The sequence below is a fragment of the Pleurodeles waltl genome, chromosome 1_1, assembly GCF_031143425.1.
Source record: "Pleurodeles waltl isolate 20211129_DDA chromosome 1_1, aPleWal1.hap1.20221129, whole genome shotgun sequence".
Classification (NCBI taxonomy): Eukaryota; Metazoa; Chordata; class Amphibia; order Caudata; family Salamandridae; genus Pleurodeles; species Pleurodeles waltl.
In genome coordinates this window covers 269,649,344-269,721,432 of record NC_090436.1, presented here as the reverse complement: position 1 = coordinate 269,721,432, position 72,089 = coordinate 269,649,344, and positions in this window count along the sequence as shown.

The window sequence follows — 72,089 nt, the reverse complement described above, 5'->3', positions numbered from 1 at the left end:
AGGCCTTGCAATGGCAGGCCTGAGACAAGGTTAAGGGGCTACTGAAGTGGGTGGCACAACCAGTGCTGCAGGCCCACTAGTAGCATTTAATCTACAGGCCCTAGGCACATATAGTGCACTCTGCTAGGGACTTATAAGTAAATTAAATAGCCAATCATGGATAAACCAATCAATAGTACAATTTACACAGAGAGCATAGGCACTTTAGCACTGGTTAGCAGTGGTAAAGTGCCCAGAGGTCAAAACCTAACAACAACAGGTAAAAAAAATAGGAGGAAGGAGGCAAAAAGTTTGGGGATGACCCTGTCAAAAAGCCAGTTCCAACAAAAATGTTTTGGGGTGACCCTGCAGAGAGGGCTAAGTCCAACAGTCTGCCTCACGAAGGTGCAGGATCTTGGGGTGAATCCCTGTCTACAATTGTTTGTAAATAGGTATTTATATCAAAACCTATAGTTGATTGCAAGGGCACGTCCATGAGCCACCCATAAAGTAACACACAATGGCGCATAGCACAACTTTGCTTTACTTTGGGAAAATATCAAACGCAAATCTTGATGTGTGTTTGATAGAAATTTCCAACAAAATACTTTGGCCCATATTTATACTTTTTTAGCGCCGCATTTGCGTCGTGTTTTATGACGCAAAATCGGCGCAAACTTACAAAATACAATTGTATTTAGTAAGTTTGCGCCAATTTTGCGTCAAAAAACGACGCAAATGCGGCGCTAAAAAAGTATAAATATGGGCCTTTGTGTCAGGTTTGGATTACAAAAGTAGTACAAACCTGATGCAAAGCCTTAGCAAATCTGGGCCTTACTTTCTCCTTGAGCGGTGATGTAAGGGTGTTATCAGCTGAGTTCTGAAGTGTGTCCTTTTAATAAACATATAAAAATGTTTGCATTAGCTAGAGTCTGATTACGTATTTTAAAAATGTATATTCTGAAAGAACTTGTTTTCATCTTAAACACTACATTATTTTGTGGCAGCCTATCATACTGTGTGTAATGCAACTCCAAAATAATGGCTTACATGTTCCTAGAAATACACATCACCTTTCGCCACTGCACCAGTCAGAATTTAGGGCCAGATGTAGCAAAGGGTTTTTCCCATTCTGTGTCAATGGGAAAATGTGTCCGTACATATGGCCCTTAGTTCTTTAACTCTCTGATCACACACACAACCCTCTGCAGTGATTGCATTAGGCAACTTAGGTTTTACTACCAATTAGCTCAACTTTATTTATTTGTTCATTAAAATTGTGTGCACGTTGTTATACATGTTATCCAAAGGTTAAAAAAAACTCATCAAAATACAAAATATTTTCTTTTTTAAAAATGTATTGACCCTGCCACAAGCCATAAGCACTGACACTGCCCCATGGCAGTCGAAATTACAGTTTCCACACCTTCTATATATGCACTTCAATGGCTACATGTAAATTAGGACAGCCTGGAACTATGCAAATAAACACTTTTGTGTTTCCAGGCCATCTCCCTTTACAAGTAATTGCAGAGGCATTTGCGCCCTGCTGGGACTGCAGCCACAGACACCCCCCCATCCCTGGGAGGAGGACTGCCGCACAGTTTGAAGACCATTGCCCCACTTTAGTCCTTTTCATATTTGGGACAGTTTACACTTAAGTGTTAATTACTTATTTTCTCCAAACTATATTCAGGAAAAATTTACATTATTTTTCCCCACATTGGGGATTCTAAAGGTGCCCAAAGGTTTTGGGTTCTCCGGGAAGAAACCAAACAAATGGCCAAAATGTGACCATTTTTTCTTAAAATGATAAAGTGCTATGTAAGAAAGCCTGTATTTGTTTCCCTGAAAACTGCATCAACAAATGGTTTGCTTGCTTAGGATCACCCTCTTCAGAAATTGGCAAACATGCAAACATTTTTTTTTTTATCACAGCTTTTGCAAGGTTCAAAGTGTTAAATTTATAATTTTTTAGCTTCTACCTACTTGCAGGCCAAGATTTACAAAGGTTTTGTGTCACGTTTGTGTTATAAACCAACCCAAATTGGTATTTACAGTGGTTTGTAAGGAAACGTAACACCACTTGACACCGCTGCCTGGATGACAGCCAACCACCTTAAACTCAACTCCAACAAAACCGAGATAATCATTTTTGGCCCACACAAAAACACTTGGGACCCCTCATGGTGGCCCACCACGTTAGGCCCCGCACCCACCCCCGCAAACCTCACACGCAACCTCGGCATCATCCTGGACCCCTCCCTCTCAATGGCCCAACAAATCAACGCCCTCACCTCCTCATGTTTTAACACACTCCGCACACTGAAAAAAACATTCAAATGGCTCTCCACAGAGACCAGAAAGACAGTCACCCACGCACTCATCAGCAGCAGGCTAAACTAAGGCAACGCCCTCTAAGCCGGGACCACACTCAAACTCAAGCGCAAACTGCAGCGAATCCAGAACTCAGCAGCACGCCTCATCCTCGACCTGCCCCGCCATGAACACATCTCACCACACCTCAAATCCCTCCACTGGCTCCCCATAGACAAAAGGATCACCTTTAAGATCCTCATCCATGCACACAAATCCCTCCACAACACCGGCCCAACCTACCTTAACGAAAGAGTGACCTTCCACACTCCCGCACGCCACCTCCGCTCCGCCGACCTCTCTCTCGCCACAGTTCCTTGCATCAAACACACCACCACTGGAGGCAGATCTTTCTCCTATCTGGCCCCCAAAGCCTGGAACTCCCTCCCCACCCACCTCCGCAAGACCCAGGACCTCCTACTCTTCAGAAAGAGCCTTAAAACCTAGCTTTTCGAACACTGATCTCCCCTCCTGCCCCCACCACTCCCCCCAGCGCCTTGAGACCCTCACGGGTGAGTAGCGCGCTCTATAAGTCTCTTTGATTGATTGATTGATTGAAACCAGTGTAAGAAATTATAGCTGAATAACACTGCTGGAAAACATGCATTAAAAGGGGCAAAGTTTTCATTTCTCCTTCCTTTTCCGACTTTGCATGTGGGCTGAACTGTATAGAACACACACAAAGTAGGAAATGTTTTAAAACGTGTCTAGTCATAGTATTTTTTGTACATGATGAGTACCCTTCCAGTAAAAAATCTATAAAGGATTCAGCAAACACCTATGCACTATGGAGCAGCAAAATTATGCACCATTGCTAGGAGAGGGGAGGAAAGTGCTATATCTATGTAGATGGCTCTCTCCTGCCCTCTCGCTATCACGCAGTGCAGTGGGTGCTGTGCTGCATTGCATGATACCTTTGTAAATCTGGGCCACAGCTTGTGGGGGAAACAGATGTGAAGCTTATCAGTAAACTTAAAAAGGTATACATTTCTGAAACTTAGACAAATTTCTGAATTCTGAATTCTGCAGAGCGGCATTTGTGTTGATTGTTCATGATTTACCAGAGAAAATAATCTTTGAAATAAAACAAATTGAAAGGGGGACGGAGTTGGCCGCCGACATCGATGGCCACCTGATTCCAGAGCTCCTTGAGACCGCAGCCTGTTGGAGAGAGAACAATCCCTTTTCTGGGCAGGCCGACCTTTCTCCTCATCCCCTCACACAGGGCCTGATATTGTTGACAGCCTGAGAGGTGGTCCCATGGGACATGAAGATGAAAGATCCCGCATGGCGCAGGCTTGTGCCAGCGCTTTCAGATGGAGAGATGACCCAGACTGCACCTTGCTCAATAGACAGCCTGTTTTCTTTGCCCCAGCAGTGTGCTTCTCCTGCCCCTCCCCCGGAAAGCCAATGTTGCTGCAGTTCCCTTGGGGTGCCTGCATCCAGTTGGAGGATCTTTATATCCCACTGCAGCCCTGGCTATCATTCAGCCCTGGATCCAGCCATGCCGCGCTGCTGCAGTGCCCGCTCTTGAGCCTCCTTCAGCCTACTGAGGTGGGGGTCTATGCAGGAGTCCTGCGGCTCACTTAGCCCCTCCACCACACTCGGCATGGTGCCCTGGCAGCACCTGTGCCCTGAGAAAGGATTCTTGTGACCTGCGGCGGCCTCTGTGCTTGGTTGAATCAGGCTTGGCCACATTATCTCAGGTCCCACTCTCAGGCCTCTTCTAGCCTACTGAGATTGGGGCCGGTATAGGAATTTTGGGGCTCCCCTGCCTTCCTTCTACCATAACTGGCACAGTGCCCAGGCAGCACCGGCAACAAGTGGAGGGATTCTTGTGGCCTACTGTAGCCCTCAGTAATCGGCCGCATCGTGCCAAGCTGCACTATTCTGGGGAACAGTCCCAGGCCTCTTCCAGCCAGCTGGGAGCCCAAGCAGAACTGTTGGTACTTCCCTGGCCCGCCTTATCATCACTGGCAAGGTGCTGTGGCTGCACTCATTCCACATGAAGGGATTCTAGTGGCCTGCTATGGTCCCAGGGATCAGCCACTTCGAGGCAGACTGCGCTGTTCCTGAGCCTTCCTCCCATTGCTACCTTGGACTATTGGGGCTCCCTCACACCCACACTTTGGGGGTCATTCTGACCCTGGCGGTCTTGGACTACCAGGGTGCAGAATGACGGAAGCACCGCCAACAGGCTGGCGGTGCTTCAAAGCCCATTCTGACCGCGGCGGTAAAGCCGCGATTGGAAAACCGGGGTCCGGCGGTTTCCCACCGTTTTTGCCCCGGCTGGGCGAATCCGCCAGGGCAGCACTGCAAGCAGCGCTGCCCTGGGGATTCTGACCCCCTTACCGTCAGCCTGTTTCTGGCGGTTTTCACTGCCAGGAAGAGGCTGGCGGTAAGGGGTGTCCTGGGGCCGCTGGCATGGGCAGTGCAGGGGTCCCCTAACAGGGCCCCGGCCAGCTTTTCACTGTCTGCCTAGCAGATAGTGAAAAGCGCGACGGGTGCAACTGCACCCGTCGCACGGCCGCAACACCGCCGGCTCCATTCGGAGCCGGCTTCTGTGTTGCGGCCTCATTCCCGCTGGGCCGGCGGGCGCTAACTTGGTTAGCGCCCGCCGTCCCAGCGGGAATGGCCTTTGTTTCCTACTTGGAGTGGGTCCGCTTTGGGTGGGTCACTCCTTCTTCCTCTTTGAAACCATGGGAATCTCAGGCTGCATTGTAGAGACTGCAAGGGTGGCAAGAGCCCACTCTTCTACCCTGGAGGGCCTCATTTGGATTGTGCAGGGGCCAGCAGAGATTTAGATGGACCTACATTGCTTTCTATGACTGCTCTAGCACCCCTCTTGAACTGCGGGTCCTCCTCCGGCCTGTTCTAGCTCCTTCTGTCAGCTGCAGTCACCTTGACGCCCTAGTCTGTATGACTGACTGGGTCCAGTGTCCTTCCTTTCCTGCTGCCCATGGGGGCAGGGTGCTAAACACCTTCCTCTGCCTGGCCAGACTTTTGGTATGCTCCAGCACATATTGCTAGATACTGGACATAGACCTCTCCCATGCCCACTACAATTATGAAATCACTGGGGACTTCTCCAAGGAGATGAATGACAAGTGCCATGCTTTCCAGGCCTTCCACCCTGCCCTGTGCAAACAGGACATCAAAAACGGACTGCTGGAACAAGCACATATGTGGATGACCATGTATCACAGGATTGTTTATTGGGCTACTTGGCTGTCTTGTGCTTTTCCTTTGGTGAATTACAATGTTCTTCTTTACTCTTCTTATTTCTATTGCCTTATTGTGCAGGGAGGGTGTTGTACTATACATTGTGGGGTGGGGGCACCCTCTTTTCTTTCCCCCTCCACTGGCCACCCAGGGTGGTACCCTGGGGCATTTATGCTTCCTAGCCCCCTGGCAATGGAGGTTACCTACTCACACAGTACAATTTCCACCCTCCCTCCCTTGAGGATTTGCGTGCACAGATGTGATCCCCTCCCCTCTCCCAGTGTCACTCTCATCCTGACTGGTGTGGCCGCATGGGTCCTTCTATTCCCTGGTTTTCTCACAATTGCACCTCCCCCCCAAATTGCATACCTTTCTCCCCTCCTTTTTCCTATTTCTTCAGCCTGACACAGTCTTGAGGACCCCTTTTGGCTTCGCCAACTAAGGAGTTTTCCTCCTTCCCTCATTAGAGTGGTACCCAACCTTCATATTCTTCCTCCATTCCACTGTTTTCTTCCTTCACTCATTTCAGTCCCCCTTCCTCTCAGCCACTCTCCATCTGCCACCTCAGTCCCGCCCAATATGCCCTCACCTGATCGCCCTTGCCTGCATGACACTTATCCCGATTCCCTCGCCCTCTCTTCTTTTTCCCACACCCTCCTGACTGTGGTCTGTTATTCATGGTGTTGGCACCCTTGAAGGTCTTTTCCTGGAATGTCCACAACCTCACGCACTTTGTCAAGAGGAAGAAGGTCCTAGCATATTTGAACTCAAACAGGGCTAATATAGCCTTGTTACATGAGATGCACCTTATGAGTTCCAAGGCTGATAAACTCAAGCAGGACTAGGTGGGGAGGGTCTTCTATAGCAGCCATGCCTCATATCTGCTCCCAGGATGCATAATGGTCATACTGCTTCTCAGGTCACTTCCCAGCTCTGTTCTCAAGACATGGAGAGATCCAGAGGGAAGGCATATCTTTTTATGCCTCAAGGTAAAGAACCGGGTCCTGTGTATGGAGTCCATCTTCACCCTGATCTGGACAAAGATGACTTTCCTCCTCTCCCTTAACTGTATACTCACAGAGATGGGCTTCATGCCCCTGTTACTGGGTGGGGGACTGGAATGTAGCTCTGGATCCTGTTATTGATCATACCGGCCTGATTGACAGGGCTGCGAACCCAGGAAGGGCCCTCCTGGATGGTCTCTCAGAGGACCAAGGTCTGCTGGATGTTTGGAGTCTCTACCACCTGACCAAAAAGTCCTACACATGCATGTCACCTGTGAACGGCACTCAGTTCCAGCTGGGCTATTTCCTTTTCTCGCACTCCCTCACTCCAGTGGTGCCTGCATTTCAGAGTGCTTGCATTCAGACCACCCTCTGACTAGCTTTACGCTCGACCTTAGCTTGACCCGTCCAATCCAGAATCCTTGGAGGTTTAACATTTTCTTTTAGCAGATCCTCAACTGGAAACAACTCCTTTGGTCTTATTTCATGATGTATCTTGATGACAATAAGGGTTCAGTGTCATCTGCTATTAGTAAAGTTAGACTTTAGGTCTAAGTTAGACTTTACATCTAAACTTAGACTTCATGCCTAAACTTAGGGGCTTATTTACAATCCTCTTGCATCACCATAGCGTTTTTTTTTTACGCTGCAGAGGCGCATGCAGTCCCCTACACTGCACCACATTTACAAACTGGCACCATTGCACCAGTTTGTAAAGCCTTGCCCCTCATTATGCCCGTGCCAGGTTTAATGTATGCAAGGTAGGCATTCATCCATTAAAAGCCACACAGAAATACTGCCACAGTGAAATCTCACTACACCATTCTGCACCTTCACAGCATCAGTTTTTTAATGGCTGCTCAGAGCAGGTGTTGAAGTGAAGCTGGGCTTTTTAACATTGGCCCCCCTCACATTGCTGGAGTAGACTCATTTTCTTTTTTTTTTACACTAGTCCAGCAATGCTGCGGTTTAGCGCCACAGATGCATTAGAATATCTGATGCATCTGTGCTGTATCATAAATACAGAGCTACCATAGCGTCATTAGGGGGTCGAGAGTTGATGCAAGAAAACTGGTGCATCGATTCCAGTGCACCAGTTTCTTGTAATTGAGGGCCTTAGACTTTTGGTCTAAGTTTACGCTCTTGAATTGGGCCCATAGTGTTTGTCAGTTGTCAAATTACACACAATACTCAGAACCATCGAACAAGCTGTCACTTATAAAATAAACATCCATGTAGTATTTTGGGTTGCTTCCTTTTGTGGGCACTAGGCCTACCCACACAAGTGAGGTACCATTTTTATCGAGAGACTGGGGGTAATGCTGGGTGGCTGGAAGTTTGTGTCACTTCACAGATTCTAGAACTCCATTGTAGAAATGTTATGAAAATATGTATTTTAGACATATTTTGAGGTTTGAAGTAGGCCAAGGTGCAGAACTCTGCTCTTTCGGCGGTGTTTTCAGAATTCCGTCTCTTTGAGCTGCACAAAGTACTGCAGAATTCCCGAATTCCACCTTCTGGTGCAGAGCGGAGTTAATTTGCACATGTGAGATTTGTCTTTAGCACTCTCTCACGGGCATCACAATACTCTTGGGCCACTAGTGAGAGCGAGCAAGACTTCGTGTCTCATTGAGCTGCTTGCTGCCGCACACGCAAGATTCATGTTCAGTCGTGTTGCTTCCAGCCATAGGCGTGAGACTTTGCGTTCTCTTGTGCTGCTTCCAGCCATGACAGTGACCAAAATAGTGCCATATACAAGTGAAAAACGCACCCGAAGTAGGTTTTCTACTCAAGATGCTTTTAAATGTAGCCCAAAAGAGATTTGTGACTGGATTTTCTTCTCCAATGGACCCTTCAAGTTGTTTTTTAGTGTGATAAACCTTTTTTCCAAACAGGAAGGAAGTGGCCCAGAGACTCTAACTTCCTCTTCCTGTCAAGCAGGCTCCTCTCAGTGCTTTGCCGATCTCCTGGTCACTTTTCATTTGGATTTCGAGGTGCAAGGATCACTTTCTTTCTCTCCTGGATATTGCTTTGGATTTAAGCTAAGGACTTAGGTGGTCATTACAACCCTGGCGGTCGGTGTTAATGCGGCGGTAAGACCGCCAACAGACCAGCGGTAAAAAAAAATGGAATTACGACTATGGAGGAAACCGCCAACATAGACAGCCACTTTAACACTCTGACCGCCACGGCGGTACAAACAAACACAGCTGCGGTCACAGCCAACAGACAGGCGGAGGACAATGTACCGCCCACAGAATTACAACCCACCAATCCACCACCTTTTCCGGGGCGGATTCACCACGAACAAAAACACGTCGGAAACAGGACTTAGAAGGGAAAACGCTCACCTCTGCACACCCCACAAGGAACCAGGACGCCATGGAACCAGAGCTCCAGATTTTTCCAGCCTTTATCTTCCTGCTCCTCTACCAGGAGCACGAACGCCAGGGGCGAAGACCACGGTGAGTACTGCACCTACGACACATGGGGGAGGGAAAAAACCGTGACACACACACGTAACACCCCCACCCTCACCCACTACAACACACACACAATACATCATGATAAATTACAGTTACACCCCCCAACCCCCCTGGAAGAATGCAAAGACAGAAGGAAATGAGGTGAACGATTGTATTAAAAAATTATATATACACTATTAACAAATATATACACCAATAATATAAGTCCAAGGTATTCCACCATTAAAGTCCGTGGACCACTGGGCCCAAAATGCATGGGCGAGGCCCATACAAGATACCCAAACAAGACTGAGAGAACACTGCAGGGTCATCAGATAGAAATAAAACAGGCACCTCAGGGGGAAGGGAAAGGGTGGTCACCTCAGCCAGTTGAGTGCACAACCAAATCCACGAGGGGGCCCCATGCCCACTGTTCAATCCTCGGGAGTGCAAAGCCACAGTCTCTCAAGTCTCTACAGTGAGTGGGTTGCCCACTGTTCAATCCTGGGGAGTGCAAAGCCACAGTCTCTCAAGTCTCTACAGTGGGTGGGTTGCCCACTGTGCAATCCTGGGGAGTGCAAAGCCACAGTCTCTCAAGTCTCTACAGTGGGTGGGTTGCCCACTGTTCAATTCTGGGGAGTGCAAAGCCACAGTCTCTCAAGTCTCTACAGTGGGTGGTTTGCCCATTGCTATATCCTGGGGAGTGCAAAGCAACAGTCTCTCAAGTGGATGTCAATCTCCACTGGTTCTGGAGGGGGCCTTGTGCCCAGAGTGCTTCATCCTGCCAAGGACAGAGGTAGTGGATATCAATCTCCACTGGTTCTGGAGGGGGCTTTGTGTCCAGAGTGCTTCATCCTGCCAAGGAGAGAGGTAGTGGATGCGATACTCCACTGGTTCTGGAGGGGGCTTTGTGCCCAGAGTTCTTCATCATGCCAAGGACAGAGGTAGTGGATAACAGTCTCCACTGGTTCTGGAGGGGCTTTGTGCCCAGAGTGCTCATCCTGCTCGTGGCGGCCACAGTAGCGTCAGAGCTTTTGGCACTCATGGGCCTGCGGTGCTTGTGGTGGCGGTGTCCTTGGCAGCGGTGCTTGTGGCGGCGGTGTCCTTGGCAGTGGTGCTTGTGGCGGCGGTGTCCTTGGCAGCGGTTCAGCTGCTGGCGGTCCTGTCTGTGGCAGTGGGGCTGCTGGCGGTAGCCTCCTGGGCAACGGGGCTGCTGCTGGCGGTCCTGTCTGGGGCAGTTGGGCTGCTGGCGGTCGCCTCCTGGGCAGCGGGGCTGCTGCTGGCAGTCCTGTCTGGGGCAGTGGGGCTGCTGGCGATCGCCTCCTGGGCAGCGGGGCTGATGGCGGTCTTCTCCGCTGCTGATCTTCCCAAACTTGCAGGCTTTCTTGTGCCACTTCCCCACCTTGGAAGGTGTCGCAGCTGACTCCACAATCCCAACTGTACCCCTGGGAGTGGCTTTGGTGTCTTCCCCCTCTCCCGCCGGTCACTGGCCAACTTTTGATTCTTGACAGGTGGGGGACTGTCTGTGCTGTGGCTCCTTGCCACACTGCCTGCCCTGCTGCCTGGTGCACTCCATAATCTGGTGACTACTGGCACCACTAGTCCGCCGATGTTGTGGCTGAGGTGCTAGGTTGGGACCTGGAGAGTTGGGCCCTAGGAGACTGACGGGGTGGGGGAGGTGAGGGAAAGAGGTCAAGGGTGGCTAGGAAAAGTTTCTTAGGAACACTGGGACAGATAGATGGAGGGGGTTTGGGAGTGGAGGAAGTGGTACTGGTCGTAGGAGGTGTACGTTTGCTGACTTTGGGTGAAGGTGCAGGGGCTGGAGGCTGTCGTGAGGTGGATGGCTGTTGTGTGGGTGTGTGGCTGCGTTTGTGTACGTTGGGAGGTGGCCTCACAGACACACTGGGAGAGGGCACAGGGGATGTGTGAATGGTAGTGGGGGTGGTGACTGCACGTGAGCGGGGTGTGGTGGTGGGTGTGCTGGTGATGGACGTAGTGGCTGAAGATGTAGTGCATGCAGCTGTGAGTGGAGATGAGACAGGGAGGGATGAGGGAGACGAGAAGGAGGGGGACAGAGTGGAGGCAGTGGATGTTGGTATGTCTGCATGTGTCTGATGCTTGCATGAGGGCCAGTGGGATGTGTGGTGCTTATGTTTGCCTGAGCTTCCTTTGTGTGTTGAGGTGTGTGCATGCTGGTCTGATGGTGTGCTGGGATAGGCTGAGGTACAGGGGTGTGGGTCTGGGTGGAGGAAGTTGGAGGGGGGAGGCTAGAGACAGGGACAATGGCTGCCATCAGTGTTGAGGCCAGAGTCTGAAAAGCTCGCTGAAGGGCTGCCTGACCAGAATAAATGCCATCCAGGAATGCATTGCTTTGTTGCAACTGCCTCTCTACACCCTGGATGGCATTCAAAATGGTAGACTGCCCAACAGTGAGGGACCTGAGGAGGTCAATGGCCTCCTCACTGAGGGCAGCAGGAGTGACAGGGGCAGGGGCTGAGGTGCCTGGTGCGAAGGTGATGTCCCCCCTCCTGGGTGAGCGGGCACGGCGCAAAGGCTGAGGGGCTGCTGGGAGGGCGTGCTGGAGGAGGGGGTGGCGGCTGTACCTGTAGATGCGGGGGACACAGATGGGCCCGCCACTGCAAGGGAGCTCCCATCATAGGAGGAGTCCGTATCGCTGGTGTCAGCTCCTGTCCCCGCCGTGGAGCTCCCCTCGCCCTCCGTCCCACTGGTGAATTCGGAGTCCGTAGTCTCGCCCTCCAGGGCCATGTGGGATGCAGCTCCCTCCTGCTCCGGTGCCACTGCTCCTCCGCCTGATAATGCTAATGCACACAAGTACAGGGAGACCACAAAAAGGGTGGGGGGAAGACAGAAGAAAGACATGTTGAGTGCATGCAATACCGCTACCATTGGTGGACACAACAGACACAGAAGCCCCCTGCACTACGCCGCACACTTGGAGTCCACTATTCAATCCCTGGGACATGGCTTACAACGCTATAGCCAATTTCTGCCCACATGGATGTCACAGGAGCCTGACTAGGTGTAGTTGGCACTGTACCAGGTGGGGTGGGTGCAACAGGGTCTGCCTGAAAAAGGGGACTTAACTAGCAAACACGCTCCGGCCTAAGAGAACCCACAGCCCACCTCCCCCACACAGACACCTACAATGCGCGCTGAATCAGCTGAATAAGAGTGTACTCACCCCCTTGTTGCTGCTGTGATGCCCTCAAGCGCCCATCCAACTCCGGGTACTCCACCGCCAGGATCCTGAACATCAGGGGGGGTCATGGTGCGACAGGCACCCCTCCCACGTTGGGAGGCCATCCCCAGTTGGGCCTCCGCTGTCTTCTTGCTCCAGCGGCGAATGTCCTCCCATCTTTTCCGGCAGGGGGTGCTCCCTCTGTGGTACACCCCCAGGGTCCGGACGTCCTTGGCGATGGCACACCAAATATCCTTCTTCTGGTGGGCGCTGACCTACAGGAATTGTACAGGGGAAAAATAGAAGTTATTACCAACTGCACCGTCACAGTCATTGGCCCGCATCCCTACCCTTGCCATGTGGAACATGCACTCACTGTCGTTACATGCACGCCTTATTCTCCCCCATCTTTCATCCACACCACTCCACACATGCATTGCCCATACAGCATAGTCCCAGTGTACTTACCTGTTTGTCTGGAGGACCGTAGAGTAGCGTGTACTGGGGGAGGACCCCATCCACGAGTTTATCCAACTCCTCCGTGCTGAAGGCAGGGGCCCTTTCCCCAGACGCATGAGCCATTGTCTCTTCCAGACTGAGGTCACAGCAGCACTTGCAATGTAGGTCCTCTCCTGTCGAAGATCAGGTATCGAGTGATTGAACAGATAGAAAATGGCAGTCACGTCCTCGGCGGTGCGTACCGTCACCGCCGGTGTATATCGTCATTGGCTCCTGGGACCCATAGGGTCCAATGTTAACCAATGCAGAATTGCGCCACGGTCTTCGACCGCCTACCGTGACGGTGTACAACGCCAGCGCAGTTACCTCATATCCCATTTTCCCACTTCACAGGTCAGGCAGCCGCCATTTCAGGGGCCCACATGACTTTATTTTTAACTGCGTCACACATACCTAGGCCTTGGCTCAACACTCATACAGGCAAATTTCGGTTTATGAATAGTTTTCTGAGTAAGCTGTGTTTACGTACCTCAGAGTTGGTTGACTATGTGCTCGCTATTCTCCTCCATGGGCACCGTCTGCTGGGGCATGTGAGGAGATGGTGGCATCCTCCGGTGTACAGACCGCTGGTGGACCTGTCGACAATGGAGGAAAGACATGTGATCATCACCTACAACCTTGATCGTGCCACAATCCTGGAACTGTGTGCCCAGTTGGAGCCAGACCTTATGTCAGCTATCCGCCATCTCACAGGAATCCCCGCTCAAGTGCAGGTGCTGTCAGTACTACATTTCCTTGCAAGTGGGTCATTTCAAACAACAGTGGCCATACCATCAGGGATGTCCCAGCCTATGACAATAAACATCAAGAAGCACTCGTAATATAACAAGTGCCTCTTGGTGTTTATTGTTCTGAGCTGTATGGATTACCACACAGTTAGGGCTTAGGGGTGTGGTCCTTCAAGGGTGCAACATGTGTTGATTGGGATACTATTCGATATTTACCTCATTGCCTCGAGCACCAATTGTCTCCCATTAGATTACACCCGCATCAAGTAAGAATCCATGTCCCAGCCTCTGTTTTCCAACGTGTTGTCCAGAGTGTTGTCTGCCCTGCTGAAACACATGCGGAGGTACATTGTTTTCCCTCAGGTGGAGGATTTGCCTACAGTGAACGGTGACTTCTATGCCTTGGGACATATCCCCAACATCATAGGTGCCATTGATGGGACACATGTGGCCTTGGTCCCCCCCTGCAGGAGCGAACAGGTGTACAGAAACCGGAAGAGTTACCATTCGATGAATGTGCAGATGGTGTGTTTGGCAGACCAGTACATCTCCTATGTTAATTCCCTGGCTCAGTGCATGAAGCTTACATCCTGCGGAATAGCAGCATCCCTTATGTGATGGGGCAACTCCAGAAGTGTGGCTGTTAGGTGAGCACCTGGAACCAAATCAGTGGGAATGGTTGTCTGGGTCTGGGGATATCCCTAAGAGTTAGTGTGTGTCTAACATTTGTCCCTCGCCATTTGCAGGTGACTCTAGTTACCCCAACCTGTCATGGCTACTGACCCCAGTGAGGAATCCCAGGACAAGGGCAGAGGAACGCTACAATGATCCCCATGGGCGAACTAGGAGGATTATGGAGCGGACCTTCAGCCTCCTGAAGGCCAGGTTCCTGTGCCTACATATGACAGGTAGTTCCCTATTCTACTCACCAAAGAAGGTGTGCCAGATCATCGTGGCCTGCTGTATGCTTCACAACTTGACTTTGCGATGACAGATGCCTTTTTTGCAGGAGGATGGTCCAGATGGAGGTGTTGTGGCAGCTGTGGAGCCTGTGGACAGTGAAGACGAGGAAGCAGAAGAAGAGGACATCGACAACAGGAACTCGGTGATCCTGCAATACTTCCAGTGAGACACAGGAAAGAAGACAAACCTGCCTGCTACATGTACTTTAACACTACTACCTCTCTACTGTCTGTCCTTTTCACCCAGTGTATGGTCACTGAGTTTTCACTTTCCCTTACGATTTCACAGATGGGGGTCCCACTGTGCCCACTGTGTGACATCTGCTTTGTTTCCTCACGGACTAGAGCTGTGTGACATAGCTATGTTGACATTACATTTGAAAGAGCATTTTGTCACTGTAATTGTTAATACACTAATTCGAAATCACAGACAGACTCCAGATTGTTTTGTGCTTTAAGGGTGTTTATTTAAGTGCTCAATATTGGAGGGGGTTGTAAAATGGCGAGGGGTGATGGTGGAGGAATATCCATGGCAGAGTCCAAGCTATTAGTCTCACAGGTGCATTATCCAAAGGAGCACAGGAAGTGGAGCTGGGGCAGTTTGAGGATGGACAGGGTGACAAGGTGGGACAAAAGGATGACAATCAGGGTGGTCTCATTTCTTGGCGGGGTCTTGGCATCGTTCTCTGTCTTTGTCCTGGATCTCAGGGACCGTTTGCGGGGTGGTTCTCCATCTGCAGGGGGTGGGGTGCTGGTGTGGTGGTCCTGTGGCAGTGCCTCCTGTCCAATAGCGCTGGCGGAGGAGGTGGGCAGTTCATCGTCCAGGCGAGTGTCAGGGGCCCCTTGTTGTGCCACAGTGTCCCTCCTGGTATTGAGGACTATCTTCAGCACCTCTACGATGGTGCCCAGGGTGGAATTGATGGATTTGAGTTCCTCCCTGAAGCCCAAATACTGTTCCTCCTGCAGCCACTGGGTCTCCTGAAACTTGGCCAGTACCGTTGCCATCGTCTCCTGGGAATGATGGTAGGCTCCCATGATGTTTCAGAGGGCCTCGTGGAGAGTGGGTTCCCTGGGCCTGTCCTCCCCCTGTCGCACAGCAGCCCTCCCAGTTCCCCTATTTCCCTGGGCCTCTGTCCCCTGAACCGTGTGCCCACTGCCACTGCCCCCAGGTCCCTGTTGTTGTTGGGGTGGTGGGTTAGCCTGGGTTCCCTGTAGTGGTGGACACACTGCTGATTGACGTGTCCTGTGGGCAAAGGTATGGGCCCGCTGGGTGGGTGCTGTGCTGGTGTTTCCAGAGGTGGGAAGCTCTGTGGTGGCCTGTGACTGTGTCAGGGGAACCGACTGTCCCGAGGTCCCAGGTGGGCCGGGCTGGTCATCTAAATCCAGTTGGACAGAGCTGCTGTCATCACTGTGGGCCTCTTCTGGTGGTGGTGTGGACATGTCTGGACCCTCCTGTCCGGTGACGTTGGGTAGGGGTCCTGCAGGGGTGTAAAAGCATGATTATTGCATCTGTGTGTGCCATGGTGTGCAATGGATGGGTGACCGTGTACCCCAGTGCTTGCATTCCTGTGAGGGACCTTGTGTGATGATGCTTTAGGGGGGTGTATGGGTATGTGCAGTGGCCATGCTTTGGTGATGGGTGACCATGCTTTGTTGTTGCATGTAGGGCTTGGTGTTGGGATGGGTGGTTTGTGATCATGGGACATTTGTGAGGAGTAGGAGTGATGGGGGTGAGGGCGAGGGTGGGGGTACGTGATGGCGTGCAGGTAGGGTGGGGGATATAGTATTAAAGATTTGACTTACCAGAGTCCATTCCTCCCACTACTCCTGCGAGGCCCTCAGGATGCAGAATAGCCAAGACTTGTTCCTCCCATGTTGTTAGTTGTGGGGGAGGAGGTGGGGGTCCGCCGCCAGTCTTCTGAAACGCAAGGTGGTGTCTTGAGACCACGGAACTCACCTTCCCCCGTAGGTCATTCCACCTCTTCCTGATGTCATCCCTATTTCTTGGATGCTGTCCCACTGCGTTGACCCTGTCCACTATTCTTTGCCATAGCTCCATCGTCCTAGCTATGGAGGTATGCTGCACCAGTGCTCCGAATAGCTGTGGCTCTACCCAGATGATTTCCTCCACCATGACCCTGAGCTCCTCCTCAGAAAACCTGGGGTGTCTTTGCTGTGCCATGGGGTGGTGTGGGTGATGTGTGGGTTGGTATGTGTTGTGATGTGTGGGGTGATATTTAGTGGTGTGTTGTGTGAGGTGCGTGGATGTTATGTGGGTGATGGTGTTGAGTGCCTGTGGATGCTTGTTTGTAGATTGTGGTGTCTCTCTGGCCTTCTTTTGGATTTTTTGGTAGTAGGGGTTTGTGGGTGATGTGGGTGTGTGTTTTATATTGTATTGGGTGTGTGGGAGTGGTGTGTGTATGTGTATCAGGTGTGTGTATTTCGAATTGTCCAATGTGGTACTGTTTTGTAAATGTGTGTGTATTTTGAGCGCGGCGGTGTGTACCGGCAATGGAATACCGCGGTTGAAAGACCGCCACGTGGATTCGTGGGTCGTGATAGTGTGGGCGGATTCCTTTTGGAGTGATGGTTGAGGTTTTGTTTTCGCCAGTTTATCACTGACCTTTGGTGTGGCAGACTTGTGTGGGTGTCTGAATTTTGGCGGATTCCGAGCTGTGGGTCATAATGACCGTGGTGGAATTCCACAGCCGCAGTGGTGTGTTGGCGGTCTTCTGCACGGCGGTAAGCGGCTTTTACCGCCAATGTTGTAATGACCCCCATAGTTTTTTGTGAAATCCCTCAAGTAAGTTCAAAAAATTATTGTATAAGGGTGTTGCTTGTTTGCTTGGACATGCACCAGTATTTGTTTGTACTTTAATTTGATTTAAAAATTGAATACTGATGGGTAGTCTGGATGTCAAGTATGGTGCTAGTTTTTATTTATTTGGCATTTCATAGTTTTTTTAATCTTTTGTAAATGACAATTGTTGCACAGCTTAGTACCTTTTCTACATGTTTTTACCATTTGTAGTATTTAGGGCAGGGATGGCATTGGATTAAATAAAAAATATTGGCTATTGTTTGCATTTCATTTTTTTTGCAAAAAGTGTATATGTTGTGGGGTAAGTTTTGATAATATAGTAGGATGTCTGTTATGAAATTTTTATAGCCCAGTTAATGTTTGTGCTCTGCATTGCTGAATTAATGTTAGTGTTTTCTTCAGTGTTACCACCATGCCTCCTAATGGCCAGTGTGTGTGTATGTGTGTATTTCTCATCATCCACCATTTGTATTTGTTCTCCCTGTCATGTGACATGGGTTCATTTGTGTAGTAAATGTCCATTGGCTGTGTTGCATGTTTTCTTTGTTCTCCATACCTTCTTGCTCACAATTGTGGCTTGACTATATAGCTAGCAGCCATTTTGTGCGTTCAGCAAGTGCGTCTTTGCCATAGGCTTGCCTGTGTTCTTTGGTCTCTTTGCTCCTTGTTGTTGTTGTTTGACCATGTGGCTGGCAGCCATTTTGTGCATCCAGCCAGAGTGCTTTTGCCATAGGCTTGCATGTGTACTTTGTTCCTCATGCCTCCTTGCTCCTTTTTGTTGTTTGAACATGTGGCTGGCAGCCATTTTGTGCATTCAGCCAGTGTGTCTTTGGCATAGGCTTGTATGTCTTCTTTGTTCACCTTGCTCTTTGTTGTTGTTTGACCATCTGGCTGGCAGCTATTTTGTTCATCCAGTCAGTGTGCCTTTGCCATTGGCTTGCATGTGTTCCTTGTTCCAAATGTCCCTTGCTCTTTGATGTTTGACTATGTGATTGGCAGCCATTTTTTGCATCCAACCAGTGTGCCTTTGCCATAGGCTTGCATGTGCTCTTTGTTCGCCTTGCTCCTTCTTGTTGTTGGGCTATGTGGCTGGCAGCCATTTTGTGCATCCAGCTAGTGTGCCTTTGCTATAGACTTACATGTGTTCTTTGCTCCCCATGCCTCCTTGCTCTTGTTTGTTGTTGTTTATTCACATAGCTTGCAGTCATTTTGTGCATGCAACCAGAGTGCATTTGCCATAAGCTTGCATGGATTGGTGTGATACCAGTTTAATATTGATATGCTATTGATATATGATATATGTATACTAAAAGAATATGGCTCTGATGAACATTGCTTATAATATTTATTTCTTACAGCTTTCAGTTTCTTTAGGTATATAGTAATTTGTCTTCCTCCTGGACACCCTGGCTGTGGTGCAGTGCAGACTCATCAACAGCATAATTCAATTTTTGTTCATGATTATTCTATTTCCCCTGGACCACCTTGCTTCCATAGCCTCTTTGAGAATTATTCCATTTACCCATGCACATCTCTCTGACTACCACAGGTGTCTCCTTTGGAACAAATGGAGATAAAGCAAAGTGCTATATCTGCATGTTGTGTTGCCTGATTTTAAATGAAATATTCTAGTGTAGTGGTGTGGTTTGACTTTATAATGTTTGACTAAATTGGTATTTATTACATAAGTAACCTACTGCACTAATACTGCATTCGTCTCTACTATGTCAGCCTGCAACAATACCACATTTCACTGACTACATATTTTCCTTGCTTGTTTGCTTTTAGGTGCACAAGAGAAGAGACGTCACATCACTCACAGTATTGCCAAAGAGAAGGCCTGTACAGCTATTTTTCAGTCCTCCAATTGCTTCCAAGTTGCAGCTTGTTGCCACTGCTGTCAGGCCCACTCACCTGAAAGGCCGGATGTCTGCAAGGGCAATGAATGATCCTCTGACCTCTTGGGACACTTCTCAACACTGCTGAATCAACATGGGATTTTCTGCAGGTGTCTCGAAAGGGAAGGGGAATAGGAGGAGAGAACAGAAAAAACTGACATGTCTCTACAACTTGGTCCACCTGGGTGCCCGTTGCTTGGGAGTATAAATCGTGGTCAGCGTTCGGTCTATGGTGTGGGTTATCCTTGAATGTAAAGAAGAGACACAAGAATTAGTGTCACACATGCTGGAACCCCTTAGAATGTTGCGTGGACAAAATAATCATGAGTAACTGAATCTTTTATCCCCTTTGACACCTAATAGCAGGGGAAGAAAGTCTCCCCTGATCAATGGGCTTCCTTGCACCGAGCAAGGACTGAATATCCATAAACAGGCATGCAAATAAGAGCAAACAATTGAGCTTCAGAAAAGCTATTCACAGAGTTACATAATTCTGCTTTATCGTTGTTGCACATAATGAGTAAATACCCATGTACCATGCATGTGTAGGGTGCCAGATAGTAGTGTGACACACCAGGTTAATGCCCAAAACACATATTACAGAATAATAAGCAAAACAAACAATGCCTTTTGGGCAAGGTAAAGAAAAACACTCTTGTGTCACATAATAGCAGAAACAAGTATTAGCAGCTGTTTGTATGGTGATTAGAATTATGTGAGCATAAGCGCAGCAATTGTTCAATGTTCAATAACTCAGAAACAAGCTTGCATAGAAATTGACACTGTTCAATGCGAAGATGAATGTGCCAAGAAACAATTATCCCGAGTTTAAAGTCCAGCTCACCAAGCACAGTTGCAGAATAAGATATAACATCTTAAAAGAGGTGTTCTGAGGTACCAAGAACTAAAGAGACAAGTTCAAGCTCTGTCTAAAGTTTCAAGTCTAACCACTAGCAAAGGAAGTGCAGAATGCGGACTCTATGTGGCTAGAAAAAAAAATTTCGAATAAAATTTTAAAGATGCCAGATATACCTTCTCTCAATTTGTTTTATCAAAAAAATACAAATGCAATACATTGCTACAGTTTGGTTAGCACTCCAGTATCTTCTATCAAAAATATCACTTTGGGCATTTTGTTGGTTCACAATGTTAGAAAAACCAGATAGTCAAGACAACCAAACACTTTTCGTAATGGAGGGGCAAACTTATTATCTGTGATGATGATGACTCTGAATCAATGGAGGGCCATGAAGAGGTGGGATAATAATGGACAATGAAGGACATATGATATTTGTTGGCAAATGCAATGAGACCTCATACTTTCCAACCATGCTGCGCTGACATGGGAACTGCTGGTATACTGTATAAATGAATTACACAGCACAACACTGGGGGTGGGGGAGGTGTCCATGACCATGGCCACTCTCTTGTTAACTGTTAGATCATGAGCTTCTTAAATAATCAGCCAAAGCGAGTGTTGACGAGTACGATTAGGTACCACCGAGCACCTACCTAACTCAAACTGGATCACGTAATAATATTTTTAATGTGAATGAAACATAACTTACCTCTGAGTGTGAGCAACTTGGTATTCAGAAAAGAAGTTAGCATTGTAGAACACAAACACAACAAATCATATAACTAATACTCATCAAGCCCTGGAATTTAGACTCCTAGCAGGTTGAGCAGGTCCTGCTCCAAGTCGAGGATACCTGCCCAGCAGTGCGTCAGCTGCTGCGTGGTGGGCTGGGCCTGGATGGTACGCCGCACACCTGCGCATCCTCCTCCAATGCAGCCAACACTCCTGCAGGGTGTACCCACTGCCAGGCCTGCTGCCAGTGAGGAGCAGAGGTGGTGCTGCAAGTAAAAAAACAGTGCTGCCACCCCCACCTCACAAAAAAATGGCCGGGGCTGCACCCATTGGCATCGCTGCCACCAACAAGGTAGGCGGCTGCTGCTACTGGCTGGTGGGGTGCATGGTGTCGTTGCTCCCCTGGTCACTGTCTTACTCTGCCATGGCACTGGGTGGGGTAGAGAAAAGAAACAGGAGAAGGAAGTAAGGAAGGAAGAAATAAGGAAGTGAAGGAAAAAATAAAAAATTATAAAAAGTCATAAAAAATACACAAAAAATGAAAAAAAATGCACAGACACAAAAACACACACTAATACAATAAATAAAAGGGTAGATTAATTAGGAGGGTGGAGGATGGAAAAGATTAGGAAGGGATACAAAAAAGAGGTTCAGCACCATTAACAAAGAAAGAAAACAAGATGACCGAGCCCATGCAATTGTGTGGTGCAGTTCGTGCTCGATCTTGAACGCAAGAGCGTACTCCGCATTGCATTTGATGCAAAATGCAAGGCAAATGGGCACAACAGGGAAACTCCGCCTGCCCTTGGGAACTCTGCAATGCACCGCTGAGTTAATTTACCACTTTGAGGAGTTCCCCGTATCGCGACTCTGCAAACTCCACTCACACCTAGTTTGAAGGGATTCTGAGTAACAAAACATGATGAGACCCACACAAGTCAGCTCACCCTGGATAGCCCTATGTGTATAGTTTTCAGGAATGTACAGGTTGGCAGGTTTCCCTAGGTTCTGGCTGAGCTAGGGTCCAAAATTTAGAACTATCCAAAATGAAATAAAAGGTGGAAAAATGGCACTATGACTACCCACATAAGTGAGATACTGTTTTTGTTGAAAGACTTGGGGGAATGCTGGGTGGATGGAAGTCTCTGGCTCACCACAGATTCCAGACCTTTTCATCACTGAAATGTGAGGAAATTAGCTTTTAGTCAAAGTTTGAGGTTTGCAAGGGATTCTAGGTAAAGAAATCCGATGACATCCATGAAAGTTAGCCCAGCAAGGAGGTACGAATGGCAAAGAACATGGAGGGCTATGGCAAAAGCACACTGGGTAGCTGCACAAAATGGCCGCATGCCACATGGTCAAGCAACATCAACAACAGCAAGCATGGAGGCACTCGAGAACAAGAACACATGCAGGCTTATGGTAAAAGCACAATGACTGCTTATACAAAATGGACACAGGCCACATGGTCAAACAACAACAGCAAGCAAGGAGGCATTGGAGAACAAAGAACACATGCGGGCCAATGGCAAAAGCACACTAGCTGGATGTACAAAATGGGTGCTGGCCACATGGCCAAACAACATCAACAACAGCAAGAACACATGCAGGTCTATGGCAATAGCACACTGACTGCCTATACAAAATGGCCACTGGCCACATGTTGAAACAACAAGCAAGGATTCAGGTTAAACAACAAAGAACACATGCAGGCCTATGGCAAAAGCACACTGGCTGGCTACACAGAATGGCTACCTGCCACACGGTCAAACAACAAGCAGGGAGGCATGGACAACAAAGAAGAACACATGCAGGCCTATGGTAAAAGCACACTGGCTGACTACAAAAAATGGCTGCTGGCCACATGGTCAAACAATAACAGCAAGAAAGAGGGCATAGACAACAAAGAAGAACACAAGCAGGCCTATGGCAAAAACACAGTGACTGCCTGTACAAAAGGGCTGCCATCCACATGGTCAGACACTAACAACAGCAAGCAAGGAGGCTTTGGAGAACAGAAAACACATGCAGACCTATGGCAAAAGCACACTGACTTCTTGTACAAACTGTCTGCCAGCCACATGGTCAAGCAACAAGCAAGGAGACATGGATAACAAAGAACACACGCAGGCCAATGGACACTGACTACACAAAATGGCCGCCGGCCACATGGTGTGAAGAACAAAAACAAGAAAAATGTTGGTCTGTGGCAAGCACACACACACACACACAGTGGCCTGACAAAGGAGGCAAGGTAACAATGAAGAAAACACTACCATTAATTCAGCAATGACAACAAAAATAATAATTGAGCTATAGAACTTTTACAACAACACACCTCCTCTCAAAGCATCAAATATTATTCCACCAAAATGCAAGACATCCCTTGCCAAAATGATGTTTTAAAACAACATATTCCACAGAAGCATTGTATTGACTAGTTCTAGTACTGGCTAGTATTGACTAGTACTGGCTGGATGGCAGACTGCTCCACATAGTCACAATAAATGAATAGCGCACATTTAAAAAACATGGAGAAAATGTCCTGAACCGTGCAAATTGTTTCCCTTATAAAAGATGAAATGCAAAATAAAAACTAGGCCTCTACTGAAATTCCAGGCCTCCCAGCACAACAACAATCAAATTTAAAAATCAAACTGTAAATAAATACTGGTGTATTCCCTCTATCTAATAAACAACACCTTTATACAAGGGCTTTTCAACTTACTTGTGATGTCACAAAAACAAAGGGCCTCATTTACGAGGCCCGTGGCACAGGGCGGCGCAGCAAGATCCTTGCTGTGCCGCCCTGCACCACCAGGAAATGGCAGAAATGCACTGTATCTACGAGATACAATGCATTTCTGTTCTCTCCCTCTGCACTAGTGCACAAATTGCTGCCTAGCTCCAATGTAGGCACCCTTGCATCATGATGCAAAGATGCCTATGTTGCGGGGATGATTGTTTTTGTGCAGGAAGGGACACCTTCAAGCACAAAAAACAATCACAAGAGGTGTTTCCCTCTTTCTATGTGTGCTGCAAAATGCAGCACACATAGTAGGACGAAAAAACAGGGAGAAATAAAGATATGGGGTGGCATAGGAATCTTATACATTTCCAGACTTTTAAATCTAGAAATGTGTCAGAGTCCTTTCTGGTTCCATGAATGTTGCCTAGGAACACCCCAAGCAACACCCATGGAATGCTCCTTTCCCGCAGTTATGCGTGAAAGCAGTCCATATTCACAATGCCATGAAAAGCCATGCAAGGTGGATGCATGGCCTTGAAAAAATGGGCTGTCACACTGCGCCACTGAAGTGCCAAAAAAATGATGCCCCAGTGGTGCAGTGTGCCGTAAATGAGGCCAAAAATCTTTAAAAGCCAATGGTAGATATGCATCAGAAATTGCAGATGGAGAGTGATTACTTCCACCTCAAAATCCAAGTGAAAATTAACCAGGAGGTGGACACATCACTGGGAGGAGCCTGCTAGACAGGAAAAGGAAGTTGGAGTTTTTGGGGCACTTTCTTCCTGTTAAAAAAAAGGTAAAATAAAAAAAGCATGATTTTTGCACTAAAAAGCAACCTGAACAGTCCACTGGAGTAGAATATTCACTCAAAAAATATTTTTGAGTAGATTTAGCTATTTCTGGAGTAGAAAATCTGCTCAAGAAGCAGCCGCTCACCAGTGTCATGAAAATGGCGGCAGAAGGCTCAGTGGCAAGTGGAAGCCATTGGAGCTACCAGCAAATCTCATGTACACTTGTTTGCAGTCGGCAAATCTCCTCATGCTCATGAGTGCAGACCAAAACAAGTCTTGTGGGTGTGAACAGAAAAATAATTCTGCCATGCCACAGATGGCAGAATTTAATTGGAACTCTACCTAACACACGTAGGACGGAGATCACAAATTCCACAAACTCTGCCAGCAGAGTGGAATTTTCACCTATCCCTCATCTTTAGTCTAGTGACAATGCACCTTCATCAGAATCTGCTAGGTAGGAAAAGTTAAGAGGAGTACACTTTGACATCAGCCGAAAGTCTAGGCCCTTGGTGAAAAAACTTGTTGGTCAAGACTCAGTTCAGCATAGGCCAGCAGCATGGTCCATACTAGCTCAGGTGGAACTGTTCAGATGGGCAGCGGCAGAAAAGGCCTCTTATAGCTTGTTGTGTCCCTTGTAGCTTGAACAAGTGGTCATGCTTAATGACTCTTTGAGTCCACTTCTTTTTTTCTGGGTATGGTTGGGCAGTAAATTCCGTCCATTTGTGGAGTTCGTGGAGTTTTGGCACTCAGGCGTTCATTCTGACCGCGGCGGGCGGCGGTGGCCCCCCGCCATGCGGTCACCGCCAAATGGCCGCTCCGCGGTCAGGAGACCGCGGATGCCATTCTGGCTTTCCTGCTGGGCCGGCGGGCGACCGCCAAAAGGCCGGCCGCCGGCCCAGCGGGAAAGCCCCTGCAACATAGAAGCCGGCTCCGAATGGAGCCGGCGGTGTTGCAGGGGTGCGACGGGTGCAGTAGCACCCGTCGCGATTTTCACTGTCTGCAAAGCAGACAGTGAAAATCTTCATGGGGCTCTGTTAGGGGGCCCCTGCACTGCCCATGCCAGTGGCATGGCCAGTGCAGGGGCCCCCAGGGGCCCCACAACACCCGTTCCCGCCATCCTGGTTCTGGCGGTGTAAACCGCCAGAAACAGGCTGGCGGGAAGGGGGTCGGAATCCCCATGGCGGCGCTGCAAGCAGCACCGCCATGGAGGATTCCCTGGGCCAGGGGAAAACCGGCGGGAAACCGCCGGTTCCCCTTTTCTGACCGCGGCTTTACCGCCGCGGTCAGAATGGCCCTGGAAGCACCGCCAGCCTGTTGGCGGTGCTTCCGTTGCCCTCCACCCTGGCGGTCTGGAATGAGGGCCTCAGTTTGGCAAAAACTCTGCCATCTGCCGCGTTGCGGAATTTAACGCTGCCCACTCACTTTACATGGTTTGGGCAATTGTTTACAGCAAGACTCACTCAGTGAGTTCTTGTTGCTCACTGGGTGTTGAGCCCTAAACTGTGCAATGGATTGTGATTGGCTCAAAAAACACCTGCTAACTGTTCAGTGGCTCCACAATGGGCCGGCGCCAGTGCTTGAGGGTCGCTGTGATAGTTGAACTTGTGAGTTTAGTGTGGGCTTAGTTTGGCCAACACCTAATGCGGCTTCCCCCTATTTCTCTATCAGCCATCATTCTTCCATTGATGTTATATTGCTCTTTGCTACCATTCCTTACAAAGTAGTGCTGTGGCTCTGTGCCACACACATTTTATGGTATGATGCAGCGAGTCCTGCGTGATGCTTCTCCAGTCAAACCATAACACCCTGGCTGCTGCAGCCACAGCACGTGTGATGGTAAATAGCTGGAGCTGAATAGCATTTAAGTGGAATGCCAACTGTATGTATTTATGGTCGAACGGGGTTTGAAATGTGCTAGCCACTCCTTGAAATAATGACATAAATGCCACTCACCTCAGTAAAACACCAAATTAAAGGGTTTGGAATTTTTGGGACTGGTGACAAGCATCACATTGATCGGTTGTGTTTTGCAGAACATGTTTAAGCAGATCAATGTTTTTGACACATGCACACACCAGTCTCATCACTAAGTAAATGTCTGACATTTCAAAAATGCATGATGCACTACAAAGGACGAATGTGGCTACTCCATACCTAACACACCCGAAGCAGCATCCCACAAATACAGGACTTTGACTTGGCAACAGTAAGGTGAGGAGAATAACTACATACATGGCCACAAGCATCAAACACACTTTAAGTGGTGGCATCGAAGGGTCTACAGGATACCATCACAAAGCACAACACACAATCCAGCACGAGGTGAAGGGAGGCAGCTGGTGCTGCACAGCAGAGAAGAATGAGTAACATCTGGCCCGAGGCCGTGTGCATCCAGGCAGGAGGAGAGAAATCCTTTGTCCAAGACAGAAGGCTGATTCAGGCAGGACGAGAAATGCACAGATACCATGGCTACTGGCTGCCTGCCCTCACTGCACTTAAGCCGTGCAGAAGCAGTTGACAAGCTGATGGAGAACACTGGGTGGAACTGCACAGAATCTCAAAGAGTATTTATGTGCTCAGAAGAATTCCATAGAGTACAGCTCCAGGAGTTCTGCCCACCCCTGGTGCTGGCTACAAGAGGAAGAGGAGGTCCAGTCTTCTAGGCTCTTCTTACGTCACAAACAGCAAGTCCAGTTCTCTTCTGTTCTTCCAAAGGTCCAGACAGTGTTTTGAGGAGAGTATTGTAGGTGCCACATTTATGTCTGTCATCAGCCAGTAGGTGAGGAACATTCCTGACAACTACCTAACAAACGGTGTCAAATTACCAACGGCATCTCCTACCCAATTTTGCAGTATTTCCTCTGCCCTACTGCAAACAATGCCACAGTGTCCCCCTCTATATAAAAAACCACAATGGCAGAACCTTTCCTCCCCTGTGCAGAGCCCCTGTGTCCCCAGTATAGGTGTGGCCATTGAAATTAGCACCCCCTACCCTATGGTCACTCAAAACCGGTTCTAAGGGCAGCTTGTTTCCTACTGAGATCAGTGCCTGGCTGACTAGAGGGACAACGAAGGAGGAAGGCCCAGGTATTATTATTACCTGCCAGTAACAGGACACATTTCTTTAAAGTTAAATGAGTTCCTAGACACAGCCCAGATGGACTTCCTACCAGAGGAACAGAACACCTTCTCACTCCCAAGGACCTTGGGGGTCATTCTGACCCTGGCGGTCAGTGATAAAGCGGCGGCCAACCCGCCAACAGGCAGGCGGTCAAAAAAATGGAATTCTGACCCTGGCGGGAACCGCCAACACATCCCGCCACTTTAACACTCCGACCGCCACGGCGGGACAGACAAACAGCGCGGCGGTCACCGCCAACAGGCAGGCGGCAGACAATGTACCGCCCACCCTATCACAACTCACCAATCCGCACCTTTTCCGGGGCGGGAGCCCCGCCGATAAAAACACGGCGGAAACAGACTACGAACGGGAAAATGCTCACCTATACACACTCCACGAGGAAGGAGGACAGCATGGAACCCGAATTACACATCCTACCAGCTATTGTCTACCTGCTCGTCTACCAGGAGTACGAACGCCGGCGCAGACGACAACGGTGAGTACTGCACCTACGACACAGGCGAGGGGGGAGGAGGAAACCTTACGGGCACACACATGCGCCATACACCCACCCCCCACCACAAATACCTACACCCCAATGCCGAGCAACAAGTCAGAGTGACACCACACAAACCCCCCGGAATAATGCAAAGACACAATTAAAATGATCTATAAAATATATGTATAAATAGCTCCATTGAAGGTATGGGAAAAATGCCATATAAAAGATACAAAAATAAGGAATGAACATATTCAACAATATATACATAGGCAAAAAGTCCTGCACATTCCGTCAAAGTTCCATAGTCCGTGGGCCAATGTGCACAAACACATGGGCAAAGCCCACACAGGAGACCAGATACCATTGGAGAGAACACTGCTGGGGCATCAGATGATAAAACTACAGGCACCTCAGGGGGAAGGGAAGGGGGGGCACCTCAGCCACATGAGTCCACGACGCCAGATGCACGAGGGGCCTCCATGCCCACTGTACCATCCTGGGGAGTGCAAAGCCACAGTCTCACAAGTCTCTACAGTGGGTGGCTTGCCCACTGTGCCATCCTGGGGAGTGCAAAGCGACAGTCTCTCAAGTCTCTACACTGGGTGGCTTGCCCACTGTTCCATCCTGGGAAGTGCCAAGCCACAGTCCATCAGATGGATTACCGACTCCACTGTTAATGGAGGAGGCATGGTGCCCAGAGTGCTTCGTGAAGCCCTGCTCGACACAGAACTGGCACTGTCAATGGGCCAGCGGTGCTTGAGACGGCGTTGCCCAGCGGAGCGGTGCTTGACAGGAAGGGCCCAGCGGAGCGGTGCTTGAGACGGCGGTGGCCAGCGGAGCGGTGCTTGAGACGGCGGTGGTCAGCGGAGCGGTGCTTGAGACGGCGGTGGCCAGCGGAGCGGTGCTTGAGATGAAGGGCCCAGCGGAGCGGTGCTTGACAGGAAGGGCCCAGCGGAGCGGTGCTTGAGATGAAGGGCCCAGCGGAGCGGTGCTTGAGATGAAGGGCCCAGCGGAGCGGTGCTTGAAATGAAGGGCCCTGCGGAGCGGTTATTGACAGGAAGGGCCCCTGTTCAGCGGTGCTTGTCCCGGCGGGGCCCGTTCAGCGGTGCTCCTCCCAGGGGTGCCCGTTCAGCGGTTCTTGTCCCGGCGGGGCCCTGTTCAGCGGTGCTCCTCCCGGCGGGGCCCGTTCAGCGGTTCTTGTCCCGGCAGGGCCCGTTCAGCGGTTCTTGTCCCGGCGGGGCCCTGTTCAGCGGTGCTCCTCCCGGCGGGGCCCATTCAGCGGTTCTTGTCCCGGCGGGGCCCTGTTCAGCGGTGCTTGTCCCGGCAGGGCCCGTTCAGCGGTGCTCCTCCCGGCGGGGCCCGTTCAGCGGTTCTTGTCCCAGCGGGGCCCTGTTCAGCGGTGCTCCTCCCGGCGGGGCCCGTTCAGCGGTTCTTGTCCTGTGTGTCTAGGGATCCAGACCTGGGCAAGACTTCCCGCTCATTCGCCATCCGAACTTGCGGTAGCGGCGCCCTCCTGTGATGGAGTCCTGGGCCCGTGGGTGTCGTCCGTCACACCTGGAATGGGGCTGGTGGGGCCCTCCTGGGCAGCTCGCCTGCTGCCTGACTTCTCCGCCCTGCTGCCCTTGCCCTCCTTCACTGAAGCTCTGTGGCCCTTGCCTCCCTTGGATGATGTGGCAGGTGACGGGGCAAGGCTACTGTCCTTGGGGGCAGCCGTCTCAGTCTTGTCGCGCCGGGCCTTTTTCTTTTTTGTCCTCTTCCCAGGGGGTGGGCTGGCTGTCCCCTTGCTGCTGGCCGATGTTCCTGCCCTAGGATCTGGTGGACTCCAATAGCCCTGCACTTTGGTCACAGTAGATGCAGGGCTGGTGGTGGCTGAGGTGCTTTTTTTACTCTTACCAGATGGAGGGGGTGGGTCAGTGATTGGAACGAGCTCAAGGTTGGAAAGGAAAAGGACTTTGGAAGGACAGGGACGGGTAGGTGTAGTGGGTTTGGGAGTGGAGGAAGAGGATGTGGTTGTAGGAGAGTCAAGTGTGCTGTCTTTGGGTGCAGGTGCCTGTGACGGAGGCTGTCGTGAGGTGGATGGCTGTTGGGTGGGTGGCTGCCTGCGTTTGTGTGCTTTGGAAGAGGGGGTGACAGACACACTGGGAGAGGACACAGGGGACGTGTAACTGGCAGTGGGGGTGGTGACTCCACGTGTGCGGACTGTAATGGAGGGTGTGCTGGTGATGGAAGTACTAGCTGATGGTGGTGTGCATGCAGGTGTGAGTGGAGACGTCACAGGGAGGGAGGAGGGAGATGAGGAGGTGGGGGACACAGAGGTGGTAGAGACTGTTGGCATGTCTGCATCTGGATGTTGCTTGGGTGAGTGCTTGTGTGATCTGTGGTGCTTATGTCTGGATGAGCTGCCCTTGGGTGTAGAGGTGTGTGCAGGCTGGTCTGATGGTGTGGATGGGATAGGCAGAGGAACAGGAGACTGGGACTGGGTGGAGGGAGTCAGAAGAGGGAGGCTGGAGACAGGGACAATGGCTGCCGTCAGTGCTGAGGCCAGTTGAACGATCGCTGATGGGCAGCCTGACCCGAATGAATGCCCTCCAGGTATGCATTGCTCCGATGCACCTCCCTTTCTACACCCTGGATGGCATTCAAAAGGGTAGACTGCCCAACAATGAGTGTCCTGAGGAGGTCAATGACCTCCTCACTGAGGGCAGCAGGGGTAACTGGGGCAGGGCCTGAGGTGCCTGGGGCGAAGGAGATGCCCGCCTTCCTGGGCGAGCGGGCACGGAGCGAAGGCTGAGGGGCTGCTGGGAGGGCGGGGCTGGTGCGCTGGGTGGCGGCTGTACCTGTTGTGGCGGTGGGCACGGATGTTGCCGCAACCGCTAGGGAGCTCCCTTCCGAGGACGTGTCGGTGTCACTGACGTCTCCATGGGTCCCCGTTGTGGAGCTCCACTCGCCCTCCGTCTCACTGGTGTACTCGGAGTCTGTTGTATGGCCCTCCGGGGCCATGTGAGATGCAGCTCCCTTGTGTGCCGATGAAACTTCTCCTCCGCCTGATGATGCTAATGCACACATGAACAGGAAGACAAAGAAAAGGGGGGGGGGAGAAATGAAGACAGGTTGAGTGCATGCATTGGCAACACCGTTGTCGGAGAGGACAGACACAGAAGCCCCCTGAACTAGGACGCGCAATGGGGGTACACTACTCAGTTATTGTGACTAGGCCTACAGGTCTATGGACGACAAATGCACACATGGGTGAGGCCGGACCATGGATAGCTGTACTTGGCACCCTACAGAGGTGGGGGGCGGGGGCACATGGCCGTGTCTAACGGAGGGGCCTAGCCTACAGAATGCACCCTGGCCTGGAGAAAGCCACAGCCCTCCTCCCCCACCCAGACACCTTCACTGCGCGCAAAGATAGCAGAATGTGCTGATACTCACCCCCTTGTGTCTGCTGTGATGTCCTCACGCGCCCATCCAAATCGGGGTAGGCCACCGCCAGGATCCGGGACATCAGGGGGGTCAATTGGCGGCTGGCACCCCTCCTACGTTGGGAGGCCATCCCCAGCAGAGACTCGGCGGTCTTTCTGGTCCCGCGGCGGATGTCCTCCCACCTCTTTCGGCAGTGGGTGCCCCGTCTGTTGTGGACCCCCAGGGCCCGGACGTCCTTGGCGATGGCACGCCAAATGTCGATCTTCTGATGGGCGCTGACCTATGTGACATGTACAGGGTGGTAAAGGAAATCGTATCAGTTTTCTGCCTGGTCAATGTGAGTGGCCCCCCCCTCCCCAACCTTGCCATGTGGCACATGCTCTCATCTTTCGTGCGTTGCACTCCTCATTCGCTCCCCTCCCCACCATCTTACATACACCCCACTCAACACAGGCATAGCCCATTCAACGTGCACCCTGTGTACTAACCTGTTGGTCTGGAGGACCGTAGAGTAGCGCATACTGGGGGAGGACCCCATCAACAAGTTTCTCCAATTCTTCGGAAGTGAAGGCAGGGGCCCTTTCCCCAGTCGCAGCAGCCATTGTATCTCCCAGACCGAGGTCACAGCAGCACTTGCAGTATAGGTCCTCTCCTGTAGATGATCAGGTCTCGAGTGACTAATCAGATAGAAAATGGCGTTCACGCCCACGGCGGTGCGTACCGTGGCGGTCACGCCCGCGGCGGTGCGTACCGCGGCGGTGCGTACCGCGACCGCCGGCGCACATCGTCATTGGCTCCTGAGACCCATAGGGTTCAATGTTAACCAATGCTGCTTTGCGCCGCGGTCTTCGACCGCCTACCGCCACGGTGTGTACCGCGACCGCAGGCGCCCATCCTCATTGGCTACTGAAACCCATAGGCTGCAATGTTAACCAATGCGGGTTAGCACCGCGGTCTTCGACCGCCTACCGCTACGGTGTGCCACGCCAGCGCATTGACCTCACATCCCACTGTCACACTTCACAGGTCAGGCAGCCGCCATTTCAAGGGCCCACATGGCATAATTTCTACTGCGTCACACAGGCCTAGGCCTTGCATTGCCACTCATACAAGCCTTTCAATGCATAGCGATTCGTGTACTGTGCAAGCTGTGTGAACGAACCTGTGGGTTGCTTGACTCTGTGCTCCATGTTGTCCTTCCTAGGCACCGTCCGCTGGGACTTGCGAGGAGAAGGATGAATCCTCCGTGTACCGACCGCTGGTTGACCTGTCGACAATGGAAGAACGACATATCATACTTACATACAGGCTTGACAGAGCAACTATACATGAACTATGTGCCCAGCTGGAGCCAGACCTGATGTCCCCCATCAGCCAACCCACAGGGATTCCCCCTCTGGTGCAGGTTCTGTCAGTACTCCATTTTTTGGCAAGTGGGTCTTTTCAGACAACAGTGGCCATATCATCTGGGATGTCTCAGCCTATGTTTTCTAAGGTTTTGTCCAGAGTGTTGTCTGCCCTGATGAAATACATGCGGAGCTACATTATTTTCCCTGAGGTGGGCGATTTGGCTACAGTGAAGGGTGATTTCTATGCCCTTGGACATATCCCCAACATCATTGGTGCCATTGATGGGACCCATGTGGCTTTGGTTCCCCCCAAAGAAAGTGAGCAGGTGTACAGAAACAGAAAAAGTTATCATTCGATGAATGTCCAGGTGGTCTGTTTGGCTGACCAGTACATCTCCCATGTAAATGCCAAGTTCCCTGGGTCAGTGCATGACGCGTATGTCATGCGAAATAGCAGCATCCCTTATGTGATGGAACAGCTACAGAGACACCGTGTGTGGCTAATTGGTGACTCTGGTTACCCCAACCTGTCGTGGCTACAGACCCCAGTGAGGAATCCCCGGACCAGGGCAGAGGAACGGTACAATGAGGCCCATGGGCGATCTAGGAGGATCATAGAAAGGACCTTCGGGGTCCTGAAGGCCAAGTTTAGGTGCCTGCATATGACAGGGGGATCCCTCATGTACTCACCAAAGAAGGTGTGCCAGATCATCGTGGCCTGCTGTATGCTTCACAATCTTGCATTGCGACGCCAGGTGCCTTTTCTGCAGGAGGATGGTCCAGATGTTGGTGTTGTAGCAGCTGTGGAGCCTGTGGAGAGTGAAGAGGAGGAAGACGACGGGGACGACACGGACAACAGGGAGACAGTCATACAACAATACTTTCAGTAGCACACAGGTAAGAATCACCCACCCCATTTTACATTTACTTAAGGCCTCATGCGTCTCCACTGTCTGTGTTTCCCCCCGGTTCCTGTTAACTGATTTGTGACTTCCCTTCCCTTTTCAGAGCTGTATGACCCACTGCCTGACTTCAGCTTTGTTTGCCCATGGACTAAAGCTTATTGAAATTGGTATGTTGTCATCACAAAGAAACTGGACATTATAGCACCGTTATGTGTAATACATTTGTTAAGAATACAAGCAGACTCCTGTTTTTTTAAGTGGAATAAGTGATTTATTTTAAGTGCTACATATAGGTACATGATTGGGAAACGGTGATGGGTGGGGGTGGAGTAATGTCCATGGCAGAGTCCAGTTCTCAGTCACACAGGTGCATTGTCCATATGCCTGGGGAAGGATGGAGCAGGGGCAGTTCAAGGTTGGACAGGGTGACAATGTGGGACAGTGGGATGACATCAGGGGGTATCTTAGGCTGGCGGGGGTCTTGCAATCCTACTCTGTCTTCTTGTAAGATCTCAGGTTCCGCTTGCGGGGTGGTTCTTCTTCTGCAGGAGGTGGGGTTCTGGTGGCCTGTCGTTGTGTGGGGGCCTCCTGCCCACTAGCGCCGGCGGAGGTGGTAGGCTGTTCCTGGCCTGGGCTTGTGACAGGGGCCATTTGGGGTGCCACATGGTCCCACAATGTGGTGACGATCTGGGTAAGGGCCACGACGATGGTCCCCATTGCGGAACCGATGTTCCTCAGTTCCTCCCTGAACCCCATGTACCGTTCCTCCTGCAGTTCCTGGATCTCCTGGAACCGGGCCAGTACCGTCGCCATCGTCTCCTGGGAGCGGTGGTATGCTCCCATGATGGAGGAGAGGGCCTCTTGGAGAGTCGGTACCCCGGGCCTGTCCCCCCCCTGTCGCACAGCAGCCCTCCCAGTTCCCCTGTGTTCCTGGGCCTCTGTCCCCTGGACGGTGTGCCCACTACCACTGCCCCCAGGTCCCTGTTGTTGTTGGGGTGGTGGGTCAACCTGGGTGCCCTGTAGTGGTGGACACACCGCTGATTTATGTGTCATGGAGACAGAGGCATGGGCCCTCTGGGTGGGAGCTGTGCTGGTGTTCCCAGAGGGGGTTGGGTCTGGTGTAGCCTGTGGCTGTCTGTGGGGAACCGACTGTCCAGAGGTCCCCGATGGGCCGGGCTGGTCGTCTGGCTCCAGGGAGACAGAGCTGCTGTCATCGCTGGGGGCCTCTTCTGGGGGTGGGATGGACATCTCTGGACCCTCCGTGGCGGTGTGGTGGCGTTCGGGTCCTGCAGGGGTATAAAGGTATGGTTATTGCTTCTGTGTGTGGCATTTCGTGTGATGGGTGGGTGTCCGTGTACCCATGTGCAGGCATTTCCTTGTGGGGGCATTGGTGAGGGTGGCTTGTCGGGGTGATGTGTGTGTGCAGTGGGCATGCTTTGGTGATGGGTGTCCATGCTTTGTGGTCGCATGCAGGGCTTGGTGTTGGGATGGGTGGGTTGTGATGGTGAGCCTTTTGCTAGGGGTTGGTGTGATGGGGAGGGGGTGAGGGTGGGGGTATGATTTGGCATGCAGGTGGGGTGGGAAGCAGTAGTGAAGATTTGACTTACCAGAGTCCATTCCTCCGCCTACTCCTGCGAGGCCCTCAGGATGCAGGATGTGCAAGACTTCCTCCTCCCACGCGGTAAATTCTGGGGGAGTAGGTGGGGGTCCGCCACCAGTCTTCTGCACCGCAATGTTGTGCCTTGATACCATGGAATGCACCTTCCCCCGTAGGTCGTTCCATCTCTTCCTGATGTCCTCCCGATTGCGTGGATGCTGTCCCACCACGTTAACCCTGTCCACTATCCTTTGCCATAGCTCCATCTTCCTGGCAATTGTGGTGTGCTGCACCTGTGCCCCGAAGAGCTGGGGCTCTACACGGACTATTTCCTCCACCATGACCCTGAGTTCGGCGTCACTGAACCTGGGGTGTCTTTGGGGTGCCATGGGGTGGTGTGGTTGAGGTGTGGGGTGTGTGGTGGTGTGTGGTGTTTGGTGTGGATTCTGTGTGGGTGATGGTGTTGTGTGCCTCTGTGTTGTGGGATTGTCTATTCTGTGCTCTCTCTCTAGCCTTCGTCAATGATTTCGGGTCGTAGGGGCTTGTGGGAGATGTGGGTGTGTGTTTTATATTGTGTTGGGTGTGTGGGAGTGGAGTTAGTATGTGTATCAGGTGTGTGTATTTCAAACTGACCAATGTGGCTGAGTTTTCTATGTGTGTGTGTATTTTGAGCGCGGCGGTGTGTACCGCCAATGGAATACCGTGTTTGAAAGACCGCCGCGTGGATTTGTGGGTCGGAATGGTATGGGCGTATTTCTGTTGGCGTGACGGTGGAGGTTTGGTTATCGCCATTTTTCGCTGACCTTTGGTGTGGCGGACTTTTGTGGATGTCGGGTTTTTGGCGGTTTGCCAGTTGCGGGTCAGAATGACCGTGGCGGTTTGACCCCCTTTGTCTCCACTCTGAGAGAAAACTCACACCTCATTAAAGGGGCTATTCAACCCCTTTAAAACTTGAAGCTCATGCAATGATCATGATTCTAGGGCTGCTGTTTCACAAGCTGCCACTCTGGGACCTTTTCATCCTTGTCTCCCTAATTCTCATCTATCAGTCCTCCTGGTCCTGCTCCTGTAGTTTATCTAGTTCCCTGGTTCGCCTGTTCCTAATCTTTCTGTTCCTGGCCACCCAAACCCATGTAGTCCTGGTCTTAGGTCTGGTACTCTGTTGTGCTCATGTATTTGGTCATCTGGGGCATGTCCCACTGGTCTTTGTTTCCCTAGTCCACTGTTCTTCCTGCTCCATCATAGTCCTCCTAGTCACTCTTGTCTCTTTGGGCCAGATGTAGCAACCGGTTTGCATGTCGCAAACTGCGAAAAACGCAGTTTGCGACATGCAAAACGGCCATCGCGATGCAGAATCACATTTTGCGAGTCGGTACCGACTCACAAAATGAGATTCCGACTCGCAAATAGGAAGGGGTGTTCCCTTCCTATTTGCGACTGCATCGCCATGCTGAGTTGCTTTGTGACCGCGAAAGCGGTCGCAAACCAACTCGCAGTTACCACCCACTTGAAGTAACGCATGGGACCCCTTCCCCTTTGTGAAAGTCGTAGAAAATATTTTTTCAGAGCAGGTCCAATGGACCACTGCCTACTCTTAAAAAATGAAACCAAATGGTTTCATTATTTTTATGAATTGCAACTCGTTTTCCTTTAAGGAAAACGGGCTGCAATTAAAAAAAAAAACTGCTTTATTAAAAAAAGCAGTCACAGACATGGAGGTCTGCTGTCTCCAGCAGGCCACCATCCCTATGAGTGCAAGGACTCGCTATGGGGTCGCAATTTGCGACCCACCTCATAAATATTCATGAGGTGGGTCTTTGCGACCCCATAGCGAGTCGCAGAAGGTGTCTGAGACACCTTTCTGCATGCACTTTTGCGAGTTGCAATTTGCGAGTCGGTATGACTCGCAATTTGAAAGTCGCAAATTATTTTCTGACTACATCTGGCCCCTAGTTCTGTGGTCTATCATGGTCCTCCTAGCAATGGCTCTCCTGGGTCTCTGATTTAGGGACCCCTTGAGTTTGACCTCCATGGGCCTTCTTATACTAGTCTCATTTGGACCTGGATTTCCTGGTCCTTTATATCCATCCTAGTCATTGTGATCTAGGATATACTGGTCCTGCTAAGCCTGGCCCTTCCCGGTCTTGGTCTTCCCGATTCTAGTCCACTTTGTTCTGGTCTCTTGGTAATCCTTGATCTGATCTCTGTGGTCTTGGCCCTCTTTACTCTGATCCTGTTTTCCTTTAGTTTGCTAGTAGTGGTTATCTTTGGTTTGACTACCTGGCTCTGCTACCCCTGGCCTTGGTCAACCTCATCCCTTTGATCCTGGTTGGTGCGCTGAGTCGCTCCTCATAGTTATGGTCTACGGCCCTCTGTTCTTTATGCCCTTGGTCCTTCTGTAACTTCAGGCCCTTGTCCACTGGGTCCAGGTCCCCCTTGTCAGACCTGACAGCCTTAGGGTGGTCACCGGCAACTTTTTGCCTGCCTCCCTCCACTTTTTGACACTGTTTTTGCTGGTGTTAGGGCTCTGCCCACTTTACCACTTCTAACCAGTGCTATAGTGCATATGCCCTCTACCTTAAATCATGGTAACATTGGTTCATACCCAACTGGCATCTTTGCTTATAGAGAGGTGCCCCAGAAAGGGGTGGGGTTCAGCCACTTTGAACTTCTCTATGGGTACCCTGTCAGGGGACCCCTAAGCTTTGTGAAAGAGGGGTGAGAGAAAGCTCCCAGGAAACCCCTTATCTGGACTGCTGTGCTGTAAAGGACTGCTGCCTTTCTGTTGCCCTGCTGCCTTGCTGGCCTCTGGCTCTGCTGAGAAGTGCTCTCCAAGGGCTTGGATTGAACTTGACTTCTGTTTCCTGAAGTCTCAGGGCTAAAAAGACTTCATCTCCGTAAAGAACTCCTTGTGCAGCAAAAATTTGACGCACAGCCTGTTGGAAACGACGCACAGCCTGCTTAGCGAGGAAAGAATCTCCACATTAGGGAACCAGAACGACGCAGCCCACCTCCCTGAGTGGAGATCGATGCAGCACTAGCGTTGCGACCGGAACTTCAACGGACATCCCACTGGATCGACACGCCACCGAGCCAGAATGACGCAGCCTGACTTCCCGCGAGAGGAATCGACGTAGCCATGCCATGCCTGCTATGGGACAGAAACTCCGACGCAACACCCACTGGATTGACACAACACCTGTGACTTCGTCCTGCGCACCCCAGATTTCCATGCATCGTCCCTGGGCGTCAAAAGACCCCGCATCGCAAAGAGGATTCAAGCCTGCGTGCTGGAATTCAATGCAAAGACCTTTCCGCGTGGAAAAGAATCAACGCATCGTCTGTTTGCGCCCAGAAATCTGACGCACACCTACCTTTTTCTACGCATCTCCTCCTTTGTGGTCTTTGTGAGTGTAATTTTGACACAAACCAGGTACTTTGTGCTTGCAAGAGACCAGTGTTGCTTTAAAGAACTTAAAAGTCATCTTATCATTACAACTGTGATATTTCCACTTGTATTTATCAAATTTTGATAGTTTTGACCTTAATCTACTCAGATAAGTATTCTATATTTTTCTAAAACTGTGTGGTGTTTTCACTGTGTTATTGCAAGATTTATTGCACAAATACTTTACACATTGCCTTCTAAGTTAAGCCTGACTGCTCAGTGCCAAGCTACCAGAGGGTGGGCACAGAATAATTTGGATTGTGTGTGACTTACGCTGACTAGAGTGAGGGTCCTTGCTTGGACAGGGGGGTAATGTGACTGCCAACCAAAGAACCCCTTTCTAAATCCCCTGTTTCATATCCTCCTGGCCCTTCTTATCCTTTTCATCCTGGTCCTGGTCCATCCAGTCCTGTGTTTCCTTTTACTGTGCCTACTCATCTATTTCTTACTGGTCCCCTCTGGCACCGGCAACCCTGGACTTCGTGGAATAGGTCTCTCTGGGCATGGGTTCTCTTGTCTTCTTCCTTCTGGGTTTTAGCCTTCCCAGTGGTCCAGCTCCTGGCCATTATTTTCCTAATGATCATCATCCTCTTACTGGTCTTACTCCTTCCTTCCCCAGTCTCCTCCACAACGTCTTTAGTCAGCTGCCAAACTTGTCACTCAGATTTTTTCTTGGCTTGGCACTGTCAATGGCAGACATGAGGGCTCAGTAATGACATAACCACTAAAACACTGCTTAGCATATTAAAAATCTAAACTATCATTCTCAAGATACATTGTGCAGGTGGCAAAACTGTCAGTGTGACTGAAGTGGTCACTCATGATATGGGAACAATAATCATCTATTCCTGAATCCTGCTTTGTAGAGTGAATAGTAAGAAAAAGTATGTTTATTTAGCAGGCAGCTCAGTGAACATTGTTTGTGAAGTAGGCAGAGCATTACTAACCTGTCTCCTGCTTTCCCTTTTTCTTTCCACAGAAACGTCATTACTGTGCCTCACTAACTTTACATCCGGTGAAGCCCCAAAGCACTGTGCCCGCAATCGCCAGTTGTCTGCTGTAAGTATACCCCCATCTGTGGCCTTGATACCAGCTATCTTATCTCTCTTCATTCCTTATTTCTGCTGCTTGTAGACTGCTGCTGTGTTTCACGTTCTAAAATACTAGGCAAGCACTATCCTCCTTAAAGAGAAGCCTAAAGCTTGCACAAGGTCTTCCATAAGAACCCCAAAAAGAGCCCAGCCCTACAAAATCCTCAAAAGGAGGACCATGAACTTTAAAAAAAATACAGGGCCAGATTTATCATGGTTTTGCATTGCCTATGCACCATGCAAGGGGGGTGCAAGGGCAATTCAGCAACAGTCATATTTGTCAAGCCACGCAAGGCTGCCTAAACATCAGAGATTATGTGCCATCTTACCAGTCGCTTGTTAAATAGCAGAACTTATGTACTATTTGGCTAGCAGCCAGGTAAATACTCACTTATCACAACCACAATGAAAAACAAAGGACTGGTTGCAGGGCACAACGCCCCCAATGTGCGGAGAATAGGGACATGGAGGTAGCACCTTTGCTAGATCCATTGCCGATGCCATGGGGCAGCATCTGGGGTACACATGGCAGCCAAAGGCCAGTGACCTCAGGCACAAAGGAACCCAAACAGCAAAGGTGACAATGACCTGTTCCATAAATCTACAAAATACCTAATCTTACACAACACAGGAAAAAAAAAAGGAAATGATGAAGATACGTAAGCAGACTTTTCTTAAATGGGAGGTTTTTATTTGTAAAAATGTATTGACACCTTTATGCTTCCTGCTGCCTGTTTTAAGCAGGATATGACCTCATTCTTGAAGAATCAGATGAGAAAAAAAGGTGAAAAGTTAATGGCTCATAGGCATAGCAGTGCCAGAACTTTGTGGCTGTGCTAAGGGTTACGATTATGATTTCAGTTTTTTACCTTCTGTAGAAAAAGTATAAAATACTTGCTACACCAATATTATAAGTACATATAGGGGGTTATTACAACTTTGGAGGAGGTGTTAATCCGTCCCAAAAGTGACGGTAAAGTGACAGATATACCACCAGCCGTATTACGACTTCCATAGGATATAATGGACTTGTAATACGGCTGGTGGTATATCCGTCACTTTACCGTCACTTTTGGGACGGATTAACACCTCCTCCAAAGTTGTAATAACACCCATAGTCACTTACTCAGAGGTGTACAAGAGTTCCAGGTTACGCAATACACAAGGCAGATAGGGGGTCATTACAACATTGGCGGTATAAGGTGCTTACCGCCGCGCAGAAGCCCGCCAATACACCACCGCGGCCGCGGTAGACCGCCACAGCTATTATGACACACATCACGTAATCCGCCGAAATTCAGACACCCACACAATACCGCCACACCAAAGGTCAGCGATAAACATGCGGAAACAAATCCTCCACCTCCACGCCAACAGAAACATGCCCATGCTATTATGACCCACGAATCTACGCGGCGGTCTTTCAACCGCGGTATTCCATTGGCGGTACACACCGCCGCCCTCAAAATACACACACATCTCCAAAACACCGCCACATTGGACAATTCAAAATACACACACCTGATACACATACAAACGACACTCCCACACACCCAACACAATATAAAACACACACCCACATCACCCACAAACCCCTACAACCACAATTTTGAGTTGAAGTCGACAGAGAGAGCACAGCAATAGACAACCCCACCACACAGAGGCACACCACACCATCACCCACACAACATCCACGCACAAAACACCACATACCACTACACTCACCACACTCATCGACACATACACCACCCCACACACCACCCCATGTCACGCCAAAGACACCCCCGCTTCTCCGAGGAGGAGCTCAGGGTCATGGTGGAGGAAATCATCCGGGTAGAGCCACAGCTATTTGGCTCACAGGTACAGCACACATCAATAGCCAGGAAGATGGAGCTATGGCAAAGAATAGTGGACAGGGTCAACGCTGTGGGACAGCACCCAAGAAATAGGGAGGACATCAGGAAGAGGTGGAACGACCTACGGGGGAAGGTGCGTTCAACGGTATCCAGGCACCACATCGCGGTACAGCGGAATGGCGGCGGACCACCACCTCCTCCCCCTCAACTAACAACATGGGAGGAGCAAGTCTTGTCCATCTTGCATCCTGAGGGCCTCGGAGGAGTCGGTGGAGGAACGGACACTGGTAAGTCAAATCTTAACTATCATAACCCCCACCCTACCTGCATGATATCACACAGCCCCACCATCACACCCTCCCCTATCACCCCAAATCCTCACCTATCTACCTATTACACCAACCACCCATCCCAAACCCAAGCCCTGCATGACATAACTAAGCATTGACACCCATCAGCAAACCATGCCCACTGCACAGACCCAGAACACCCCCCAACCATCAGCACACAAGCCCCCCCACAGGAATGCCTGCACTGGGGTTCACGCATACCCAACCATTGCACACCATGAAACACACACATGCAATAATCATGTACTTATACCCCCGCAGGAACCCGAAGGAACGTCACCACACCAGAGGGTCCAGACAACACCACTCCACCCACAGAAGAGGCCCACAGTGACAATAGCAGCTCTGCCCCACTGGATCTTGATGACCAGCCCGGACCATCGTGGGCTTCTGGACAGTCGGTTCCCCTTGGCCAACCACAGCCCAACACCGAGCTGCCACCCTCTGGTAACATCAGCACAGCACCCACCCAGCGGGCCCAAACCTCCCTACCCAGGACAGGTCAATCAGCTGTGTGTCCACCACTACAGGGCACCCAGGGTAACCCATCGCCCCAACAACAACAGGGACCTGGGGGCAGTGGTAGTGGGCACACGGTCCAGGGGACGGAGGTACAGGAACATAGGGGAACTGGGAGGGCTGCTGTGCGACAGAGGGAGGACAGGCCAAGGGAACCCACTCTCAACGAGGCCCTCTCCTCCATCCTGGGAGCATACCACCACTCCCAGGAGACGATGGCCACGGTCCTGGACAAGTTGCAGGAGACCCTGCGTCTGCAGGAGGAACAATATTTGGGGTTCAGGGAGGAGCTCAGGACCATCGGCTCCGCCCTGGGGACCATCGTAGGGGTGCTGACGGACATTCAAAAGACCTTGAGGGACACCGTGGCACTCCAAGGGGCCCCTAACACTAGGCAGGACGACGAACTGCCCACCACCTCCGCCGGCGCTAGTGGACAGGACGTCTCGCCACAGGACCACCACACCAGCACACCACCCCCTGCAGACGGACAACCACCACGCAAGCGGGCACTGAGATCCAGGAACAGGACAGAGCAAGATGGCAAGACCCCCGCCAGGAAATAAGACCACCCTGATAGTCCTCCCACTGTCCCACTTTGTTACCCTGCCCAAATCGGAACTGGCCCAGCTCCACTTCCAATGCCCAGATGTGCAATGTACCTGTGAGACTAATAGACTGGACTCTGCCATGGACATTCCTCCACCATCACCCATCACCATTTTACAACCCCCCTTCATTTTTGTACACTTAAATAAACACCCTTCAAACACCCAAAAAAACGGAGTCAGTCAATGATTTGTAAATCTGTATAATCAATTACATTTGCATAATGGGTTACCCATTGGAAGGCTAACATACCTATGTCACACATCACAAGCCCTTCAAGGATGCAAACAGTTGACACGTAGGTTACCACATTTGTGGAACTGAAATGGAAGGGGACAACTCAGTTAACAAATAGTGAGTGAAATTGAGGTACAGGATATAGGTAGATGTGTGAAAGTGAATGTAAAGGTAAAATAGAAAATGTGCTCACCTGTGTCTCACTGGAAATATTGCTGTATGACTGACCCCTGTTGTCGTTTTCGTCTTCCTCAGCTTCATCCTGATCACTGTCCACAGGCTCCACAGCTGCTACAACACCGTCATCTGGATCATCCTCAAGCAGAAAAGACACCTGGCGTCGCAAAGCCAAGTTAAGGAGCATGGAGCAGGTGGATGATGATGTCGCACACCTTCTTCGGTGAGTAGAATAGGGATCCACCTGTCATATGGAGGCACCTGAACCTGGCCTTTAGAAGGCCGAAGGTGCGCTCGATAACCCTCCTAGTCCGCCCATGGGCCTCATTGTACTGTTCCTCTGCCCTGGTCCTGGGATTCCTCACTGGGGTCAATAGCCACGAAAGGTTGGGGTAACCAGAGTCCCCCAATAGCCATACACGGTGCCTCTGGAGTTCACCCATCATATCAGGGATGCTGCTATTGCGCAGGATGTAGGCGTCATGCACTGAGCCAGGGAACATAGCATTTACCTGCGAGATGTACTGGTCTGCCAAACACACTATCTGGGCATTCATAGAATGATAACTCTTCCTGTTCCAGTACACCTGTTCACTCCTGCGGGGGGGACCAGAGCTACATGGGTCCCATCAATGGCACCTATGACATTGGGGATATGTCCAAGGGCATAGAAGTCACCTTTCACTGTAGGCAAATCCTCCACCTCAGGGAAAATTATGTATCTCCTTACGTGTTTCAGCAGGGCAGACAACACTCTGCACAACACGTTGGAAAACATAGGCTGGGACATCCCTGAAGCCATGGCCACTGTTGTTTGAAATGACCCACTTGCAAGGAAATGGAGCACTGACAGCACCTGCACGTCAGGGGGGATTCCAGTCGGAAGGCGGATTGGTGACATCAGCTCTGGCTCCAACTGGGTACACAGTTTCTGGATTGTGGCACGGTCAAACCTGTAGGTCACGATTAAATGTCGCTCCTCCATTTTCAACAGGTCCACCAGCGGTTGGTACACCGGCGGATTCCGCCATCTTCTCATATGTCCCAGCTGACGGTGCCTACGAAGGACAACAGCGAAGAAACAGTCACTATTCTTCCAGGTATGTACCCACAGTCACTCACAAGACTACCCTAGAGAATAAACCCTTCCTGTATGTGTGTTGAGTGTAGGCCTCAGTATGTGTGACGCATTTGAAAATGAAGCCATGTGGGCCCCTGAAATGGCGGCTGCCTGACCTCTAAACTGGGACAATGGGATTGTGAGGTAACTGCGCTGGCGTTGCACACCGTTGCGGTAGGCGGTCGTAGAGCGCGGCGCAATGCTGCATAGGTTAACAATGGACCCTATGGGTCCCAGGAGCCAATGAACAGGTGCGCCGGCGGTGATGATGCGCCCCGCCGCGGACATCACCGCCGCGGTCGTCACCGCCATTTTCTATCTCTTCAATCATTAGATACCTGACCTTCGACAGGAGAGGACCTACACTGCTAGTGCTGCTGTGACCTCGGTCTGGAAGCGACGATGGCTGCTGCGTCTGGGGAAAGGGCCCCTGCCTTCACATCGGAGGAGTTGGAGAAACTTGTGGATGGGGTCCTCCCCCAGTACACGCTACTCTACGGTCCTCCAGACCAACAGGTTAGTACACAGGGAGCACGTTGTAGGGGCTAGGCCTGGGTGGAGAGGGCTGGGTGGAAGAGGGAAGGGGGTAGAAGTCATACTACAGCAAAGCATGGGAATAAATGGGCCACATGGTCAGAGTATGGAGGGGGCCACACACATTGATGGTGCAATTGGTAATGACTGTTCCTCTTCCCTTGTGCATGTCATGTAGGTCAGCGCCCACATGCCATCGCCAAGGACGTCCGGATCCTGGGGGCCCACCAGAGACGGGGCACCCACTGCTGGAAGAGATGGGAGGACATTCGCCGCTGCAGCAAGAAGACGGCGGAGGCTCAGCTGGGGATGGCCTCCCAACGTGGGAGGGGTGCCCGTCGTAACATGACCCCCCTGATGTTCCGGATCCTGGCTGTGGCCTACCCGGAGTTGGATGGGCGCTTAAGGTCATCACAGCAGACACAACGGGGTGAGTACAAACTCATTCTGCGGACTTTGCGTGCAGTGACAGTGTGTGGGTGGGGGAGGTGGGCTGTGGGTGTCCATAGGCCAGGGCGAACTAGTTAGGCAAGGCCCCTCCGTAATGTAGGCCATGTGGCACTCTACCCCACTTCAGTAAACTAGCAAGTTGAGGTATAGTTGCCCCTGTGGCATCCATGTGCGCAGATTTCCAGCATTGCCATGTAGCCCATATCCATGAAATTGCATGTGCAGAGGGCAGGAGCGTGGCGTTGTGCATGGGGCTGCTGCGTCTGTCTTGTCCGCCAACGGTAGCGGTATGCCATGTACTAAAACTCTCTTTCTTCTGTCTCCCCCCCTTTTCCTGCTCTCCCTGTCCGTTTGTACATCAGCATCAACAGGCGGAGGTACAGTGGCACCGGAGCACGAGGAAGCTGCATCCCACATGGCCATGGAGGGCCACACCACAGACTCTGAATACACTAGTGGGACGGAGGGCGAGGGGAGCTTCACGTCGGCCACCGGATCACCAACCAGCGACACAGACTCGTCCGCCGATGTGAGGTCCCCTGTGGTGGCGGCACCATCTGTGCGCCACACTTCTACAGGTACAGCCGCCACCCCCCCTACCAGCACTGCCCTCCCAGCAGCCCCTCACCGTTCGCCCCGTGCCCGCTCACCCAGGAGGGTGGGCAACACCTTCGCCTCTGGCACCTCAGGCCCTGCCCCAGTCACCCCTGCTGCCCTCAGTGAGGAGGCCATTGACCTCCTCAGGTCACTCACTGTTGGGCAGTCTACCATTGTGAATGCCATCCAGGGTGTAAAAAGGGAGTTGCAACACGGTAATGCATTCCTGGAGGGCATTCATTCTGGTCAGGCTGCCCTTCAGCGAACCCTGCAATCTCTGGCCTCAGCACTGATGGCAGCAATTGTCCCTGTGTCCAGCCTCCCCCCTCCAACTTCCTCCACCCAGACCCAATGCCCTGTATCCCAGCCCATCCCAAGCACACCTACAGACCAGCATGCAGACAAGTCAACACACCCAAGTAGCTCAAGCAAACATTGGCACCACACACACCACAAGCACTCACACAAGCATCACACCCATACAGACACTGCAACATCCACTGTCTCCACTGTGTCCCCCTCCTCCTCTTCTCCGTCCTCCCTCCCAGTCTCGTCTACACACACACCTGCATGCACCACATCTACAGGCACTAGGACTCGCACCAGGACACCCAGCACCACACGCCGCTCACCTGCACTCACCACCTCCACTGCCATTTACACGTCCCCTGTGTCCTCTCCCAGTGTGTCTGTGACGCCCCCTCCCAAAGTACCCAAACGCCGGCAATCACTCACCCAACATCCATCCACCTCACGACAGCCTCCAGTACCTGCACCTGCAGCCAAAACAGCTAAAGTGACACCTCCTACAACCACCTCCTCTTCCTCCACTCCCAGACCCCCTCCAGCTACCCATCCCAGTGTTCGTCAGAAACTGTCCCTCTGTCAAATTGACCTTTTTGCCCCCACCCCCCCTTCCAATTCATCAGTCCTGTCGTAGTGCCTCAGCCAAAAAGCCTCCAGGACCAGTGGTGCCTGTTCAAGGTTTTTGGAGTGCACCGTCCACCAGGGCAGGCAGTAGGACCCGGAGCCCAAGGCACAGGCAGCCCACCCCCTGTAAAGGCTACGAAATTGGAGAGTGGACGACGAGACCGTGGCAAGACTCCTGGTGGGACAACAAGTGAAATGGGATCGAAGGCGATTGGTGAGTCAGCTGTAACTCCAAAAAAGGTGGGGAAGTTCCAGAGGAAGTCTGCCCAGCCTGTTGTGATTGTCACGGCGGAGAAGTGTGCCATCATTTCCGGCGGTCCAGACACAACCGCCAGCACTGTCGTCACTGGTCCAGAGACCACCGCCAGAGTCACAGCCCAGGAGGGCTCAAGTATCGTCACTGGTCCAGAGACCACCGCCAGAATCACAGCCCAGTATGGCTCAAGTATCGACACTGGTCCAGAGACCAGCGCCAGAGTCACAGCCCAGGAGGGCTCAAGTATCGACACTGGTCCAGAGACCACCGCCAGAGTCACAGCCCAGGCGGGGCCAGTATGCCACAGCCCCGCTGGGCAATGATGGAACGTCATGCCACACACCAATGTCCAGAGTGGAAATCATCATGCCACAAACCAATGTCCAGTGTGGAAATCGTCATGCCACACACCAATGTCCAGTGTGGAAATCGTCATGCCACACACCAATGTCCGTATCAGAACCGCCATGTCATAGCACCGCTGAAGAGGGCAAAGACTGCCATGTCATAGCACCGCTGAAGAGGGCAAAGACCGCCATGTCATAGCACCGCTGAAGAGGGCAAAGACCGCCATGTCAAAGCACCGCTGAAGAGGGCAAAGACCGCCATGTCATAACACCGCTGAAGAGGGCAAAGACCGCCATGTCATAGCACCGCTGAAGAGGGCAAAGACCGCCATGTCAAAACACCGCTGAAGAGGGCAAAAACTGCCATGTCAAAGCACCGCTGAAGAGGGCAAAGACCGCTATGTCATAACACCGCTGAAGAGGGCAAAGACCGCCATGTCATAGCACCGCTGAACAGGGCAAAGACCGCCATGTCAAAGCACCGCTGAACAGTCCTGAAACGCCATGTCATAGCACCGCTGAAGAGGGCAAAGACCGCCATGTCAAAGCACCGCTGAAGAGGGCAAAGACCGCCATGTCATAACACCGCTGAAGAGGGCAAAGACCGCCATGTCAAAGCACCGCTGAACAGTCCTGAAACGCCATGTCATAGCACCGCTGAAGAGGGTAAAGAACGCCATGTCAAAGCACCGCTGAAGAGGGCAAAGACCGCCATGTCAAAGCACCGCTGAACAGTCCTGAAACGCCATGTCATAGCACCGCTGAAGAGGGCAAAGACCGCCATGTCAAAGCACCGCTGAAGAGGGCAATGCACCGGGTAGGAATGAATGGCCCACCACATCAGGCATCCTTATCCCATGTGCAGCTGGGACAGTGACAGGACACTACCATTCACGGGGAGACTCATCCAGTCTGGGCACCAGTCACCCCCCAGTATCAGTATGGACCTGCATCAACTTGAGAGACTGTGGCTTTGCACTCCCCAGGATTGAACAGTGGGCAAACCTCCCACTGTATGGACTTGAGAGACTGTGGCTTTGCACTCCCCAGGATTGAACAGTGGGCAACCCACCCACTGTAGAGACTTGAGAGACTGTGGCTTTGCACTCCCCCAGGATTGAACAGTGGGCAACCCACCCCACCCACTGTAGAGACTTGAGAGACTGTGGCTTTGCACTCCCCAGGATTGAACAGTGGGCAACCCACCCACCCACTTGGGAGACTTGAGAGACTGTGGCTTTGCACTCCCCAGGATACATCAATGGGCATGGAGCCCCGTTGTGGATCTGGCTTTGCGTTTCTGTGGCTGAGGTGCCCCCCCTTCCCTTCCCCCTGAGGTGCCTGTAGTGTTTCTATCTGATGCCCCGGCAGTGTTCTCTCCGATTTTGGTCAGGTATCTCTTGTGGGCCTCACCCATGCATTTTTGGACTGTTTGTGCACGGACATTGTTGTGTACATATCTGCACTACTTCTCAGATTGTATATATGTAAATAAGAGTGATTTTAGTATACATATATTAGTATACATATATTTGTTTATTTTTGTATGACATGTATATTGGCACATTACAAAGTTTGACCGAAATTCGCATTGTCTTTGCATTCTTCCGGGGGAATTGTGGGTTGTTACTGTGATGTTTGTGACTGCATTGGTGTGTATGTTGTAATATGCGAGGGGGGGAGTGGGGGTGTTTGGTGGGTGTCCCCCTAACTTTTGCCTCCCTCCTCCCCGTGTCGTAGGTGCTGTACTCACCGGTATCTTCTGCGCCTACGTCGCTGTTGGTCGTGAAGGAGCAGAAAGACAAGGGCAGGTAGTATATGGAGTTCGGGGTCCATGGAGTCGTCGTTCCTCGTGGGATATGTTCAGGTGAGCATTTTCCCATAGCAAAAGCTGTTTCCGCCGTGTTTTGGCGGTGACCGCCGCGCTGCTTGTCTGTACCACCGTGGCGGGCGAAGTGTTAAAGTGGCTGTCTTTGTTGGCGGTTTCCACCAGGGTCATAATTCCCTTTTTTTGTCCGTCCGACTGTTTGCGGTATTACCTCATCTTTAACACCGTCCGCCAGGGTTGTAATGACCACCATAGTCTCCTTCAAATACAAAAACATTTAACATAGTTTGTTTAAATTTCATTGGGAAACAAGGGATTTTGGTTTGGTTTCAAATAGCATGTGCTATGTTGACTTACTTGTTTTAATATACAGTTTAATATGAATAAAACAATTATTTAGCATATTCAGTATAAAATAATAAGGCCCTGATTTATACTTGTTGACGCAAACGTGAATTAGCGCAGGTTTGCGTAAAAAAGTATAGCGCTGGATAGCGCCATTCCAGAGTGTCAGCCGGGTGCCATATTTAAGAAATCTGGAGGTTTTGCGTGAAAGAATGGTGCTAGTCAGGTTAGAGTCAACCTGACTAGCGCCATTGTTAGATGCACAACCCCCATGGACATGACTCCCATTTCAGTAAATACAGGAGTCATGCCCCCCAGCCCAATAGCCATGTTGAGGAGACTTAAGACCCCTGGGCATGGCCACTGGGCACAGTGACATGCCTGGGGCCCAAGTTAGGGCCCCTGAGAGGGAAAAAAATATATATGTAAAATATTTACCCAGACTTACCTAGGATGGGTTCCCCATCCTGTGGTGTCCCTCTGGTGTGGGTGTGGGTGGCCCTGGGGCCAAGGAAGGGCACCTGTGGGCTCTTTACATGGTCTCTGACAATGGAAACATGCCTACAGGTCCCCTAACGCCTGCCATGACCCAGGCGTTAAATAATGATGCAAAGCAAGCTTTGCACCATTATTTGACTCCTCCTTCTATCCGTGCGTGATTTTACCAGAGGGGGATATATTTGGCACTAAGGCCATAGAGTCATTTTTTGCATGGGAGCGCCTACTTTGCATCTCATTGACGCAAGGTAGGTTTCCACGTCCCAAAAAACGTCTTTAACTCCAAAACCTTTGTGCTAGACGGGTCTAACACCAAAGAATAAGTATGGAGTTAGTTTTGCACCAAATTTGTGTAAACAAAATGACACAAATTCGGCACAAAACAAGTATAACTATGCCCCTAAGTTCATGTTTTATTGGGATATTTTCACACACAAATGCACACAAGAACTGTGATATTATGCCAATCGTTGCATGGTAAAGATATCTTTGTAATGAGCTCTTATCACTTTAGTTATATGTATAAACCCTCTGCTGCTATCCTCAGAACTGCTGTTACTCTGTGTGTGCTACTTCTCCTGGAAAAAGACCTGTAAATGAAACCGAATGCAATGAATGAGAGAAAGTGTGGTACACATTTGTACAAAAATATTAAATATGTGCATCATGTGATGTGTAGAATACTGCTGTGGGGAAAGCAAGCTTTCAAACCACTGTGATTTAGAAGAGAGGAGCACTATTCTGGCTTCTAATCACAGCCACAATCACATCTAATAACCCCTTCAGACTTTTCCCAGTGTTTTGATGACATCCGTTTCAGAACGGGACTATTTCTCCCACATCAAGAATTGCAGATAATGAGTTGAATGATGGCTGGAGTCAGATACCCTGTATGATTAGGCAAGGCTATTTCTGTGAGATTGCCTAAACACTGATTTGGTTACCAGAGAGTGCCTTCTCTTCACATAATCTTGCTACTGTGCTTCCATGCCATGCTGCAAAATAATTATTAAATGATTGCAATAAACAAATTAAATAAAGATGCTCTATTTTATCAGAAAAGATAACAACATTAATCAGACCTCGATCATATCCACCAGCAAACATTAACCCTGCAATCCCTTCAGCCTACATGATAAGCTTTTCACCCTCTTCCCCTTGAACTGTGTTACTTTTCTACCTGACTGAATCTCACAGACCAGCTGCAGCCACTAGGATGTAGCCAATCAAACTAGGGGAAGAGAATGTTCACGAAGCAGGAGGCAGACCTTGTAGTAATCACTGTTGCAGAGCACTATGATGGAACGGCATGGTCAGCTTTCACACCCCCTCAGTAGAGTTGAAAAGAGGCAGGAGGTGATAGGCTTTTGCGGTGCATTGTAAGCGGAGACCATGGGGGATTTAAGAAACTGATAGCCGTTGGAAAGGAGTTGTGTTTAAAACATGTTTTCCAGGATATAGGTACAGGTAGCAAAGGAATTTCTGGGAGGCAGACCTAGATCCCCTCTCCGTTTCACCCTTCTCAATGAGTGTATCTTCTCAACCATGATCCCTGAACTGCTGCACTGTCTGGAATCCCAACATCAGGCTAGATAAGGAACTAAGGGCCAGATGTACGAAGCATTTTCCACGTCGCAAACGGCGAATTGGGCCGTTTTTACGAATCGGCCCGTTTGTGATGTGGAAAAGCTATTTGGGATGTACAGACCCATTTTTGCGATTCGATAATCTATTTACTGAATTGCAAAAAGTGTTTACGAGTCGCAATTAGGAAGGGGGATTCCCTTCCTAAATGTGAGACGCAGTACCATGTATGATTGTTTTGTGACCGGGAAAGCAATCGCAGTTAGCACCAGTTTCAAACAGGTGCTAGCCCATTCGCACACGGGAAGGGGTCCTCATGGGAATGGCAGCGAAACTATTCACTACGGACCACTGCCTGTTCTGAAATAATGAAGAAAACTTTTAATTTTTTGTTTTTGAAATGCACCTCGTTTTTCTTTAACCCCGTGGGTGCCCGGGCGAGCTGGTCTCGCCGAGGATGAGACCAGCTCGTCCTGCTAGGGAGCACCGGGGGGAGCGCTAGCGCTCCCCCGATGGCCAAGCACCCCCCTCCCCTGGGCAGGGATGGAAGGGGAATCACTTCCCCTTCCACCCGGGAAATCGCTTCCCCTTCCACCCCCGCTCCCCCTGATCCCCCCCATGGCGTCTGATGACATCAGCGCGCTAATGCGCACTGACCTCATCAGTGGCCTTCCCCTTTGCGCTGGAAGCTCAGCTTCCAGCACCGATCGGGGGAGAAATGCAAAAGCATTTCTCCTCCGATCACGTGAAGGGGGCAGAGAGGCATGAAAGGAGAGGAAAGGCCTTTCCTCTCCTTTCATGTCTCTCTGAGCATTTCTGCTGCCCGATAGCGATGCGAAATGCAGAAATGCCCACTAGACACCAGGGATTTTTTTGTGTTTGTATTTCAATGAGGGGAGCGGCTCCTTGGGCAAGGGCCGCTCCCCAGGGGGGCTAATGATTTTTATGCCATTTCTGCCCCCCCCCTGGGGGAAGATCGGCCTCTCTGCCCCCAGGGGGGGCAGAAAACCACTAGACAACTGGGATAGTTATTTTTTAATGTTTATTTTTATTATTTTTATGTTTGGGGAGCGACCCCGTAGCCAAGGGGGCAGATCGGCCTACTATAATTAGGCCGATCTGCCCCCGAGGGAGAGCAGACACCACAAGACACCAGGGAATTTGTATTTGTTTTATACTAACGCATAAGGGGAGCAGCCCCTTTGGCAAGGGCCACTCCCCAGGGGGGTGTTAGAAATGGGGTTTTTGGTTGGCAGTCAGGTTGCCCTCTGTCCAAGCAAGAACCCTCACTCTAGTCAGGGTAAGTCACACACAATCCAAAATCAGACTGTGCTCACCCTCCGGTAGCTTGGCACGAACAGTCAGGCTTAACTTAGAAGGCAATGTGTAAAGCATTTGTGCAATAAATCATACAACACCATAGCATAACACCACAAAAATACACCACACAGGGTTTAGAAAAATATATAATATTTATCTGGGTATCTTCAGGTCAAAACGATCAAAGTTGCAATATGAATTTGTAAAGATATCACTGAAAAGTGATATAAAGTGTCTTAAGTCTTTAGAAAGTTAAACAAAGTCTCTTTCAAACACAAAGTACCTGGTTTCTGGTGGAAAATCTCCTCAGAGGGCCACAGGAGAAGAGGTACGTGGAAAACTGGTGTGTGCGTCTATTTCTCCTCAGCACACACGGACTTGGGTCGTTATTTTCCACGCGGGGGAGTCGTGCGTCGTTTTCCAGCGCGCGGACAGTCTCTTTCTGTGGTTCGCGGGGAGTACCAGATGTCCCGGGTCTGTGCGTGGATTTTCCTGCTTGTTTTCCGTCTGCGCGTCGTTCTGCGGGGCTGCGCCTCGAAGTTTCGATCTCACGGCAGGTGTCGCGTCGATTTCTCCTGGGGAGTCGGGCGGCGTTGTCCTTGCGAGGCCGTGCGTCAAAGTTTCGGTCGTCCCGAAGGCGTCGCGTCGATCAGCGTCGGTGTGCAGCGTTTTTCTTGCTGCGGAACAAGCTGTGCGTCGAAAATTTTGGCGCACGGAGCGTCCAAGAGGAAGAGAGAAGTCTTTTTGGTCCTGAGACTTCAGGGAACAGGAGGCAAACTCTATCCAAGCCCTTGGAGAGCACTTTTACAGCCAGACAAGAGTTCAGCAAGGCAGCAGGCCAACAGCGAGGCAGCAGTCCCTTTGTAGAAAAGCAGACAGGTGAGTCCTTTGAGCAGCCAGGCAGTTCAGCAAGGCAGCAGGCCAACAGCAAGGCAGCAGTCCTTTGTAGAAAAGCAGACAGGTGAGTCCTTTGAGCAGCCAGGCAGTTCTTCTTGGCAGGATATAGTTTCTGGTTCAGGTTTCTTCTCCAGCAAGTGTCTGATGAGGTAGGGCAGAGGCCCTGTTTTATACTAAGTTGTGCCTTTGAAGTGGTGGTGACTTCAAAGAGTGTCTAAGAAATGCACCAAGCCCCCTTTCAGTTCAATCCTGTCTGCCAGAGTCCCAGTAGGGGGTGTGGCAGTCCTTTGTGTGAGGGCAGGCCCTCCACCCTCCCAGCCCAGGAAGACCCATTCAAAATGCAGATGTATGCAAGTGAGGCTGAGTACCCTGTGTTTGGGGTGTGTCTGAGTGAATGCACAAGGAGCTGTCAACTAAACCTAGCCAGACGTGGATTGAAGGACACAACAAGATTTTAGTGCAAAGAAATGCTCACTTTCTAAAAGTGGTATTTCTAGAATAGTAATATTAAATCCGACTTCACCAGTCAGCAGGACTTTATATTACCATTCTGGCCATACTAAATATGACCTTCCTGCTCCTTTCAGATCAGCAGCTGCCACTTCAACAGTGTATGAGGGCAGCCCCAATGTTAGCCTATGAAGATAGCAGGCCTCACAGTAGTGTAAAAACGAATTTAGGAGTTTTACACTACCAGGACATATAACTACATAGGTACATGTCCTGCCTTTTACCTACACAGCACCCTGATCTAGGGGTTACCTAGGGCACACATTAGGGATGACTTATATGTAGAAAAAGGGGAGTTCTAGGCTTGGCAAGTACTTTTAAATGCCAAGTTCGAAGTGGCAGTGAAACTGCACACACAGGCCTTGCAATGGTAGGCCTGAGACAGGGTTAAGGGGCTACTGAAGTGGGTGGCACAACCAGTGCTGCAGGCCCACTAGCAGCATTTAATCTACAGGCCCTAGGCACATATAGTGCACTCTACTAGGGACTTATAAGTAAATTAAATAGCCAATCATGGATAAACCAATCAATAGTACCATTTACACAGAGAGCATATGCACTTTAGCACTGGTTAGCAGTGGTAAAGTGCCCAGAGGTCAAAAGCCAACAACAACAGGTCAGAAAAAATAGGAGGAAGGAGGCAAAAAGTTTGGGGATGACCCTGTCAAAAAGCCAGGTCCAACATGACCCCCTACCAGCCTAAAGCCAGGGGAGAACAATCACTATCCTGATGTACTTCCCTGTTTGAGGCGACAGAACAAGGACCCAGGCCCACAACAACAGGGGCATGCTCCAGTTCATCGCCTTCCTGACTCCAATTGGATCCCTCTGTCCATACTCTCAGGGCCCACTAAGCCAACCCATGGGGAACCTTTCTCCTTACCTTCGGATCCCATCTGTGCAGCACCTAACCTTACTTTGCTCACAGATGTATCCCAGGAGCAGGATAGTACCACCATGACCAACACAGTGGTGTTGCCCACTCTACCCCCGGAGTGTGACACTTTTCCCCTCCCCAGGGATAACTCTGTCCACCCGGACAGCAAGCCACAGTGGTTACTGACAGCTGCCAGGGATGAGAGCCAGGCCCCAGGCCTCTCAAAGCTCTCCCACCACTGTGGCTGTGGAGAGTGGGGGGCGGTAGCCCAAGGTGCTGGGCACCCTTTAACCACTCTCCCTTCCACCAGGTCAGGGATGACAGCCTGAACCTGGTCCTCCCCTCTGGGGCTCTGTACCCTCCCTCCTGGAGCGGTACCCCCAGAGTCCAACATGGTCAGGGTGCTTATAGAAGTCGCCCTGTACCATTCCTCCACCAGTGCAGGGCTGTTAACCTGCAACTGGCCCTCCAACCTGGGGTCTGTACCTTCAGGTTGGACTAGGGACCGGGGTGAGGCTTCCCTCCCCCTGCCCTCCCTTCTGGGGTCCAGCACCCTCCAACTAGGAGTGGCCTCCTCAGAAGACAACATGGTAGGGGCACTGTTATCAGTAGCCCCTCCCTCCAGGTCCGGGGGGACACCCTGAACCTGGTCTTCCAGCCCAGGGTCTGTACCCTCAGACTGGATCACTGCCTGGCAAACCAGGACTTTCTGGGAGGCACACCTACCCCCCACCAGGTCAGAGTTTAACCTCTGCACCTGACCATTCAACTCAGAGTCACCACCCTGAAGTTGAACAATTGCCTGGCACGCCAGGACTTCCTGGAGGGCACACTGACCCTCCACCAGGTCAGAGTTTAACCTCTGAACTTGGCCATCCAACTCAGAGTCACCACCCTGAAGTTGAACAATTGCCTGGCACGCCAGGACTTCCTGGAGGGCACACTGACCCTCCACCAGGTCAGAGTTTAACCTCTGAACCTGGCTCTTCAACCTAGGGTCACCACCCTGAGGTTGGGCAACTGCCTGGCACACCAGGACTTTCTGGGAGGCACACCTACCTCCCACCAGGTCAGTGGTTAACCTCTGAACCTGGTTCTCCAACCCAGGGTCACCACCCTGAGGTTGAACAATTGCCTGGCATGCCAGGACTTTCTGGGGGGCACACCTACCCCCCACCAGGTCAGAGTTTAACCTCTGAACCCGGTTATCCAACCCAGAGTCAGCACCCTGAGGTTGGACAACTGCCTGGTACACCAGGACTTTCTGGGGGGCACTAGTACCCCCCACCAGGTCAGAGTTTAACCTCTGAACCCGGTTATCCAACCCAGAGTCAACACCCTGAGGTTGGTCAACTGCCTGGCATAGCAGGACTTCTTGGGAGGCACACCTACCTCCCACCAGGTCAGAGGTTAACCTCTGAACCTGGGTATCCAACCCAGAGTCACCACCCTGAGGTTGAACCATTGCCTGGCATACCAGGACTTTCTGGGGGGCACACCTACCCCCCAACAGGTCAGAGTTTATCCTCTGACCCTGGTTAGCCAACCCAGAGTCACCACCCTGAGGTTGAACCATTGCCTGGCAGGCCAGGACTTCCAGGGAGGCACACCTACCTCCCACCAGGTCAGAGTTTAACCTCTGAGCCTGGTTCCCCAACCCAGGGTCACCACCCTGAGGTTGGGCAATTGCCTGGCACGCCAGGACTTTCTGGGGGGCACACCTACCCCCCACCAGGTCAGAGTTTAACCTCTAAACCTGGTCATCCAACCCAGAGTCAACACCCTGAGGTTGGACAATTGCCAGGCACAGCAGGACTTCTTGGGAGGCACACCTACCTCCCACCAGGTCAGAGTTTAACCTCTGAACCTGGGTATCCAACCCAGAGTCACCACCCTGAGGTTGAATCTTTGCCTGGCATGCCAGGACTTCCTGGGGGGCACTCTCACCCCCCACAAGGGACACACCGTCCCCAAGGGCCACACAAGAGTCTGGTTGGCGCAGGTCTCCCGACCTCTGCCCATCCGGCAGAGTCTGGGTTTCCCCCAAACCAGAAACGGTTTCACCTGGGTCATTCCTGGGGGGCTCTGCTCTCAGAGCTGACCCCTGACTCTCAAGGTCCTCCACTGGGGTCTGCAACCCCCTCTCAACCCTATGTCTGGACTTCTGCACCCCCTCAATAGGAGGAGTACTGCCAGACACCAGAACTGTTGGGATGCTGGCTACAGTCACCCCCCCCCAAGTTCTTCTGACACTGCGGGGCTTCCCTCAAAAGGTGGCCCTACGGTACAGGCTAGGCTTCCCTCCTGGCGTTCCCTCATGGAACCCTCTGGGACCTGGAACCTACCTGGGACACTACAATCCTTTCCCACCTCACTCGGTTGGGAACCACCTAGACCATTCCCTTCAGGAGCACCCCCAAATGCCTCTTCAGACTCTCTGGTACTCACCCAGAAGTCTGCCTCCATTGTAAGTTCCCTGGGGTCAGAGAACTCACACTCCACCTGGTGTTGGCGTAGCTCTGGAAAATAAGGACCAGACATATGCTCTCCAGCAATTACATCACTCTGCCCTTCACATGTATTAACCACAGTACCCTTCACCCAACCACCCAGTAACTCAACCTTGGAAAAGCACTCTACCTCACCCTCCTGAGACTGGTGAGACAGTATCTGTCTGTCCCTGACACTCAACCCATACTCTTCTGGGATGTCTCTACACTCTATATCCAGGACGTCCACCAGGGAGGAACCCTTTTCTCTGTCACTCTCTGCTAGAGTCAGTAAAGTGTCCCTCCCCCCAGTAGGAATATGACTCCCTGTGCCAGTTCCCCAATCCTTCTCAGGGACCCTGTGCATAACGGGAACTACCTCATACCCTTGAACCGCCTGGGGTGTGTCAACTCCCTTCTTCAAGTTGGGCACCACATCTCTGGGCTTGTGCCCTTCTTCAGCAGTACTAGATGCAAGATTTATGCTGCCACCATCTGAACTGGACTCAGCCCTTCCGGCCTCCAGTTTCAGATCTTTACAGCTCAGCTCTTGAGCTGCAATCTTTTCTTCTTCCAGGGCTAAGAGTCTTTTTGCCTCAACCCTTGCAAGATACTCCTCTAATTGTTGCTCCTGTCGCCTTTGACCTCGGAGCCATTCATCTATCTCTGGGTCTCTTTCCTCATCTGAGTAGTCTTCCTCCTCATGTGAGCAGTCTTCCTCCTCATGTGCGTAGTCCTCCTCCTCATCTGAGGGGTACTTAGTCATTTGGTTTCTTGCTGCCTCTCTCTCTGCCCATCTTTCCTCCCCCCAGACTATGTAGTTATGTAGCATCTCCGCTTTAGTAGATCTCCTTGCTACAGGAAGGCCCCATTTTCTGCAAAGCTTCCTTAGGTCAGCCTTAGTGTGGTGGTCAGTACGAACAAAGAATGAGTAGGTAAGCAATCCCATTCTGATAAGATCTTACCAGCAAAAACCAAATTCCAAAGTCCAAAATATCAATAGTATATCCAGGAGGACATCAGAGAATCAAAAGCCAAAAAAGATGAAAAATCAAGTTGACCTTCAACTGTGGGTAGGTAGTGAAATACTTAGCTACTGTATGTCACTGCACAAACACAAGTCCTATCCTCACCGCTGATCACCAATGTTAGAAATGGGGTTTTTGGTTGGCAGTCAGGTTGCCCTCTGTCCAAGCAAGAACCCTCACTCTAGTCAGGGTAAGTCACACACAATCCAAAATCAGCCTGTGCTCACCCTCCGGTAGTTTGGCACGAGCAGTCAGGCTTAACTTAGAAGGCAATGTGTAAAGCATTTGTGCAATAAATCATACAACACCATAGCATAACACCACAAAAATACACCACACAGGGTTTAGAAAAATATATAATATTTATCTGGGTATCTTCAGGTCAAAACGATCAAAGTTGCAATATGAATTTGTAAAGATATCACTGAAAAGTGATATAAAGGCCCTCATTCTGACCTTGGCGGGCGGCGGAGGCCGCCCGCCAAAGTCCCGCCGGCAGAATACCGCTGCGCGGTCAAAAGACCGCTGCGGTTATTCTGAGTTTCCCGCTGGGCTGGCGGGCGACCGCCAGAAGGCCGCCCGCCAGCCCAGCGGGAAACACCCTTCCATGAGGATGCCGGCTCCGAATGGAGCTGGCGGAGTGGAAGGGGTGCGACGGGTGCAGTTGCACCCGTCGCGATTTTCAGTGTCTGCATGGCAGACACTGAAAATCTTTGTGGGGCCCTGTTACGGGGGCCCCTGCAGTGCCCATGCCATTGGCATGGGCACTGCAGGGGCCCCCAGGGGCCCCACATCACCCCATACCGCCATCCTCTTCCTGGCGGCCAAAACCGCCAGGAACAGGATGGCGGTATGGGGCTCGGAATCCCCATGGCGGCGCACCTTGGAGGATTCCCCAGGGCAGTGGGAAACCAGCGGTGCACCGCCGGTTTTCCGTTTCTGACCGCGGCTGTACCGCCGCGGTCAGAATGCCCATGGGAGCACCGCCAGCCTGTTGGCGGTGCTCCCGCGGTCGTTGGCCCTGGCGGTTTTTACCGCCAGGGTCAGAATGACCCCCAAAGTGTCTTAAGTCTTTAGAAAGTAAACAAAGTCTCTTTCAAACACAAAGTACCTGGTTTCTGGTGGAAAATCTCCTCAGAGGGCCACAGGAGAAGAGGTACGTGGAAAACTGGTGTGTGCGTCGATTTCTCCTCAGCACACACGGACTTGCGTCGTTATTTTCCACGCTGGGAGTCGTGCGTCGTTTTCTGGCGCGCAGACAGTCTCTTTCTATGGGTCGCGGGGAGTGCCAGCTGTCCCGGGTCTGTGCGTGGATTTTCCTGCTTGTTTTCCGGCTGTGCGTTGTTCTGCGGGGCTGCGCGTCGAAGTTTCGATCTCACGGCAGGCGTCGCGTCGATTTTTCCTGGGGAGTCGGGCGGCTTGGTCCTTGCGAGGCTGTGCGTCAAAGTTTCGGTCGTCCCAAAGGCGTCGCGTCGATCAGCGTCGGTGTGCGGCATTTTTCTTGCCGCGGAACAAGCTGTGCGTCGAAAATTTTGGCGCACAGAGCGTCCAAGAGGAAGAGAGAAGTCTTTTTGGTCCTGAGACTTCAGGGAACAGGAGGCAAGCTCTATCCAAGCCCTTGGAGAGCACTTTTACAGCCAGACAAGAGTTCAGCAAGGCAGCAGGCCAACAGCAAGGCAGCAGTCCCTTTGTAGAAAAGCAGACAGGTGAGTCCTTTGAGCAGCCAGGCAGTTCAGCAAGGCAGCAGGCCAACAGCAAGGCAGCAGTCCTTTGTAGAAAAGCAGACAGGTGAGTCCTTTGAGCAGCCAGGCAGTTCTTCTTGGCAGGATGTAGTTTCTGGTTCAGGTTTCTTCTCCAGCAAGTGTCTGATGAGGTAGGGCAGAGGCCCTGTTTTATACTAAGTTGTGCCTTTGAAGTGGGGGTGACTTCAAAGAGTGTCTAAGAAATGCACCAAGCCCCCTTTCTGTTCAATCCTGTCTGCCAGAGTCCCAGTAGGGGGTGTGGCAGTCCTTTGTGTGAGGGCAGGCCCTCCACCCTCCCAGACCAGGAAGACCCATTCAAAATGCAGATGTATGCAAGTGAGGCTGAGTACCCTGTGTTTGGGGTGTGTCTGAGTGAATGCACAAGGAGCTGTCAACTAAACCTAGCCAGACGTGGATTGAAGGACACAACAAGATTTTAGTGCAAAGAAATGCTCACTTTCTAAAAGTGGCATTTCTAGAATAGTAATATTAAATCCGACTTCACCAGTCAGCAGGACTTTATATTACCATTCTGGCCATACTAAATATGACCTTCCTGCTCCTTTCAGATCAGCAGCTGCCACTTCAACAGTGTATGAGGGCAGCCCCAATGTTAGCCTATGAAGCGAGCAGGCCTCACAGTAGTGTAAAAACGAATTTAGGAGTTTTACACTACCAGGACATATAACTACATAGGTACATGTCCTGCCTTTTACCTACACAGCACCCTGCTCTAGGGGTTACCTAGGGCACACATTAGGGATGACTTATATGTAGAAAAAGGGGAGTTTAGGCTTGGTAAGTACTTTTAAATGCCAAGTCGAAGTGGCAGTGAAACTGCACACACAGGCCTTGCAATGGTAGGCCTGAGACAGGGTTAAGGGGCTACTGAAGTGGGTGGCACAACCAGTGCTGCAGGCCCACTAGCAGCATTTAATCTACAGGCCCTAGTGCACTCTACTAGGGACTTATAAGTAAATTAAATAGGCAATCATGGATAAACCAATCAATAGTACCATTTACACAGAGAGCATATGCACTTTAGCACTGGTTAGCAGTGGTAAAGTGCCCAGAGGTCAAAAGCCAACAACAACAGGTCAGAAAAAATAGGAGGAAGGAGGCAAAAAGTTTGGGGATGACCCTGTCAAAAAGCCAGGTCCAACAGGGGGCAAGATATTTTTAGGCCTTTTCTGCCCCCCTGTAGGCAGATTGGCCGAAAATAATTAGGCGGATCTGCCTCCGGGGGGGCATAAACCTCTAGACACCAGGGACATATATATGTTTTTATGTATGGGGAGCGGCCCCTTAGACAAGGGTCGCTCCCCTTGGGGGCAAATTGTATTTAGGCCATTTCTGCCCCCCTTGCGGGTAGATCTGCCTATTTTTGTTAGTCCAAACTGCCCCCAAAGAGGGCAGAAACCTCTAGACGCCATGGATGGTGTGTGTGTATATGTGTGTGTTTTGTTTAGGTGGGCAGCCCCTTGGGCAAGGGTCGCTCCCCATGGGGGCACATTACTGTTGGCCATAACTGCCCCCGATGGGGGAAGATTGGCCTATTTTTGGAAGGCCCATCTACCACCAAGGGGGCAGAAAGCCTACATAAAACTAGGGAAGATTTCTTTTTCAAAATAAGAGGTTTGGGGTATGGCCATACCCCTGCCCCAAATAAATGGGGCCAAAGTTGTTCGGTCCACCAGTGGGCAGATTGGGCAATTACCCCCGATCCACACCCCGGGATGACAGAAAGTCTACAAGATGCCAGGGAATAAAAAAAATACAAGAAAATAGTGGGGTGGTTGTTACCAACCAGTATGGGCCTGGTTATGCCCCCACCCGAACTGAAGGACTAGCAGTCTTTCAGCTTTCCCCCGCACATTAAACCATCTTATCTCATGGCAAGCAAGAGGACTTTGATTATTTTTGTTTTTTGTTTTACATTTGGGCCCTGAGAGCTTGGTAACTCTAAAAAATGTCCCACTTGGAATGGTGAGGGCTGCACTTTTTTTTACTTTGGGACACTGCCATGTAGAAAAATCCACAAGACCTAGACACATCTGAAAACTAAACATCTAGATGATTCCAGGGTGGTGTGCTTCAAATGCACCCCACAACATTTCCTTACCCACAATGCCCTGCAAACCTGCAACTTTGCTGGAAAGCACACATTTTTCCCACATTTTTGTGATGGAACCTTCCGGAATCTGCAGGGATCCACAAAATTACTACCACCCAGCATTGTCCCATCTATACCGATACATTTTCTGCTGCACTTGTCAGCCTAAAAATGTTTTTTTTCAAACTGCCCTTTTGAACCCACTTTGGTTCCCCCTCAATATTAACGTGGGTTTGGCTCTTCCCTGTCACAAACACTTGGCCCACCTACACAAATGAGGTATCATTTGTACTGGGAGACTGAGGGGAACGTTGGGTGGTAGGAGATTTGTCCCTGTGCAGTGATCCCACACAGAAATGTGAGAAAACTGTGATTTTTTTGCTAAATTTGAGGTTTGCTGAGGATTCTTGGTAAGAAAACATTAGGGGATCCACGCAAGTCACACCTCTCTGGACTCCCTCAGGTGTCTAGTTTTCAGAAATGTCTGGGTTTGGTAGGTTTCCCTAGATGGCTGCTGAGCCCAGGACCAAAAACGCAGGTGCCACCCCGCAAAAACAGGTTGTTTTCTATTTGATAATTTTGATGTGTCCAGATTGGGTTTTGGGTCATTTCCTGTTGCGAGCATAAGGCCTACCACACAAGTGAGGGACCATTTTTATTGGGAGACTTGGGGGAACGCTGGGTGGAAGGAAATTTGTGGCTCCTCTCAGATTCCAGAACTTTCTGTCACCAAAATGTGAGGAAAAAGTGTTTTTGTAGCCAAATTTTGAGGTTTGCCACGGATTCTGGGTAACAGAACCTGGTGAGAGCCCCACAAGTCACCTCATCTTGGATTCCCCTAGGTCTCTAGTTTAAAAAAATGCACAGATTTGGTAGGTTTACCTAGGTGCCGGCTGAGCTAGAGGCCAAAATCCACAGGTAGGCACTTTACAAAAAACACCTCTTTTTTCTTTGCGAAAATGTGATGTGTCCACTTTGTGTTTTGGGACATTTACTGTTGCAGGCACTAGGCCTACCCACACAAGTGAGGTACCATTTTTATTGGGAGACTTGGGGAGCGCTGGGTGGAAGGAAATTTGTGGCTCCTCTCAGAGTCCAGAACTTTCTGTCACCGAAATGTGAGGAAAAAGTGTTTTTTTAGCCAAATTTTGAGGTTTGCAAAGGATTCTGGGTAACAGAACCTGGTGAGAGCCCCACAAGTCACCCCATCTGGGATTACCCTAGGTCTCTAGTTTTCAAAAATGCACAGGTTTGGTAGGTTTCCATAGGTGCTGGCTGAGCTAGTAGCCAAAATCCACATGTAGGCAATTTGCAAAAAACACCTCTGTTTTCTTTGCGAAAATGTGATGTGTCCACTTTGTGTTTTGGGACATTTACTGTCGCAGGCACTAGGCCTACCCACACAAGTGAGGTACCATTTTTATTGGGAGACTTGGGGAGCGCTGGGTGGAAGGAAATTTGTGGCTCCTCTCAGAGTCCAGAACTTTCTGTCACCGAAATGTGAGGAAAAAGTGTTTTCTTTAGCCAAATTTTGAGGTTTGCATAGGATTCTGGGTAACAGAACCTGGTGAGAGCCCCACAAGTCACCCCATCTGGGATTACCCTAGGTCTCTAGTTTTCAAAAATGCACAGGTTTGGTAGGTTTCCATAGGTGCTGGCTGAGCTAGAGGCCAAAATCCACATGTAGGCAATTTGCAAAAAACACCTCTGTTTTCTTTGCGAAAATGTGATGTGTCCACTTTGTGTTTTGGGACATTTACTGTCGCAGGCACTAGGCCTACCCACACAAGTGAGGTACCATTTTTATTGGGAGACTTGGGGAGCGCTGGGTGGAAGGAAATTTGTGGCTCCTCTCAGAGTCCAGAACTTTCTGTCACCGAAATGTGAGGAAAAAGTGTTTTTTTAGCCAAATTTTGAGGTTTGCATAGGATTCTGGGTAACAGAACCTGGTGAGAGCTCCACAAGTCACCCCATCTGGGATTCCCCTAGGTCTCTAGTTTTAAAAAATGCACAGGTTTGGTAGGTTTCCCTAGGTGCTAGAGCCAGAGGCCAAAAACCACATGTAGGCACTTTGCAAAAAACACCTCTGTATTCTTTCAGAAAATGTGATGTGTCCACTTTGTGTTTTGGGGCATTTACTGTCGCAGGCACTAGGCCTACCCACACAAATGAGGTACCATTTTTATCTGGAGACTTGGGGGAACGCTGGGTGGAAGGAAATTCGTGGATCATCTCAGATTCCAGAACTTTCGGTCACCGAAATGTGAGGAGAAAGTGTTTTCTTTAGCCAAATTTTGAGGTTTGCAAAGGATTCTGGGTAACAGAACCTGGTGAGAGCCCCACAAGTCACCCCATCTGGGATTACCCTAGGTCTCTAGTTTTCAAAAATGCACAGGTTTGGTAGGTTTCCATAGGTGCTGGCTGAGCTAGAGGCCAAAATCCACATGTAGGCAATTTGCAAAAAACACCTCTGTTTTCTTTGCGAAAATGTGATGTGTCCACTTTGGGTTTTGGGACATTTACTGTCGCAGGCACTAGGCCTACCCACACAAGTGAGGTACCATTTTTATTGGGAGACTTGGGGAGCGCTGGGTGGAAGGAAATTTGTGGCTCCTCTCAGAGTCCAGAACTTTCTGTCACCGAAATGTGAGGAAAAAGTGTTTTTTTAGCCAAATTTTGAGGTTTGCATAGGATTCTGGGTAACAGAACCTGGTGAGAGCTCCACAAGTCACCCCATCTGGGATTCCCCTAGGTCTCTAGTTTTAGAAAATGCACAGGTTTGGTAGGTTTTCCTAGGTGCCGGCTGAGCTAGAGGCCAAAAACCACATGTAGGCACTTTGCAAAAATCACCTCTGTATTCTTTCAGAAAATGTGATGTGTCCACTTTGTGTTTTGGGGCATTTACTGTCGCAGGCACTAGGCCTACCCACACAAGTGAGGTACCATTTTTATTGGGAGACTTGGGGAGCGCTGGGTGAAAGGAAATTTGTGGTTCCTCTCAGAGTCCAGAACTTTCTGTCACCGAAAAGTGAGGAAAAAGTGTTTTTTAGGCAAATTTTGAGGTTTGCAAAGGATTCTGGGTAACAGAACCTGGTGAGAGCTCCACAAGTCACCCCATCTGGGATTACCCTAGGTCTCTAGTTTTAAAAAATGCACAGGTTTGGTAGGTTTCCCTAGGTGCCGGCTGAGCTAGAGGCCAAAAACCACATGTAGGCACTTTGCAAAAAACACCTCTGTATTCTTTCAGAAAATGTGATGTGTCCACTTTGTGTTTTGGGGCATTTACTGTCGCAGGCACTAGGCCTACCCACACAAATGAGGTACCATTTTTATCTGGAGACTTGGGGGATCGCTGGGTGGAAGGAAATTCGTGGATCATCTCAGCTTCCAGAACTTTCGGTCACCGAAATGTGAGGAAAAAGTGTTTTCTTTAGCCAAATTTTGAGATTTGCAAAGGATTCTGGGTAACAGAACCTGGTGAGAGCCCCACAAGTCACCCCATCTGGGATTCCCCTAGGTCTCTAGTTTTAAAAAATGCACAGGTTTGGTAGGTTTCCATAGGTGCCGGCTGAGCTAGAGGCCAAAATCCACATGTAGGCAATTTGCAAAAAACACCTCTGTTTTCTTTCAGAAACATTTATGTGCCCACTTTGTGTTTTGGGGCATTTACTGTCACAGGCACTAGGCCTACCCACACAAGTGAGGTACCATTTTCATCGGGAGACTTGGGGGAACGCTGGGTGGAAGGAAATTTGTGGCTCCTCTCAGATTCCATAACTTTCTGTCACCGAAATGAGAAAAATTTGTTTTTTTAGCCAAATTTTGAGGTTTGCAAAGGATTCTGGATAACAGAACCTGGTGAGAGCCTCACAAGTCACCCCATCTTGGATTCCCCTAGGTCTCTAGTTTTCAAAAATGCACAGGTTTGGTAGGTTTCCCTAGGTGCCAGCTGAGCTAGAGGCCAAAATCCACAGGTAGGCACTTTGCAAAGAACACCTCTATTTTCTTTGGGAAAATGTGATGTGTCCACGCTGTGTTTTGGGGCATTTCCTGTCGCGGGCCCTAGGCCTACCCACACAAGTGAGGTACCATTTTTCTCAGGAGACTTGGGGAAACACAGAATAGCAAATCAAGTGTTATTGCCCCTTGTCTTTCTCTACATTTTTTCCTTCCAAATATAAGACAGTATGTAAAAAAGACGTCTTTTTGAGAAATGCCCTATAATTCACCTGCTAGTAAGGGCACCCCAGAATTCAGAGATGTGCAAATAACCACTGCTCCTCAACACCTTATCTTGTGCCCATTTTGGAAATACAAAGGTTTTCTTGATATCTATTTTTCACTCTTTATATTTCAGCAAATGAATTTCTGTATACCCGGTATAGAATGAAAACCTACTGCAAAGTGCAGCTCTTTGATTGGCTCTGGGTGCCTAGGGTTCTTGATTAACCTACAAGCCCTATATATCCCTGCAACCAGAAGAGTCCAACAGACGTAACGGTATATTGCTTTAAAAATTCTGACATTGCAGGAAAAAGTTACAGAGTAAAATGGCTGTTTTTTTACCTCAATTTAAAAATTTTTTCATTTCCGTTGTTATTGTCTGTAGGAAACCCTTGTAGGATCTACACAAATTACCCATTGATGAATTCAGAATTTTGTTTACTTTTCAGAAATGTTTAGGTTTCAGGGATCCACCATTTCTGTCACTGACTGGAACAAGACTGAAAGCACAAAAAATTGTAAAAATGGAGTATGTCCCAGTAAAATGCCAAAATTGTGTTAAACAATTGGGTTTTCTTATTCAAGTCTGCCTGTTCCTGAAAGCGGGAAGCTGGTGATTTTAGCACTGCAAACCCTTTGTTGATGCCAATTCCAGGGGAAAAAACACAAGCCTTATTCTGCAGCCCTTTTCTCCCTTTTAAAAAAAAATAAAAAATACATTTTCACTGTATTTTGGCTAATTTCTTGGTCTCCTTCAGGGGAACACACAAAGTCTGGGTACTTCTAGAAACCTTCGGATGTTGGGAAAAAAGGACGCAAATTTGGCATGGGTAGCTTATGTGGAGAAAACGTTATGAAGGCCTAAGCACGCCCGCCCCAAATAGCCAAAAAAGGCCTGCCACCTGAGGGGGGAAAGGGCCTGGCAGTGAAGGGGTTAAGGAAAAAGGGCTGTATTTAAAAAAAAAAAACTGCTTTATTTAAAAGCAGTCACAGACATGGTGGTCTGCTGTCTCCAGCATGCCACCATCCCTGTGAGGGCAGCCATTCCCAATGGGGTTGGAAATTGCGACCTACCTCATGAATATTCATGAGGTAGATCATTTGCGACCCCATTGGGAATCGCAAACAGTGTAATTGACACTGTGGTACATCAGGTTTTTGCGAGTCGCAAAACCTGAAGTTCGTACATGTGGCCCTTAACCCCTCTGTTTTACCACTAAATTGCTGCTTTCATGTCACACTCTCCCCTTCACAAATACTGACACTTCTCATTCACACACAACTTAACCCCAGCACATTCCACCCAAATGCCAAGTTTCACAGGTTAAACTAATGCATTTAATTACTGCACTCAAACCTTGTGCCATTCTAATTCAGAGCAGCCCATTGCTTGTAGTCTGCTAGACCATGTTATGTACCAGCAGTGTGACTCTCTGTTCTAGACGGTAACTGCTTTTTTAGTTTTTGCTGCTATATTTGAAATGGGGTATGGCAATGTGGTTTCACGTGATAAGAGCAGTTTACTCAGTATTTTATGTCTGTGGCTGCCCCCCTTTCCTTGCTGTCTACTGCTGCAGATTTATGGGTGGCTGTGCCATGATTTGACTGCACTCATGCTTCACTTGGCAGGCACTTTCATTGTCGTTCCTGCAATGCTGATGCACAGTGGCACGATTTGCAGGTTACAGCCAAGAGGCTTCATATTGTGTCTGCTAAATGGCTCACTCTAACCTTACACATCTCCTGGCATTTTCTTCAGTGAGGCAACTATGCCACTGTGTCCCGTTATTTTCTGCATTCTCTATTCAAAGCCATGTTTAATCCCACGCTTCTCCTGTGGCTTTGGTTAGCATTTGCACAGCTCTCAAATTTCCTTCTTCCATATGAATAGCCCCTCAGCCCATTTATTTTTACGCAATCTGGAAACTGTGGCATGTTAATGTCCCACTATATGATCAGGAATGTAAGTACGAGAATGCAAACAAAACTTCGACTGGATGAGCTACTCACACATGGACCTATAGAATGTATAAGCTCTACATTTGTTCCATGCTGTATCAGGCACCAAAGTTCCAAGATACCAAAACATTGCCAACTTCATGACACTGTAAGCACTCACATCAACTTTGCAGGTTGTTTTCTGTGGAATACCATCAGGCATTGTAACTATGCTCACGTGGGTTCTGTTTTGATGAACCCCATTACACAGGCATAGCTACGTTGTACAGTTTATGATAAAGTGCCACTCAAAGTGTCACACAAAAGGCAATGAAATGGTACACGTAACTACATTCCAACAATGTAAGTGTCACACACAAGTAAATTATACAATTGGCAGCTATGTAATGGGTCCTAATGCACCCTGTTTAATAGGGCCCCAATTTGAGTGTGTTGATAATAACAGCAGGAACAGGAACTCCATCTGCTGTGGAAGGGCAACATCCACAAATGCGTCCACATTGATCCTAACTACACATACAGGCATGCCACACTGATAGGTGGAACTGGAGCACTCTGGACTTTTGTATGTCTTGGATTGCCATACCTCAACACTCGTATTATTGCATATGTATTAAAATTTTAAAATTTAAACCTACTCAGCCTATACTTCTATAGCCTTCTAATGTGCACCCTTGTATCGTCATAATATTCAGTTATTATTTATAACATTGACAGTTATAGTTACTTGAGATAACTTCAACTGGTGATTTTCAGTGGTGTAGTACATTTAAAATGACATATTTCAACTTTCTAAGGTTTTATTTAACGTAAAGAAATATTTGATAACCATATGTAAAGTCAACCACCACGCCTTCGGCTCTGGGTGTCATGGGGATGGCCACAGGGCTTGGGTGCAGCTAGACCTTGAATCCAACCTTGGCAGGAAGCCGTCCGTCCGTAGCATGGGGTTAGCCTGCACCCAACCAACCAACCCGCTGCCATGCGCGGCCTTCTGGTTTTAATAAAAATGCCTTTGAGTCTTTCTTTTAAGCTGCTTTTTATGACCTTTGTGAACAGCTAACAGTCACTATGCATTTAATTTGGACTAAGATTGATTGGAGCATACATTGCTACCAAAGTAAGATACTGTCATCAAATAATATAAATATCTATTTTTCCGTTGCCTCCAAGGTTTTTTCAAGGGTAAGTATAGAGAAGGAGGAAGGGCTGATGTCTGCTCTAGTACATTAGTTGTGTTGCAGCTGTTTATGGTTGCAGCCAGGCCCTGAATCCAGCCTTTACAGGCAGCCGTCCAGCGTAAAGTGGGGTTAGCCTGCATCTAACCAGCCAACCCTCTGCCATGCATGACCTTCTGGTTTTAATAAAAAATGCCTGTGGGTTTTTCTTTTAAGCTGCTTTTTATGCCCTTTATGTTTAGGAATAGTACGTATTTGATTTACTGGGTACAATAGGTCTGTCTTCCTATTTTGTAGGAGGATTTATAAACTGGAATTTTGCCCACTTGGGTGGTGATATTATTGATGCATTTCTGATTCTTTGATCCTCATTTCTTATCGACTGACATTTGGGATTGTCCAAGATGTGTATGGTATTTTGATGTGACGATGTGCCCACATGGGCGAAAATGTGAGTGTACTGTGTACACAAATATAACTTATATGTGGCTATGGGTCTGACTGTTTTTCATATATATTTACTCTGTATATAATATAAGTTTTTCATTAATCATTTGTTAATATAGTGCTGCTGTGGATTACATATATTATTATATATTGTTTTTCAATGTGTTATTGAATGTCTTTTGACACCACTATATGTTAGTTTTGCTGGTTGTGTGTTTTCTATGTTTATAAAACCACACATATTTGTTTTGACATGGCATTGAGCCACATTGGTTTGAAAAAGGTGTTGTGCCAAAACTCATTATTATGATTGTTTGAAACAAAGTGTTGCTATAATTGCCACCCTGGAGTGCCGGTTTGTCTATCCTTATTAAGGATCGAGAGTACATCACTACATAACATGGGTGCTGTACCCTAACACCAGCACCATCGCTTTTGGTGGATTGGTGGATGTGACCGGCATCTGCAGCAGTGAGATTGCAGGTAGCCAGTGGCGTATGATAAAAAAATTAGTTATTGCTTATAACAACCTTAGAAATTCACAAAAAAAGGTTCAGGTAACGTTATAGTTAGGTGAATATGCCAGTGACAACATGACAACATAATTATTTGACCAAAAAAAAACCCACAGAAATTCACCAGTTATCATTAGCAGAGCTAACTATAACTTGCGCCTCCACCATGCACTGCTTATGATTTCACATATTACATTTACATGACATGTTCTATGACATCATTTATGCCATCACTGATGACATTTTAAATGGCATGATTAATGGCATCTTTGATGAAATTATCCAATCTTCTTTTCTAAACATTGCTCTATAAGCTAATATGGCATTAGAGGCCTGAAAGCAAGTGCCAAGTATCTCAGAATAATATGACACATCATTACAGCTATCATACATAAACCCCCTCATAAATGAAGCACACTTGCGGTATGTGCAACATTGCCCATATACCACATACTTAACAGGTAGCTAACTTCATGTTGACTATCTACCACAGATAAAAGGGTAACCTGTACTGCACACAGTGATAAGTCTTTATGAAACTTTTCAGGGAAAACCAAGTTCCTCCAAATGCTCAAGCCCTGCAACGAGTGCTCTACTACAAGCAGTATTTACCTGTATCAAACCCCTGAATCTACACTGAGAAATGAAGTGGATATGAGTAGAAAAGCGGGCAGTGTTAACACTTTTCTTTATGGAGAGCGTTTACTCTACACCATACTGTTTGAAGACAGTGAAACTCTCATGAGAAATACACCACAGAGTAGTAAAATATATCTACTAGGAACAGTGTACATTCTGCACACTATT